The sequence below is a fragment of the Hyla sarda genome, chromosome 4 (assembly GCF_029499605.1).
Source record: "Hyla sarda isolate aHylSar1 chromosome 4, aHylSar1.hap1, whole genome shotgun sequence".
NCBI lineage: Eukaryota > Metazoa > Chordata > Amphibia > Anura > Hylidae > Hyla > Hyla sarda.
This window is the reverse complement of record NC_079192.1, coordinates 405,843,452-405,915,540: the sequence shown is the minus strand read 5'-3', so window position 1 is coordinate 405,915,540 and position 72,089 is coordinate 405,843,452.

The window sequence follows — 72,089 nt, the reverse complement described above, 5'->3', positions numbered from 1 at the left end:
GACACAGCTTTTAGCCGACAGCTATCTGTCCCCCTTGCTTGGCCAAGCATACATGTATTCTAAATAAGAGGAAGGTGGACAATAGCTAACAGTTCAAAAAAAGTAATGTAAATTATAAATAAACAAAAAAACCTTGCCAGTCCCTATAAAAAATAAGAAAACCCAGATTTTACTGATATCTTTAGTTACTTGGACATCATTTGCATGGTATGCATGTCATGTGCCCACATAATCATGCAGCCCTATAACGTAGAACAAATATATTTAATCTACATCTGCAATACCTATGTTAAAAATATCCTGTACACAGCTGTTTCTGGCCCACATACAAATCTCATGTACCAGCTAAGGAAGACAGAAAATGTTGTTTGCTTTCGTATTTCACAGGTGAATAAGACCTTTCTTTTCTGGAATAAATATAATTATCTAAAATGGACCCTGTGACATGGAACATGCATTATGACCTGACAGCATCATGTTATAGAGCAGGAGGAGCGGAGCAGACTGATATAGAGTTTTGTGAGAAAACATTCCTAATGACTTGTAAAGTACCAATTAAAATACATGTATTAAAATCATTCTGGGTTAGGAGTCCAGTGGGTGGTCCTAATCAATGATTGACAGGTACCTTTATATAACAACAAAGAAAAAAGGGGGGCTCAGCCTAATATGTAAAGCGGGGTGCTACAATGGTATACAAAACATACTACCTAAAATCCCAGAACAAAGAAGATACCATACAAATGTGCACACCCAAAATGAGATAAGATAAATCAAATCATTTTATTCCAGAACAATTATAAAAAGACACAGACATTTAAAAAACACTTAAAAGGAAGTTGGCAACGGAACGCGTGGGGACTTAGTGGACACCGTACCTCTGACCGCCATCTTATTATTTGACCTAACCCTCTCTTCATGCACTTACTGTTTTCCTTATTATGTCACTTTGATATGGTTTTGTATTGTTTATCATATATGGCACTTTATTCATCTTAGTGGCTCCCTGTTTTGAGAGTGGGCCATCTTTTTTTATTGTATACAGTACGGTAGTCCAGGAGGGCGCCATATTGGCTCCCCCCTTCTTGTAGGTACCTTTCTATGTCGGTCATTGACTCCGACCACCCACTGGACTCCTAAGCCCAGGTTATACTGAATTTTTTACCACAAAACTATATAACAGACTACTAAGCTCTTTTTGTTCTACGACTTGATGCCAGTGGAACAGATATATTCATGCCCACAGATTCAATATAAACTATCCCCAATGACTTAAAAACAAAACAAAGGGAGATAATATAATAAGATAATAATTTCTCAATTTCAATATAAAATTGTTCATCTTAAATAAAATAGAAGTTATCTTTCCAAGAATGAATCTTCATTCTGGACAGTTTAGCATCAAGGACCTTGGTCTTTAAAGGGGTACTCTGCCCCAGGACATCTTATCCCCTATCCAAAAGATAGGGGATAAGATGTCAGATCGCAGGGGTCCCGCCGCTGTGGACCCCCGGGATCTCGGCTGCAGCACCCCGCTGTCATTACTGCACAGAGCAAACTCGCTCTGTGCGTAATGACGAGTGATACCGGGGCTGGAGCATTGTGACGTCACGGCTCCGCCCCCTTGTGATGTCACAACCTGCCCCCTCAATACAAGTCTAAGGGAGGGGGCGTGATGGCCACCACGCCCCCTCCCATAGACTTGTATTGAGGTGTGGGCTGTGATGTCACGAGGGGTGGAGCCATGACATCACGATGCTATGGCCCCTATATCGCCTGTCATTAGGCACAGATTGAGTTTGCTCTGTGCAGTAATGACAGCGGGGTGCTGCAGCCGAGATCCCGGGGGTCCCCAGCGGTGGGACCCCCGCGATCTGACATCTTATCCCCTATCCTTTGGATAGGGGATACGATGTGCTGGGGTGGAGGACCCCTTTAAGATGATAAAAATTGATATCATGTCTGTGTTTCTCATGTTTGATTCCAAAATTACTAAAGAGTCATATATTTTTTTTCCTTCCATGGATTTATAACCTATCCCATCAGTTTTTCTTCTGGCAACTCACTTAAAAAAAATATAAAGGGATGGGGTGAGGGGAAAGCCTGGCTCCTGTTGACTTAGTTTACATCTACTATCATACTTTTCCTGCTGATACCTCATCTCTGTACCCCCAATGTTACAGGCCCTCACCATCTGCAGCAGAATGTGTCGTGACTCTTTCCAGTAACTATTGGGCTTCTCCAGGATCACTAAGGGAACGTGTCTGCAGCACCGTCCTGTTGGTGGCTTAGAGTGGGCATCTAGTTGTAGGTCTCTATTTACATCGAGAAAGTTAAGAACCTGCAGTATCTTAGATTTGTCTATAATTGTATTATTTTCCTGACTTGACAGATCAGGGTCGAATTTAGCAATAATAGGTTTTTAAAATGTTTTTATTTTTTGCAATTATAGCATGTGGATATATGATAGAGAGGAGCGTTTGTGACAATGTATACATTGGTATAAGCATAGCATACATTGTTGGCCCACCCAGCCTTAGCTGTAGTCTAAAAAGTTCATGTATATTTTTAGGTCAACCTCTTAAAGGGAACCTGTCACATTGAAAATGCAGTTCAATCTTCAGGCTCCATGTTATAGAGTGGGAGGAGCTAAATAGAATAATATATATAGTTTTGTGGAAAAAGTTTTAGGATCACTTATACATAAGTGACAATGATTAGGACCGCCCACTTGACTACTTAGCCAAGAATGAGCAGGGATTTACAAGGATAAAGAACAAGTTATCCTGAAACTTTTCCTAAAATATTATATATCAATCTGCTCAGCTCCTCCTGCTCTATAACCTAATGCCTGCAGATTGGACTATATTATTATTTTCTACCATATGATAAAAGCAATAGATCTGTATAAATTTTATAATAGGATATAGTGTATAGCAGTTATATGGCCACAATTTTGAATCTGTATGACAGCAAAAATATATGACCTCCCCTTCTCCCTTTCTCCCCTCTATTCTACTGAATTAAAGGGGGACTCCGCCCCTAGACATCTTATCCCCTATCCAAAGGATAGGGATAAGATGTCAGATCGCCGGGGTCCCGCTGCTGGGGACCCCTGGGCTCTACCATGCAACACCCACCTGTAGCGGCTTCCGGAACCGCCGGAGGTCCTCAGGCTGAGTCCATCTCGACCACGGGGACGCAAGACCATGATGTCACGGCTCCGCCCCTGTGTGACATCACACCCCGCCCCTCAATGCAAGTCTATGGGAGGGGGGCGTGACAGCTATCACGCCCCCCTCCCATAGACTTGCATTAAGGGGCGGGGTGTGACGTCACACAGGGGAGGAGTCGTGACATCACGATCTTCAGTCCCCGTGGTCGAGATGGACTCAGCCTGAGGACCTCCAGCGGTTCCGGAAGCCGCTACAGGTGGGTGCTGCATGGTAAATCCAAGGGGGTCCCCAGCAGCGGGACCCCGGCGATCTGACATCTTATCCCCTATCCTTTGTCTAGGGGTGGAGTACCCCTTTAACTGAATGAACATTACCACAGGGTCTTAAGGGGATCTAGATTAGGTCCATTAGAACCAGAGTGGGACCATGTGTTTGGACTATTATACAGACCTTAAAGTGTACCTGTCATTTTAAAAAGCTTTTGACATGACACAGAGACCCCCCCACCGATCAGGAGGACGAGCGGGAAGAAGCAGCCTTTGTCCTTTGGCCCCATTATAAGTCTATTCTCTGGACGGAGATCACTATGAGTTGCTGAGTTCTTCCCCCCATTCCAATAATCCGTGGGGGTGTCAGCACTGAGACCTGGTCATATATATATTTTTTTTAAATGACAGGTACAGTTTAAAATGTAGTCCTTTTACAGTCACGTAAAAACCGGCCTTTCAGTATAAGAAGCATTTTGTACTCTCCAAAGGATAAAAGCTAAAAATATCTTCTGTGTCCCATTCTAAATGTGATTCAGAGCTTGAATTTTGTATCAGAAAACTTTGGGAAACAGGAAAAAGTACTTGACGATTTCGGCCTTCACGGCCCTTTCCTCCTTTAAAATACAGGAATTTTATTATCAGCAGCCCAGAAAAGGAAGACAAAAAAAGTTTCGTTTTTTTTAAGATATAAAGTTTTATTTCAGATTATGACCTTGACAAAAGAAAATGCTGTATAATAATGAACAAACAATATTAGTATTAACCCCTTAAGGATGACCGGCCTATTTCGGGCTTTATGGGCCAAGATGTTTATTTATTCTTCTTTCTTTTATTAATGCGTGTTTCTTATCCTTTCATCCTTGTAGCTGTAATTACACATGTTTTTGTGGGCCGAGCATTGGATGTGGAGTACATATAACTTATTGAGTAACTTTTACTAACTATTTCTCGAGGGGGGGATAAAAATTCTGCCGTGCCATTGTTGTTTTTGTTATTTTCTTATATTTTACTACGTTTATTTTTTTTCATAATTTTTTTTATAGAACCAAATAATAATAATTATTATTATTTTTAGGAAAACAAGAGATTCAGCTGTTGTTTTTTGCAATTACTTTTTGTCTCCTTTACCATTTGGTTTACATAGCTTTTGATTGTGGCGGTATACGTTTTATTTTTTTTATTTTTTTTAACACTTTTCCAAAATAAAAAATAAAAACATTTAGAGAGAAAAATAGTTTTTAGATACTGTTATAATATACTTTGTTTCAAGATTTTAACCATGCAATGGCTAATATACTATACTCAGTATACCAAAGCATTATCCCCATAAGTACAGCTCCTGCACTTGCTACATATACAGGGTGTAAATGTACGTCCTGTGCCCTGGTCCTTAACCCACCAAGACATACATTTATGTCCTGTACATGTAGCAAGTGCAGGAGCTGCCGTCACTTCATGCAGGGCGGGTCCCAGTTTCTAACAGCTGGTAATGACGGAGATCAGCAATCCTGCTAATGTCCGTCATTAACCCTTTATGGCACCTTAACCAGTTGTGGTACATGTTGAGTCTCATCAGACCACCTGCGGTGAGATTGCGCAGGTCCGATGGGTCATGGGGCTCCAATGGGGTCACGGAGGGAGCACCCTCAGTCTTACTGCTTATATGCTGCATCTGGTAACAAATGCACCAAAAAGAAGATAAATGGTTGGGATCTGAGTTATCTCTGATCCCAGATTTTGCAGCAAGAACCTGGCTGTATGTCCCAGCCGGGTTCCCATAATGATCACAAGAGCTAGTGGGATCCCATTGGTGCCCCTTATGGCTTTCTGTGGAACTACACCCCGATGATGATTTACATGTAAATCATTCTGTATTAAGAGGTTGTAATATATTGTAATAATATGATTGATATATTGGCCCAGATTTATCAAACTTTGTGAAAGAAAAAATGGAGTGATTTCCCCACAGCAGCCAATCACAGCTCAGCTTTCACTATAGCAGAGCTCATTTGCTGAGCTGTGATTGGATTTTCTTTCACACCGTTTGATAAATCTGGGCCATTGATTATAACTCTGGGAATTTTCGAGCTGAGACAAGCTTCACACTATTTGTGAGCTTTTGAGTGTTGGCTATTTATTTATTATTTATACTTTTTTAAACTTTTTTTTTTTAAATACTAAAAGCTAAAAAGTTGTATACAAATTCTAGCTTGGTTAACGCATTTTACCCTCTGAATCTATTTGTTATGAAAGTTTTGTAACGGTCTCTTATTTTCAAAAAGCATTTTTCACATTTGCCTTCATGTTTTTTTTTCAATATTTTTCCTATTTCTGGGATTTTTTTTTTTTTAACTAGATCTTTCTTATTCGCAACTGATTCGCCAAAATTTGCATCTACTGATGAACTAGCGTAGAAATGAATAGAGTGCGGTAACGGAACCTTTATTTGTTTTACAAAAGATGTGTAACAAAGTAAGAAAAAGGCTCTAGTGTGAATGAGGCCTAGTCTATATCATGCAGGGGCATGTGTATATAGCAACTGTTGCTTTCTGTAGATTTAGCTTTACCCATCCGTATCATTCGCTATACTCCCATATATAACAAACAATATATTTTTTCTTACATAGAAAAAAAAAGGAGTTCAGCTTCATTACACCCGATACCCAGCGATTCTCTGAACCCACGTGCCTAAATTAGTTCTCTATTTTGTGATGCCCCTTTGAGAGCAGCTCCCATTGAGAAGTGAACAAAGGCCATGACCCAGAGGTCAGAGAGTAACTGAGGAAGTCTGACCTTCCTTTGTTGGGAGCTGCTCTGTTTATTTTGCCTAAGTAAAGATCACCAATACATTAACTAAAGAGGATTAAAAAGGTTATACCCCTAGGGATCTGTGTGAGCAAGTGGTGAAATCCAGTGCGAAAGGCGCGTTACACTGTGATACTGCAGGAGGGATTCACAGCAATGCTGTCACATGAAAGTAATAGGAGGTGGAAGAATCACTTTCTAATACTAAACCCCGCTCTGAGCTCACAAGTCTGATGACTGACAGATAAACCCATAGACAATAAGAGAAAGAAAGAAAGTTTGCAAGATAACGTAGATAATTTATAAATAAGAATGAAAGAAAGAATCTGTTGTAAAGTATGAGAGATAGAAAGAAAAAAAAGAAAAATTTGATATAAGGTATGAGAGATCAGATAGATATGAGATAGATAGATAGATATGAGATAGATAGATAGATAGATATGAGATAGATAAATAGATATGAGATAGATAGATAGATAGATAGATAGATAGATAGACATGAGATAGATAGATATGAGAGAGATAGATAAATAGATGGATAGATAGATATGAGATAGATAGATAGATAGATAGATATGAGATAGATAAATAGATATGAGATAGATAGATATGAGATAGATAAATAGATATGAGATAGATAGATATGAGATAGATATGAGATAGATAAATAGATATGAGATAGATAGATAGATAGACATGAGATAGATAGATATGAGAGAGACAGATAAATAGATGGATATGAGATAGATAGATATGAAATAGATAGATAGATAGATATGAGATAGATAGATATGAGAGAGATAGATAAATAGATGGATATGAGATAGATAGATATGAGATAGATAGATAAATAGATGGATATGAGATAGATAGATTTGAGACAGGTAGAACATTTATAGATAAAGTCAAAGAAAAATAAAGAAAGACAATTGATGTATAATAGATAGACTGTAGATAATTTATGAATACATTGAATAGAGAGATAGATAGGAGATAGATATAAGATAGGTAGATAGATAGATATGAGATAGATAGAAAGAAGATAGATAGATATGAGATAGATAGACGTGAGCTAAACATTTGCCAGCATCTACATAAGTGAATAAACCACAACTGTTTTCTGTATCTTCAGGAATGCTGTGGTTATTCTTAGAAAGAGAAATATATAAAAAGATAGGCAGACAAACAGATAGATATATCGATATGAAATAGATAGATATTAGATAGAAAGGAAATAGATAAATAAATAGAAATGAGAGCTATACATGATAGATAGATAGATATGAGATAGATGTGAGATAGATAGATAGATATGAGATAGATAGATATGAGATAGATAGATAGATAGATATGAGATAGATATGAGATAGATAGATAGATAGATAGATAAATAGATAGATAGATATGAGATAGATAGGAGATAGATAGATATGAGATATATAGATAGATATGAGATAGATAGATATGAGATATATAGATAGATAGATAGATATGAGATAGATAGGAGATAGATAGATAGGAGATAGATAGATATGAAATAGATATATAGATATGAGATAGATAGATATGAGATAGATACATATGATATGAGATAGGAGATAGATAGATGTGAGATAGATATATTGATATGAGATAGATAGATACTTAAGAGATAGATAGATAAAAAGAACAATCTCTCCACAGCACACGGTACAGTAAACATGAAGTTTTATTCCATAAAAAGTGTCTATACAGTGGCTGCCACTTCATGTTTACTGTACCGTGTGCTGTGGAGAGATCATTCTTTTTATCTGAAGTAAAGAGTCTCTGATCCGGAGAAATAGTGCTTGCACTTTTTCTTCCGTTCTGTCTCCCATCACAAAATAACGTCCATTATTAATAACGGGCTATGACAGATTAAAACAGATAATGTAAAAATCCCATAGACTATAACGGGATTTTGTAACGGCCGTTTAGCGGACGATTTTCAGGGTTTTCATAACGGAACATTATAACGGATCTTTGAAACGGATGAATGTATAGTGTGAAAGGGGCCTTATCAGATTTTTTTTGTTCTATTGTTGAGAATATATATATATATATATATATATATATATATATATATATGTTTTTAAACTATTTAATATGTAACCTTAGCAGCGAGGACCTGGCAGGACACTTTTTTTTGCCAGTATAGCCCCTCTGAACTTTTATCATGAATATCTTATGTAAACCTTATTACTGACAGTATAGGCTGATATAGTATTGGTCACTTTCTTTAGTCCCCCCCCCCCCCCCCCCCATATGAACATAAAAAAAAGAGTTTGAAAGCCTAAGTAACTAAAATAGCTAGGTATTAAAATACATGAAATATTACATTTATATTATTATGTTTATTATGTTTTCATATAGATTCCACTTATAATCGTGACTCCACCCACAAAGCTGACACTTCGGTAACCCCTGAAAAACAAATAAATAAACACCCGTTGACGCACTGAAACTGTTCTGAAATGCCGAAAGTGGATGACCACTGAAATACTTTTTCAAACTTCTTTACCATATTTTCGGGCTTGAAAGTTTCCGTTGTGTAATTCTTAACTGTTTATTGTTTCTTCCATCCAAACAGTCACAGAAATGTGACTTTTCACCGCTATTGAGTTGAGTGCGCAGTTATTGAAAGGTTTGATATGGACTGAAATATTAACGATAAAAGGTTTCAGCCTGTTCTTTTAAGGGTTGTGTATTTGCCAAAATAAATATCACCGTATACCCGAGAGCTCATATAATACTTATATGGCCTGCACATTGGCATGATCATGTGCCCTAAGTTGCAATAATAAAATGACTTGGCAATACGCCCTGTGTTTGCTTGTTAAATTCTCCGAAATAAAGCAGCCACTACAACAGCAATATCACAAAAAAATCATTAAAAAAATAAAAATCTAATACCACTACCATTATAAACAAAAATTAAAAAGAAAACTGATATATATATATATATAAGTTTAAAATAAATTCACAATTAAGTTAAAATTATAATAAATTCATTAGGGAATATTTATGTAACTGTCAAAAAGAAAAACTCTCTTTGTTGCCCATGGCGACCACAGTGCAGCTCTTATTTTATATTTAAAAAATGCTAACTGTGCAGTGATTGGTTCTTAATGGCAACAGCCAATTTTGGTTCCAAAGAGTTTTGACAAATCTGTCATATTGTGTAAAACTTATACAATTTTTAATAATAATAATGGTGATAATAATAAATGCTAAAATAAAATTGATTATTACTTTTTTTCTGTGGAAAGTGGTACCTTAAAAAAAGTAAAATGACTTTTCTGAAAAGCTGAATATAAATATTTATTGATCAGAAAATTATCATTTTTTTCAGGATCATCCTATTATGTGTAGGTTAATTGCTAATGTGGTCAAGGACCTCCCAAAAAGAATATAGGGAAGACTACGACGGAAAGAAGAGAGCGGGGAACAATTTTCATGTTTTATGGCAACAAAATTAATTAATTAATTAATAAACATTTTTGGAATACCAATATATTCTTTCCCTAAGACGTCCCTAAGAAGTTGCAAACCTGCAACAATATAACAAGGATTGTAAAATAAATATTTGCTACAATAACTAATAAAATAAAAGGAAAGAGCAAAAATACAGTCTTTTAATGTAGTAAAAAGGGAAAAAAAATTATTGGTTTTACAAACTATGAAATGTTCAGTATTCACTCTCAAAAGGACTTAATAAAATGTATAAAAAACATCTATAACTGTATGGCAAAACCATGCCTTTCCTTTTTAATGGCGTTGACTTTGTTATATTTTTTCACATAAATCGGGTAAAAACGGACCATGTACTACCACTTGCTACAGAAACTTGTGACCCAAAATTCATTCATCTATTCATCACTGGTAGAAATATATTCTCACTCATGTCATATTGAATTATTTCTATTTTAATCTTATTTCTACTCCATAAAGTTCTAAAACTAAGTGTTATCCATATATAACATTTACTTCTTATTTATTGAATAAATTCTAAATTTCCACCGAAATGTGGAAATTACATTCTTAGCTATTCAAAATTTCCGAAAAACTTAACATTTTTTGAATTTGAGAAATATTGCAATTAAATATAAAAAAATTAAAATATCTATATCTATCTATCTATCTATCTATCTATATATATATGTGTGTAAATGAATGCAGCTATGGCATTGTGGGTATTATCTCTTTTCATAATTTTTTTCCCCTCAAAACTCATAAATTCATATTACAACCGAACACATTTATGTTATTTTTATTCATTTTTTTAAATAATTTGAAATATAACAAAAACTAAGAGCGCTAAATAACTTATGATGCTTGCATATGTGTGTGTGTATATGAGATGGAATATAAAATGTGGCTATAATTGACTTTGTGCATATCATTCATAGATATTCCATTATTTTCTTGTGGAAAAAAAAAGTATCTCACTATATAAGAATATAACAATTTTACATTTATATTTCCTATTAAGCATATATATTTTTTTAATGTTCTGAATGTTCTACCAAAATCCTTTTGAGATTTTTATTCTAATATCAAGTACTCCTTCGGTCAATGCAACAGGTACCTGCAAAGTCAATATTGCCAACACTTTATTTATTATAATTTATTATAATACAATACATATTATACTGTACTATACTATATATAATAAAATAAGAAAATTATTTTATATATATATATATAAATATAAAGAAAAATCATTGCAAAACCATATACAATACCAAAGTTCAAAAAGTATGTAAATATTTAATTTTATTGCCAAATCATAAAAGAAAATCAGATTTTAAATCTATTATAAATCAAGGATCATAGCGACGATATGAAAGGTAGAAATATATAATATTTTGGATATCAGTAAAATTAAGAAATATATTCTGTATAGCTTTATAGCTTTATATGCGTGTTATTGTGTCCGGATGTCTATGTTTTGGTATGAGTTCACATTGATAAAAAGAATAAAAAGCTCATAGTGAAGAATTCAGCAGGTGCTTTATAATGGTCAGAATCAATGTCCCAGTAAGACAAACAGGAGCTGAATCTGCATTTAGATAGAACGGTGTTCTGGAATGTTCCTTTAGCATCAGATATCATTATGACCATTTTCCTCATAGTGAAGGTTTCCTCACGGATTGTTCAGACGGAATTTCTGTACACAATTTGCTGATATTTAACTAACATAAAATAATCTTATTCCCTTTTGTTAAGCTAAACTTTTATTGATATGGGGTCATAACTGTTTATAACTTTGTCCCAGAAATGTGGACGCTAATGTATTACATTACTTGAGAAAGAACAGGTGAGCTGGGTTTTGCGTTTTTTTTTTTTCCAAGTTCTAAAATCCATCATTTTGACATTTTGGTGTTGCTAGACCATTTTTTAACGTGACGGATGCAGTGGTCACAAATTTATTATCTGCGTGTTTTTTGCACAACATTTGCCGCAACTGGAGCAAAAAAAAAAAACAACAACAAAAATAAAAACACAAATTTAGACCACCTCCCGAGCAGGTCTAAAAAAGATTACTACTCCTGTCTGTTTGCAAAAAATAAAAAATCATCAGCCAGAGAGGAAGAGAGGGAGAGTTAGAGAATAAGGTAGAGAATAAGAACATTTAAAGAAATGAAAAGTTAAAAATAAAAAAAACGTGCAAATGAAAAGTAAAGCAGTTGTCCATATGAAACAATCAGATGTATTTTTTTAGGTACAAAAAAGGAATGGTAAAGACGTAAGAAACAATAAGATCGTTAGCAATGGACAAAATCTAACAATTTCATGTGCCCAAGTTTAAAAAAATATCCGAGAAAGTGAAGATAACAAAATAAAATAAAAGTGAAAGGTAAAAAAAAAAAAAAAAATGTAATTAAAATTTTATATATATATATATATATCTGTTTAACTAAAACCTCTGTCTTGAACAATAATTTTTTTTCCTGGCCTGCGGTGAGGTAAACCACTATTCAAATGTGAGGCTCTCTTTGCAGACCTCCTTTTAGACATTAATTTGCCTTAAAATTAAAACAAATAAAACCAAACACACAGAAAACAAGCTCCTCAGAAGCAGGTAGACATGATCCGAAAGCAGCGGCAGAAAATGATCTGGGTGCAGATCTGCGCGAAATTCATCATGGTCACTGCGACAATATCATAAATTTGGAGCAGCACCGCCAAAAACCCACATCTAGACAAACAACAAAAAGGATCTAGCAGAGACCATTATTGATAAATAACCCCCCCAAGTTTTTTTCACTATCGTGTGCTGTGGGGAGATCAATTTTTTTCTGGATACTAATGAAGATAGACATATCGATATGCATAAAGATATAGATGTATGAAGGTTGATATGGTATATATATATATATATATATATATAGATAGATAGACATTAGATAGATAGATAGATATGAGATAGATAGATAGATAGATAGATAAATAGATGGTAACATGATACATATGGATATAAGATAGATAGATAGATATGAGATATATAGATAGATAGATATGAAATAGATAGATATGAGATAGATAGATAGAGAGATATTAGATAGATAGATATGAGATAGATAAGATAGATAGATAGGTATGAGATAGATAGGAGATAGATAGATGGATAGGATAAAGATAGATAAATAGATGGTAATAGATACATATGATATAAGATAGATAGATAGATAGATAGATAGATAAATAGCTGATAATAGATAGATAGATATGAGATAGATAGATATAAGATAGATAGATAGATATGAGAGAGATAGACAGATAGATAGATATGAGAGTAGATAGATAGATAGATTGGAGATAGATAGATATGAGATAGATAGATATTAGATAGATAGATATGAGATAGATAGATAAATAGATGGTAATAGATAGATACATATGATATAGATAGATATAAGATAGATAGATAGATAGATAGATATGAGATAGATAGATAGATAAATAGCTGATAATAGATAGATACATATGATATAGATAGATATGAGATAGATACAGTAGATAGATATGAGATAGATAGATATGAGATAGATAGGAGATAGATAGATAGATATGAGATAGATAGATATATAAGATAGATAGATAGATATGAGATAGATATAAGATAGATAGATATGAGATAGATAGATATGAGATAGATAGATATATATGAGATAGATAGATATGAGATAGATAGATATGAGATAGATAGATATGAGATAGGTAGATAGATATAAGATAGATAGATATGAGATAGATAGATATGAGATAGATAGATACTAAAATATCTACTATAATTTGGGGGTTACAACAAATTTCCCATTCTTAATTTCTTCCCAATCTTGGTTCTGCATTAACAAAAGTTCAAGTTTTCACCCTAAATAATAATATGTCCTGTGTGGCTCAGAATGGGTTAATGTGTGAGAACAATCTGCGGAGGGGACCACACTGCAGGGCCAGTAGTGAAGTTTGGGCCAGTTTTGGCATTTTCACCTACTTTGACCCAGTGTTTTCCTAGTGCCGGCCTTATTCTATATCTCCTGACACTCATTATAGAGCGTACAAAGCAGCATAACCCCGCAGTCACCACTGGAGGATCGTCACAGTGTCTCAGGGGTCTCCAGATACCAACAAACTGCAATATATACAGTAATAGAGAATTACAGCTCCAGGTGGACATTGTGCTACTTATGGTTCTATCCTTTTTCTTTTCTCTATATTTCATGTTTTTTTTGTTCGATTTGTTATTACGATGTTTTTTTTTTTTTTGCTTTAATTTACTTATAAATATTAAAATATGTCCTTTCCTAATAAGAGAACATGGACAACATAAGTATATTTTTTTTATTTCATATAGAGAAAATAACAAAAAAATTAATGGAGTAAAATGTTTATAGAAAAAAAAAAAGAATCTAAAAAAGATTAATAAAATTTGACATTTGATCGTATAGACCAATGTATAATCTATGTTTTTATTTGCATTATTTTAATATACAAGTGTTATCAAGATAATGAATAAATAATTAAATAAATCAATAGATAAATAAATAAATAAATAAATAATTTAATTCATTATTATTCCTGTCCTTTAAATTTTGGAAAACACTGTTTTAGGTGAATAACTAAATTATTAGTAGTTCATGCAATATATTGAAATTTCCCTCCAAAAACTTAGAGGCAAAAATAAAATAAAAAAAAAATAAAAAAATTATATATATATATATATATATATATATATATATTACACAGAAAATTTTTTATTAAAACTTTAATTCTGCTAAATTAACCTCTTAATTACTGTCCAGTGCCACCGGTGGAGTAGGTGTTCCGCTGGTTGTCAGCTTTAACAAGTAACAACCATTATCGGTTCCTCCAATCTCGGCCATTAACCCTAAGATTGTTGTGGTCAAGTTAGACCATGGCATGACCAAATGGTTCACCAGGTTTCTTGATAACACGATCAGGGATTGAGGGACCATCGGGCAATCAGGGCCGTTTTGTACATAAAATGAAAAGTGTAGTAAAAAAAATACAAAAATCTGATTCTCTAGTATAAAATACTTTAGTATTTAACACTTTATGCATATTTATTACAAAAAAATTGTTTATTAGATGTCCGCACAACAGTAATAACTTGAAGAATTATTTTTAACAGATTATTTATTGTGACACACAAATAGTCTAAAAGCCTCCCAAAAAACTGCCAAAATTGTATACTAGAAGAATATATATGTAACCCATGTACTGTCTATAATGCTGATCCGCCCTAACATCAAAACCAATGGCAGGTGAAGTAAAGAATATGGATTGTCTGGTGGCAATGGCACCTGGCGGTAGTGGGATATGTTGGGAGCAGGTGACTGGTTGGTTTTTGTAGGAAAAATGACCAAACGTAAGGATCCGAGCGACTGTGACAAGGGCCACATTGTGATGTGTAGATGATCGGGTCAGAACATTTCCAGAACGGTTCATCTTGTGGGGTTTTCCTGGTGTGTAAAAGTTGATAGCTACCAAAAGTGCTCAAGGAATGGACAACCAGAGGACCCAAGTCTCGTTGATGTGTGAAGCCTAGTCCCATCCCACAGAAAAACTGTTGTCGAGCAAATTGCTGAAAAAGTTTCTGCTAACTATAATAGAAAGGCGTCAGATAACACAAGACATCACAGCTTGTTTTGTATCCATAAACCAGTCAGAGTGTCCATACTGACCCCTGTCCACCACCAAAAGTGTCTACAATGAGCATCAGAACAGAACCATGGAGCAATGGAATGAATGGTCTAAAGAATCACATCATCTTGTATATCATGTGGACAGCCGGGTGCGTGTGCGTCACTTACCTGGGGAAGAGATGGCACCAGGAAGCCCTATGGGAATAAGACAAGCCAGTGGAGAAAGTGTGATGCTTTGGACAATATTCTGCTGGAAATCTTGGGTCTGGTGGATGTTAAACATTGTTAAAGGGGTGGAAAACTATTATTTTTTTTCATATCAACTCTCTCCAGTAAGTTAAACAGATCTGTAAATTACTGCTATTTAAAAATCTCAATCCTTCCAGTACTTATCAGCTGCTGTATGCTCCAAAGGAAGTTGTGTAGTTTTTTCCAGTCTGACCACAGTGCTCTATGCTGCCACCTAGCCCATGTCAGGAACTCCATATAGCAAACCTATCCTGCTCCGGACAGTTCCCGACATGGACAGATGTGTCAGCAGAGAGCACTGTGGTCAGACTGGAAACAACTACACAACTTCCTCTGAAACAAACAGCAGCTGATAAGTACTGGAAGAATTAAGATTTTTTTAATAGAAGTAATTTACAGATCTGTATAACTTTCTGGCACCAGTTGATTTGAAAAAAATCGGCCTTCAAATTCCCTAGACCTAAATCTGATCGATCTTCTGTGGGACGTGCTGGAAAAACATGTCGATCCATGTCGCACTTCACACCTTATAGGACTCCAGACACCTCAGGATACATCACAGGTCTATGAAGTCCAGGCCTTGTTGGGTCAAAGCTGGCCTAGACAACCAGGACAATATATATTAGGTTTTAATATTATGGCCGATCAGTGTATATCAGTATTCTTCAAACCGTGGACGTCCAGATGCTGCAGAACCCCAACTCCCAGCATGGACACAGTTTGGAGACCACTGGTGTATCAAAGCTGACCTAGACGACCAGGACAATATTAGGTTTTAATATTATGGCCGATTAGTGTATATCAGTAGTCTTCAAAACGTGGACGTCCAGATGCTGCAGAACCCCAACTCCCAGCATGGACACAGTTTGGAGACCACTGGTGTATCAAAGCTGACCTAGATGACCAGGACAATATTAGGTTTTAATATTATGGCCGATCAGTGTATATCAGTAGTCTTCAAACCGTGGACGCCCAGATGCTGCAGAACCCCAACTCCCAGCATGGACACAGTTTGGAGACCACTGGTGTATCAAAGCTGACCTAGACGACCAGGACAATATTAGGTTTTAATATTATGGCCGATCAGTGTATATCAGAAGTCTTCAAACTGTGGACCTCCAGATGCTGCAGAACCCCAACTCCCAGCATGGAGGTCCACAGTTTGGAGACCACTGGTGTATAAATATTATAACTATTATGATTAGTATTTTATTTTAGAAGAATAAGCAGTAATAAGTTCTCCTATGTTCTACTAGTAAAGTGAAGGGTGTATATGGATTTTTTTTTTACTGACAGAAATTAGTTCTGGACTCGGCGGCCATGGTACGAGCTTTCAAACTAGTAGAAAGAAGGAGAACAAAAAATCTGAACGTGTAAAAAAATGCGCTGAGGGAAGCAGTTTTGTACAAAATCTTTTTTTTACTTGATGGCACTAGACCCCACCCCATCTGCGCCCCTCCCTAATCTGCCATAATCTACATAGCAGCGTTGATCTGTCTCACCGTGAAGTTGGTTCTCCGGGATCTCCGGCACGGCTCTCAGGGTTACATCAGGATCACTGCTGGAAGGAACTGGATGTCGGTGCGGGGGTTTTCTTCAGATTATCTAAAAGTCCATAGTCCATAAAGACTCTGCGGAAAATATTAACCGCGTCGCTTTCAGTTTTGACATTTCATGGGAACGACAGAACTCTTTGTAGCCCTTGAGCGCACACAGATGTAGCAGAGCTGACTTTGTCATTTAACACTTTGAGGGTTAAATGCACCTCGATAACGCAGAGTAGGACTCCATACATGTTAAGGCAGTGTTTCCCAACCAGGGTGCCTCCAGTTGTTGCAAAACTAAAACTCCCAGCATGGCCGGACAGCCTCTGGCTGTCCGGACATGCTGGGAGTTGTAGTTTTGCAACAGCTGGTGTCACAATGGATGGAAAACACTGAGTTAGTGTGTACCCTGGTATATGGTCATTTCTATTGGATTCCATATGTTTAATCAGAGCCCTATTACAGAAAAAACACAGCGCCGCACTGAGCTGCAATTCCAGACCCAAACTGAGGACAAGAGTGGCGCTGTTTTTGGAAGAATGCAGCCATGTTTTTCTAGTCCTTTAAGATAGTGAGAACACTACATACATAACATGAAATGACAAGCTCAGATCTGCTACATATCTGGGCGCTCGAGGATGGAAAGACAGGTAAATAAATACCCAAGCCAAGGAAAATACAACTAGTCGTGAGTGGGGATTAAGATGCATTTATTAACGTTTAAAAACATGCAACGCATTTCGGTCCATAAGCCTTGTACCTTCCTCTCTACACACTCATGGATGGCAAGATAGGTAAATCAATTCCCAAACAAAGGAAAATAAAATGTAACTAGTCGTGACTGACCAGTAAGATGCATTTATTAACATAAAAGAAAAAAAAAACATGCAACGCGTTTCAGTCCATAAGTCTTGGACCTTGCTTTCTGGGCGCTCATGGATAGCAAAACACAGGTGAATCAATTTTCAAGTATAGGAAAGCGCAACTAGTCGTGAGTGACTAATAAGATGCGTTTATTAACGTTTAAAAAAAACAAAAAAAAAAACATGCAACACATTTCAATCCATAAGCCTTGGACCTTCCTTTCTGGGCACTCTTGAATGGCAAGACAGGTAAACCAATTCTTAAGCATAGGAAAACTGAATTAGTCCTGAGTGACCAATAAGATACGTTTATTAAAAAAAAAAAAAAAAACATGCAATGCGTTTTGGTTCCCGAGCCCTGGACCTTACTTTTTGGGCGCTCGAGGATGCGTTTATTAACATAAAAAAATGAAAAAACATGCAATTCGTTTTGGTCCATAAGTCTTGTCATTCTCTGGGGATTCATCGATGGCAAGATTGACGAATCAATTCCCAAATATAAGAAAATGCAACTTGTCGTGAGTGACCAGTAATGTGTGTAAAAAAAAATATATGAAAAAACATGTAACGCATTTCGATCCATAAGTCTTGGACCTTCCTCTCTGACCATTCATGGATGGCAAGACAGGTGAATTAATTCCCAAACATAGGAAAACACAACTTGTCATGAATGACCAGTTAAATGCATTAAATAACATAAAAAAAACATGCAACACGTTTTGGACCATAAGTCTTGGCATTCTCTGGAAATTCATTGATGGCAAGATGGGTGAATCAACTCCCAAACATAAGAAAATGCAACTAGTCATGAGTGACCAGTAATATGTGTGAAAAAAATAAAATAATTTATAAACATATAACGCATTTCAAGCCATAAGTCTTAGACCTTCCTCTCTGGGCGCTCATTGATGGCAAGACAGGTGAACCAATTCCTAAGAATAGGAGATCTAAACTAGTTGTGAGTGACCAGTAACGTGTGTTTATTAACATAAAAAAATAAACATGCAACGCATTTTGGTCCATAAGCCTTAGACCTTCCTCTCTGGGCGCTCATGGATGGCAAGACAGGTGAATCGATTCTGAAGCATAGGAAAACTGAACTAGTCTATAGTCATAACTGTACATATAAGTAATGCATTTATATACTGCATATATAAATAACGTTAGCAATTACTGTGCATCTAACTAATGCAGCTATATACTGCACATATAAATAATTGTGGCATATACTTTACCTGTCACGCCCCCTCCCATAGGCTTGCATTGAGGGGGCGGAGCATTACATCACACTGGGGCGGAGCCGTGACGTCACAAAACTCCAGCCCGTGATTGGCAGTCATCAGATCCGGAGCGAACATGCTCCGGGGGCTGATGGTAACGGGGTGCTGTCCTTTGGATAGGGGATAAGATGTCTTAGCACCGGAGTACCCCTTTAACAAAATTCAGCTTTCACTCCTGTTTGTATGAATAGTATATAGTGGTATTATTGATTTGTGCTGTATACAAATGACATCATACTTACAGTATACAACTGGATTAGTTATATAGGTGGTATATGGTAATGCACGTGAAAGCCTTTATAACAAAACACGGAAATAATACCTTAGACATATTATGCAAATAAACAGAGATGTTTTTTATCTATCCTAATATACCATCATACTAAGTAGACACATGATTCCAAAGGAAGTGGATCAGTCTATGTTCACATCTGCGTCAACTGTCTGGAACGGATCCGGCACTGTGTCATGGTTTCAGTTTATGACGGAAACTACCATGCAAATGTGAACAAAGCCTTAAAGGGGTAATCCACAGAATTTTTTTTTTTTTAAATCAACTGATGACAGAAAGTTAAACTGATTTGTAAATTACTTCTATTAAAAACTCTTAATCCTTCCAGTACTTATCAGCTGCTGTATGCTCCACAGGAAGTTCTTTTCTTTTATAATTTCCTTTTTGTCTGACCACAGTGCTCTCTGCTAAAACCTCTGTCCATGTCAGGAACTGTCCAGAGCAGGATAGGTTTGCTATGGGGATTTGCTCCTACTCTGGACAGTTCCTAAAATAGACAGAGGTGTCAGCAGAGAGCACGGTGGTTAGACAGAAAGGAAATGTAAAAAGAAAAGAACTTCCTGTGGAGCGTAATTTACATATCTGTTTAACTTTCTGGCACCAGTTGATTTTTTTTTCAGTGGAGTACCCCTTTTAAACTGTGTACATCCATGTGTATAACTACACAGCTATAAAGTAGGGACCACACCTTTTCTTAAAGAAGCACAACTAATTTAGAGCACTTCAACAATAGGTAATATAGTACTAGGGGATGGTATGGTGCCTTATGGAGACATTACACATGGCACAGACATGAAGTGCCTATAGGGCCATCATACAGAACCGTAGGGACTCTAAGTGACATCAAACAGAAGTGTAGGGACTCTATGTGACACCATACAGAACTGTAGGCACTGTGGTTTTGCTATTTCCTATTTTACTCCGGATGCCCTTGCTCTGATGTTTTGGTGGCTTCTGTGTTACTAAACAGAGGTTTATTTCTGACCATTCTGCCATAAAGCCCAGATTGATGGAGGATGCACTGATGGTTCTGGGCCTTCTGAATGCCAGAGTGACCATTGAGGTTACAGATTACTTCGTTTTAGAGGGGGGGGGGGGTCACGATGAGCGGCAGCTCTAGAAAGAGTCCTGATTGTTCCAAACATCTTCCATGTAGGAATTATGGAGGCCACGGTGCTCATGGGAACTCTTAGTGCAGCAAAAAAAATTGTACCCTTCCCCTCATCTGTGCCTCCACACAATCCTGTCTCTGAGCTCTACAGGCAGTTATTTCTGCCTCATAGCTTGTTTTTTTTCTCTGATATACATTGTAAGCTTTGAGACCTTATATACAGTAGAAAGGGCTGTGTCTATTCAAATCCTGTCCATTCAGCCGAATTTACCCCAGGTGACTCCAAATCAAGGTGGAGAAACATCTCAGAAATGATGAAGGGAGATGGGAGGAGCCAGAGCTAGACATAGTAAAGGGTTCTAAATACTTATGTCCATGCCAAATTTTTGGTTTTCCTTTTTAATAAATTTGCAAACATTTCTAAAATTCTATTGATTTATTTTGTCATTATGGGGAATTGTGTGCAGAAACATGGGAGAAACTTTATTTACATTTTATTTTAGCACAAGGCTGCAACAGTACAAAAAGGTAAAAAACGAAAGGATCTGGAAACTCTATAAATGCATTGCACCTCTCACAATACCACTTAACTGGAATTTCTCACAATACCACTTAACTGGAATTTTAGCGCAAGATATTTAAGAACATTTTCCTTTGTCTTTAGAGGAAAACATGAGATGTGGTCGGATGGATGAAGGTCGAGTGACAAAGGCTATTTTATCGGAATAAAAGAACATAGAAAATGTAGCCTTGGTCGGACTGGATGGTGTATAAAGGTGAGGGAATTTTTGAAAAATTCAATTTAGCTGATTCGATCCAAATTTATTTGCGGTGAATCACTATTAAAAACGGTGATTTTAGTAAGTACCTGACAGACAGTAATGGACATGCTTAGGAAGGATCTGCGCTCGTCTTGGGGCTAAATGGCTATGTTGTGAGATTACCATAACACTGTGGCTAGCTTTTTGTGAACTGGTATTTCCTTTTTGAGTTTTCTTCTTTGCCTACAAATCCTATAATTCAATTTTCCTCCCTCCCACACATCAGCCACCCCACCCATTGAAACATAAATGAGCTGCATCCATTCAAAAGACCTGTGGTTTTAAATCAGGGTGCCTACAGCTGTTGCATTAGTTGCAGATTGATCTCTCTCCCACCAAGCAATCGCTCCACCTATTGAAGCAGACAGGCTATCATCTCAGGCTATCATCAGCTGACTAGTGAGTCAGGTCTCAGCCGCATTGCAACCAGGGAAAAATCTAAGACAACAGTAATTGCTGTTAAAAATACATATTGGGGTGAAAATCACATAAGAATTGTGAGAAAACAGTCACACACAGGTACAGACACTATATTATGATCTACACTAACTTTACAGCCCCCTGTAGCATAGTCAAATAAAAACAAGTCCTGGAATACCCCTTTAATTTGAATTTATTAAACATTTTTGAATACCCATTCTGGTGAGCATCGAGCTGGCGGTCTGCCGCGAGGCCAGGTACTGCCTGCCCCAGCCCCTGCCTCTCAGCGCACCCCCATACTCTGAGTGTCCACTTGAAAAGGTAGGGACAGCAGTACCAGCATCTTGGACAGGAGCACATTCAGCTTCTGTGCCCTTGGATAAGTGGGCGCATAAAGCTAGAAGTGGCTGCAATGAAAAACCTCGTATTTGTATCTTAAAATCGAGCTGGCGCTCCTCCACCAGACGAGATACCCCCTGTTCCAGCCCTTGCCTCTCAGCGCCCCCTGACTGTGAAAGTTTAATCAGTTATGGTTCATTGTTATCGCTCCAACCTCTTTCATTGGATTCTTGTGGTAATTCCACAGGTAATATATGACGTCGACGACCATAGGGCCTTAGTCTTAAAAAGATTACATTGATTGTTTTAAATTTAAGATTTAGATTAGATTCCCAAGTTTAATGTCCCAACGTTTACTTTAAACTAATACTGTATGACCACAAACTCAATCTAACAAGGAGTCACATGGCGGCACAATGACAGAGCCCTTGAGGTGGCAGCAGCCCGACAAGACCATAAGGCCTCACAATAGGAAATATTAAAGATATTTAGTAAAATTTACATTGAAGATTTTAAATACATGAAAATTTTTAAAGTTTAATCTAAGCATAATGAGACCATATGGTTGCACATTGAAACAGCCTAAAGGTGGCAGCAGCATGAGGAGACCATAATCTGGCAGAATGACACAGCCTGGAATTGGCGGCAGCAAGAAGAGACCATATAGTGGCAGAATGACCCAGCCTGGAGGTGGCAACAGCATAACAAGACCATAGGGCCTCACGATTGAAAGATATTTTGGACAATTTTTATTGAAGATTTAAAATAGAATATAATTGTTTCATTTAATTTGCCAGCAGCATGAGGAGACCACATGGCCACGGTGTGTCTGAGACCTCTGTCTCCTCTTCCTCATCACCCTGTAGCTCCACAGCCTGTTCCTGCTCCTTCTCTCCTTTCAGATGACTATAAAACCACCCATTTCGCAAAACCTTACCTGTGCTCCACTGTCCCCCTCCTCTTCCAGTTCAGCCCCCACAGGGCTCATGTGGCCTCGAGAGGTAGGCGCCACGTCTCCAGGGCCCTGACCAGCCATCGTTTCCAACACGTGTTGTAGGATATGAAGCAGTGGAATGACGTAGTTCATCCCGTAATCCTGGTGACTGACTAATAATGTTGCTTCCTCAAAGGGCCTGAGCAAACACCAGGTGTCACGTACTGAAGTTACACAGGGGAGTCCCCCTATCCGTTTGGATCATCAAGAAGTCGGTGATGGCTTTTCTTTGTTTGTACAGTCGGTCCAACATATGGAGGGTGGAATTCCAACGTGTGGAAACGTTGCAAATCAGACTATGTTGGGGGATGCTGGTCTGACGCTGCAGCTCAAGGAGGGTGTGCTTTGCGGTGTACGTGTGGCTGAAGTGCATGCAAAGTTTTCTTCCCATTGTTAGGATGTCTTGCAGATGGGGGAACACTTCAGGAATCGCTTGACAACCAGATTGAACACGTGTACCATGCAGGGAGCATGGCTCAGGCTTCCTTGATGCAGCGCAGACAAGATGTTCTTCCCCTTATCGGTCACCATGGTTCCCATTTCCGGTTTTCGTGGAGTAAGCCATGATTCGATTTCTTGATGAATGACTTTAGCAGTTCCTCCCCTGTGTGACTCCGTTCGCCAAGGCGAACCATGTGAAGAACACTGTGACACCGCCGTGCCTTGCACACATGGTATGCTGGAGGGGAATTTTTATTAAAATTATTATTAAAATTAATATATTAAATTAATAAATTAAAATTTTTTTTTTTTTAAATGTTTACGTAATGTGCCAGCAGCATGAGCAGACTACATGGAGGCACAATAACACAGCCAGGCGGTGGCAGGAGCATAAGGAGACCATATAGTGGCAGTAATGTTCCAGCAGCATGATGAGACCATAGGGCCTCACAATTCCTAAGATTAAAAGATACATTTTCAAATTTAAATTGAAGATTTTAAATAGCTAGTGTTACCATAAAATTTTTTTAGGTAATGTCCCAGCAGAATGAGAAGACCACATGGCGGCAAAATGACACAGCCTGGAGGTGGCAACAGCATGTGGAGACCAAAATGTGTCAGAATGACAAAGCCTGGAGGTGGCAGCAGCAAGAGTAGACCATATGGTGACAGAATGACACAGCCTGGAGGTAGCGACAACCTGACCAGACCAAAGGGCCTCACATTTTAAAAGATTAAAGATATTATTAAAAATTGCATGTGGCCATGTTAACATCCTCCGGATACTTGATGAAAAACTGCCACACTGCAGAGTAGCTGATTTTCCCCCCAACAGCTCTCACTAAAGGACTGCTACTGCCGCCCATTCCAGGGACCCCTGTTCCACTACCTCCCAGGCAGGTAGGCTGCCGCGAAGCTGGTGGTCTACCCCGGACACATTTTGCTCCAGACTTCCCACTGCTGCCACCATGCTGACTCCCAACCATGCTACCACCTTGCTGGCTCAACCTGCCAACCTCTTTTCCTGATGATGAAGCCCCTTCTGCACCTGGCTCCTAATTGCGATCAGCTTCATTATCATCGTGTTGTGTCAGCAAGTCACTAATGTCCCCCTCAGGTTTCTCAACAGTTTGTGCTTCAGGAGCCTGAATGCTCCCAACACCACCTACCACGCCACTCAACTCATCACTACTTGCCCCCCTAGTGAAGGAAGCGGGGACGTCTCCTCCACTTCTTGGCTGGGCTGCTGACTGTCCTCTAGTAGATCGTCTTTACTAAAATGTGGAGCTGAACCCACAGCATAGGATACTTCTATGGGGGGTGGGAACAGTATAGGACAGAGGCAATTGGAGGACAGGGACTGCTTCCAAGCCATGCCAACTGATGGTTGTGTCTGAGGAACCCACTGACTGTTGACTGGGGGTGTCAGATGTTACTTGTGATGAAGTGGATGACCGAGTTAACCAGTCAATGACAGCAGATGGGTTGCTGGTCGAGACACAACCGCTAGCTGATACCAGGAGCTCAGGCCTCTTGCTGCGACTCCTGCTGCCACTCGCCCCTAGTCTGCTGCGACGTCTGCCTGCGCCTGATGAATTTAGCCCTCTGCCACTCCTCTGTGCACGTCCTGGCACTTCTCTGCCTGACATACTTAGTGCGTATATGAGGGGAGTACAATACGCTTCACTGCGCTTAAAACAGTATTTGTCTAGAATAGCAGCAGGTGTGTACTTTTGGGCAGTTGTGCACTTTTGGCTGGCCTTTTACAGTAACTGGGCCCTTAAGACTTTAACAGGAACAAAATGGTACAACACTTAGATGTACGTATGTGGTATGCACTTATGAGGAGAGGACAATGCACTCCAGTGTGCTTAAAAAAGTATTTGTGTACAACACCAGCCGGTGTGAACTTTTCCCTGGCCTTTCACAGTATCTAGGCCCTTGAGACTTTAACAGGAACTAAATAGTACACCACTTAGATGTGCATATGTGGTATACAATTATGAGGGGAGGACAATGCTCTCCAGTATGCTTAAAAAAGTATTTGTGTACAACACCAGCAGTACACACCAGTACTGCAGCACACTGCACTACACCCAAAATTGCACTCTCTCTCAATCTCACTGCCTTCCCTATCAATGCTTCCAGGCAGGATTTGGGCTTGAGCTGAATTGCTGCTGTTCTGTGCAATACACTGCTCTCAGTCCCTCTCTGTAATAGAACGCTGTAGTGACTGGGAGGTGAATCGCTGTAAGAATGCTTTTCTGTGCAACTCACACTGCTCTCTGTCCCTCTCTCTGTGCAACAGAACGCTGATATGACTAGGAGTTGAATTGCTGCTGGAATAATGCTTTTTCTGGCCAACACACAGCGCTGTCTGTCCCTATCTATCTCTCTGCAATGAAAGGCTGATGTGACTGGCCGCAATATGGCTGCAGATTATATAGGACTGTGACATCACAGGGGTGACTGGCTGATGATAGGCTGCATGCTGCATGTGATTCAGGTTCATTCCGCCGACCCTTGTTCCCACCTTCCCAGGACTCCTTGCCCCATGTCCTCACATGTGAACCCGCCATTTTAGATGCCCTGGAGCTTGGACCGCACTAAATGGAGGTTAATGAAGTGATTCACGTGATCGAATCATGGCAATATTTGCATTCGTTAAGAATTCGGATTCGTCAGATTCTATTCGCTCATCCCTATATATTGAGATAAAAACAAGCGGCATCTGACGATTATCTCTTAAAATTGTAGGCAATGGTAAGCGACTTGATACAAATGTTGACAGCGCTATTTTAACCCCTTAAGGACTCAGGGCGTACCTGTACCTCCTGAGTCCGCTCCTGTTCTATAACGCGGGGCTAACAACAGCCGGGACATAGTTACATAGTTACATAGTTACATAGTTAGTACGGTCGAAAAAAGACATATGTCCATCAAGTTCAACCAGGGAATTAAGGGGTAGGGGTGGGACCCGTGGCTAATAGCGTGCAGCACTGATCGTGGTGCCACGCGCTATTAACCCTTTAGACGCGGCATTCAAAGTTGAACGCCGCGCCTAAAGTAAAACGTTGCCGGTTAGCTCAGGGGGCTGTTCGGGATCGCCGCGGTAAATAAAAATAAACATGTGATATTGGTGCATGCGGAAATGTCCGAATTATAAAAATAGTCCAAAATAGCGTATTTTTGGTCACTTTTTATATCGTGAAAAAATGAATAAAAAGCAATCAAAAAGTCTGATCAATACAGAAATGGTACAGTTATAGGGGTCAGAAGATGACAATTTTAAACGTATACATTTTCCTGCATGTAGTTTGGATTTTTTCCAGAAGTACGACATAATCAAACCTATATAAGTAGGGTATGATTTTAATCGTATGGACCTACAGAATAAAGATAAGGTATCATTTTTACTGAAAAATGGACTGCGTAGAAACGGAAGCCCCCAAAATTTACAAAATTGCATTTTTTCTTCAATTTTGGTGCACAATGATTTTTTTTTCCTGTTTCACCGTAGATTTTTGGGCACAATAACTGATGTCATTACAAAGTAGAATTGGTGGCGCAAAAAATAAGCCATCATATGGACTTTTAGGTGCAAAATTGAAAGGGTTATGATTTTTAAAAGGTAAGGAGGAAAAAACGAAAGTGCAAAAAGGGAAAAACGCTCAGTCCTTAAAGGAGTACTCCGGCGCGCACTTTTTTCCTTTTATCCCATCCGGGCTGCAAAATAAAAGAAAACACACTTTCTCTTACCTGCCAACGAGCCCCCGGAGCTCCGGTACACTCCAGTACAGGTGTTCGGTCCCCGGGCTGTATTCTTCTTACTTCCTGTTAGCCCGGCACGTCACACGGAGCTTCAGCCTATCACCGGCCGAGGCGGGACATCGCTGCGGCCGGTGATAGGCTGAAGCTCCGTGTGACGTGTCGGGCTAACAGGAAGTAAGAAGAATACAGCCCGGGGACCGAACACCTGTACCGGAGTGTACCGGAGCTCCGGGGGCTCGTTGGCAGGAATGAGAAAGTGTGTTTTCTTTTATTTTGCTGCCCGGACGGGATAAAAGGAAAAAAGTGCACGCCGGAGTACTCCTTTAAGGGGTTAATACCTCACCGCTTTTTTGTATGAATCATTTTTAATGGTAAGAACCGTATACATATATTTAGTCCTACGTATTCATTGAACTTAAAGCATATTATGATCCATCTGAATGACAAATGGCCTCAACAAACATTGTCCTTTATATTGTCTTAAAATATCATGGACAAACCTTGATAGACTCTTATTATCCCCTTCTTACCTCTCAAAACCTCCAAATATTTGTTTAAAGAGAAATAATATAATATGCTTGACATATTGTCCGGTTTCTACCAAGCTTGATCTGTTTTAATGTTAATATGGTGGCACCTTAAATATTATTCAACTTAAGCTATGTTCACGCCACATTGTCCCCATGCACATGGTATATATATATTGGCAACTTTGAGTTTAATGGACCACATAGTTACCTAGCAACTATGTTAGGTCCATTTTGCGAGTGCATATGGACCAAAAGTAGCCAGTAGTTGACTATATCAGTCCATTAAACTCAACAGGTTCAATGGGAATAAGCTGTGGTAAATGTTTCAAACTTTTTTTTACCAGATTGCCGACATACATCGAGTGTATGGGGGAAACCTGTGCACATAGCTTTAGATAAATTGGAGAGGATGCCTGGTTTATGGCTGAGGATGTTGTTATGTTACTAAGATAACACACTGGAGGATGCCTGGTTCATCCTGAGTGCTACAGGATTACAACATCATCATCACATCCCTTCTAGTGGCTTTTTGAGTCCTCTCTTACTTTACTAAGCTCTGTACTCCCACCCCTGTGTGTCCCCAATGCATAGAATACTGTGGAAGAGATCATCTCTGCCTACTAAGAAATAAAAATGCAGTGATATAGTAAGTGAGTCTCTTCAATGATAAGCTGCAGAGTTATAAATCATCCCTGACTCAAACTGTCTCTATTTGGAAGTGCTGGAAAAAAACACAAGCAGATTACACTGTGCACTGTAGACCCCATTCATGTTAGAAAAAAACAGGACTGAAGACTGTCTCATGTGTATAAAGACACCTGATTTCTCTCATTTGCATATTGTTTACAGATAATGGAAAAGAATGATCGGGCATGTTTCTTCACAGAAGAGTCTACCAGTGGCTTACCCCTTTGTTCTCCTTTCAGACAACATTAATGCTGGGTCGGGCCGAACATTCTCATTTACAGAGGGGTCAAAAAAGATATCAGTCAGCAAAAGAACATTTGACTGACAGCTATGCCATGTATGCCTTAAAACCTCAATTACTAATAGACCAGTTTGGGTCACTGATGCTCTGCTAGCCATAGACAAGACTTGAGTGGGGAGTAGGTCTCCGGAGGAATTCATACAGAAAAAAGATGGACAAAATCATGGGTAGCAACATGAAGTAGCATAGTCAGGGATAGCCAATGTCAACAACAATGGGCAGTGAGACACCAGCTCATGAAACCAAGGCAAGGATAGAATCATTCTCCTGGAGTAGAAGAAAAGAGGAATGAGAATGAACGACAGATGGTTTTGAAATACACAGATTGTATGATCAGGTTCAGGAACCAACAGATAGGGGCTAGATATAGTGCCCAAATGCTATGACTGGAAGGTACCATTAAAGGGGTACTCCGGCCACGGGGCCAGAGTATCGTGACGTCACAACTCCGCCCCATGTGATTTCACGCCCCACCCCGGCTATGCAAGTCTATGGGAGAGGGCGTGATGGCCGTCACGCCCTCTCCCATAGACTTGCATAGCGGGGGCGGGGTGTGACGTCACACAGGGAGCAGAGTCGTGATGTCACAAAACCCTGCAGTTTGTGAGCTGGCAGCGCGGCATGCAGCTAAAAGAGGTGGGTGCCGAATGGATAGGGGATAAGATGTCTTAGGGCCGGAGTACCACTTTAAGTAAGATAGTGAAGACTGCTGAGTCCTCTGTCCCTTTAGTCCACAGCAGTGGCCATGGCTGAGACTGTAGAGTAATACTGAATTATAGAAGGTAATTTTTTTATGACTGACATATTAGTATATAGCATTCACAGGCTAAACATGATGTGACTTGGTGTCTTCAAACACAACCAAAACCCAAATAAATCCATGAAATAATGGCCTCCGACAATAGAATTGTTGGTCACCCACACACAAAGCCATGCCAAACAATAATAAAGAAGGTGAAATGACACACGATGGAGCATACATGACACTACGCAGGGACATTGTGAAAAGACTGACTCATTTTTTTTATCCTTCTCAATTATTATTAGTATAAAACCCTCAAAAAAACATAAACAAAATGAAGGGTGTTAGTCAAAACAGTCACGAGCGAGTCGTCAAGGAAACAAAAGGCTTTCTGTGTTTATTTAGTTCTTGCACCGATAAGGAGGAGTCTTTGTACTCATAATTTCACACACATCAGGAAGAAGAAGCCATGCTGAGAGCGGGCTGACACAGCTTGTCTGAAATGCCACGGGCCTTGCCGTCAGCCCTGTTAACCCATCTCATGCCAAGCAGGGGGTTCCCATTGCCACCTGCCTTGGAACATGCCATTAGCTTTATAACTTTATTTGGGAGAATCGTATAGGCTGTGTATAACCCAAAAAGTGCTGTGTCCTTCAAATTATATATACACAAGTATATCTATCTCTATTATACAATATACAACCATCAACCACTACGTCATATATATGATGACATGTATAAGCAGCAAGTGAACGCTCAGTTCAAGTTATTGTGTTGGTAGCTGGAAAATGGGCAAACGTAAGGATCAGAGAGACTTTTACAAGACCCCAATTGTGATAGATGACTTTTTTTTTTGCAATTTGTACTTCTGTGGGATCAGACCAGACGGGCCAGCCTTCACTTATCAATGAGCCATGATCCTGTCCCTGATGGCCAGTTGTCCTCACTTGATGGTACTAACCACTTCATATACAATAAAAGTAGAGGGGACACTTTCCTCAAATCTGGTCTTTCGTAAGATCACTAATAGGAGCATAAGAAGTATTATGATATTGAATGTTCACAGACGGATATACAAAAATTAAAAGATGCAATTTAGATAAGAAAAAGGTATTAATATAAAAATATAATTATATAGGGCATTATCTGCAGGACCCTTGCAGAAATGCCGATAGATATATAACTTATGTAAAAGTACGTATTATGCAATCTATATTGTTCAGCCTCTATAGAGAAATAGGGCCTCATTTACTAAGCTGAAACCGACTGGTTTTTGTCTGGTTATTTTGGCGCAGAGTGTCTGAGACATGTCTGCGCCAGTTTGCGACAGTGTGCGGCTGAAAAAAACAACAAACCCGACATTGCACTGTCAAAAGCCAAAAAAGGGGCGCAGTAAATAGACCGATTTACTAAATCCTGTGGGTAAATGGCTGGAAATATCGACCTAGAAAAGGCTGATCAGAAAATGTTCCTGACTTTTCCCAATAGTAAATAGAGAGGAATCCTGCAAGTCTGAAACAACTTTTCCCACTAGTAAAAACCCGAAACTCTTAGTAAATGAGGCCCATAGTGTGCACACATTGCATGCGATGAGCAATATAAAGTGTCCGTAGCATAAAAGCCAATATTGGTATATAACAGTGGAGAGCCTATTATCCGTGTAGTAGTTACTATGTAACTATAGAAATACTTGTAGTCCATGCAGTCGCTAGACAACTGTCACGATGCCGGCTGGCAGGTAGTGGATCCTCTGTGCCAGAGAGGGATTGGCGTGGACCGTGCTAGTGGATCGGTTCTAAGTCACTACTGGTTTTCACCAGAGCCCGCCGCAAAGCGGGATGGTCTTGCTGCGGCGGTAGTGACCAGGTCGTATCCACTAGCAACGGCTCAACCTCTCAGACTGCTGAAGATAGGCGCGGTACAAGGGAGTAGACAGAAGCAAGGTCGGACGTAGCAGAAGGTCGGGGCAGGCAGCAAGGATCGTAGTCGGGGGCAACGGCAGGAGGTCTGGAACACAGGCTAGGAACACACAAGGAAACGCTTTCACTGGCACAATGGCAACAAGATCCGGCGAGGGAGTGAAGGGGAAGTGAGGTATAAATAGGGAGTGCACAGGTGAACACACTAATTGGAACCACTGCGCCAATCAGCGGCGCAGTGGCCCTTTAAATCGCAGAGACCCGGCGCGCGCGCGCCCTAGGGAGCGGGGCCGCGCGCGCCGGGACAGGACAGACGGAGAGCGAGTCAGGTACGGGAGCCGGGATGCGCATCGCGAGCGGGCGCTACCTGCATCGCGAATCGCATCCCGGCTGGAGACGGTATCGCAGCGCACCGGGTCAGTGGAGCTGCCCGGAGCGCTGCGGTAGCGAGAGAGAAGCGAGCGCTCCGGGGAGGAGCGGGGACCCGGAGCGCTCGGCGTAACAGTACCCCCCCCCCTTGGGTCTCCCCCTCTTCTTAGAGCCTGAGAACCTGAGGAGCAGACTTTTGTCTAGGATGTTGTCCTCAGGTTCCCAGGATCTCTCTTCAGGTCCACAGCCCTCCCAATCCACCAAAAAGAACCTTTTTCCTCTGACCATCTTGGAGACCAGTATCTCTTTCACTGAGAAGACGTCAGAAGAACCGGAGACAGGAGTGGGAGAAACTAATTTGGGAGAGAAACGGTTGATGATGAGTGGTTTAAGAAGAGAGACATGAAAGGCATTAGGAATACGGAGAGAAGGAGGAAGAAGAAGTTTGTAAGAGACAGGATTAATTTGGCACAAGACTTTGAAAGGACCAAGATAGCGTGGACCCAGTTTGTAACTGGGGACACGAAAGCGGACATATTTAGTGGAGAGCCATACCTTGTCTCCGGGAGCAAAAATGGGGGGAGCTCTTCTTTTCTTATCGGCAAACTTTTTCATGCGAGATGAAGCCTGTAAAAGAGAATCTTGGGTCTCTTTCCATATGGTGGAAAGATCACGAGTCACTTCATCTACAGCGGGCAAACCAGAGGGCAAGGGAGTAGGGAGGGGGGGAAGAGGGTGACGGCCGTACACCACGAAAAATGGGGATTTGGAGGAAGATTCAGAGACTCTAAAGTTATACGAGAATTCGGCCCATGGTAGAAGATCTGCCCAATCATCCTGGCGGGAGGAAACAAAATGTCGTAAATAATCACCCAAGACCTGGTTAATTCTTTCTACTTGTCCATTGGATTGAGGATGATATGCAGAAGAAAAGTTTAATTTAATCTTGAGTTGTTTACAGAGAGCCCTCCAGAATTTTGACACGAATTGGACGCCTCTATCCGAGACTATCTGTGTGGGCAACCCGTGAAGACGAAAAATGTGTACAAAAAATTGTTTAGCCAACTGAGGCGCTGAAGGAAGACCAGGAAGAGGGATGAAATGTGCCATCTTGGAGAATCGATCAACGACCACCCAAACAACAGTGTTGCCACGGGATGGGGGTAGGTCTGTAATAAAATCCATACCAATCAGAGACCAAGGCTGTTCGGGGACAGGCAGAGGATGAAGAAAACCAGCGGGCTTCTGGCGAGGAGTCTTATCCCGGGCACAGACAGTGCAGGCTCGCACAAAGTCCACGACATCCGTCTCCAGAGTCGGCCACCAATAGAAGCGAGAGATGAGTTGCACAGATTTCTTGATGCCTGCATGACCTGCGAGATGGGAGGAGTGACCCCATTTGAGGATTCCGAGGCGTTGGCGTGGAGAGACGAAGGTCTTTCCTGGAGGAGTTTGCCTGATGGAGGCTGGAGAAGTGGAAATCAGGCAGTCAGGAGGAATGATGTGTTGCGGAGAGAGTTCAACTTCCGAGGCATCCGAGGAACGAGAGAGAGCATCGGCCCTAATGTTCTTATCGGCAGGCCGAAAGTGAATTTCAAAATTAAATCGGGCAAAGAACAGAGACCACCTGGCCTGGCGAGGATTCAGCCGTTGGGCAGACTGGAGATAGGAGAGGTTCTTGTGATCGGTGTAAATAATAACTGGAAATCTTGATCCCTCCAGCAGATGCCTCCATTCCTCAAGTGCTAATTTAATGGCTAGAAGCTCTCGATCCCCGATGGAGTAGTTCCTCTCCGCCGGAGAGAAGGTCCTAGAAAAAAAACCACAAGTAACAGCATGCCCGGAAGAATTTTTTTGTAGAAGGACCGCTCCAGCTCCTACAGAGGAGGCATCAACCTCCAATAGGAAGGGTTTAGATGGGTCAGGTCTGGAGAGCACGGGAGCCGAAGAAAAGGCAGACTTGAGCCGTTTAAAGGCGTCTTCCGCTTGAGGAGGCCAAGACTTGGGATTGGCATTTTTTTTGGTTAAAGCCACGATAGGGGCCACAACGGTAGAAAAATGTGGAATAAATTGCCTGTAATAATTGGCGAACCCCAAAAAACGTTGGATAGCACGGAGTCCGGAGGGGCGTGGCCAATCTAAGACGGCAGAGAGTTTGTCTGGATCCATTTGTAGTCCCTGGCCAGAGACCAAGTATCCTAGGAAAGGAAGAGATTGGCATTCAAACAGACATTTCTCTATCTTGGCATAAAGTTGATTGTCACGAAGTCTCTGAAGAACCATACGGACATGCTGGCGGTGTTCTTCTAGATTGGCAGAAAAAATCAGGATATCGTCCAGATATACAACAACACAGGAGTATAAGAGATCACGAAAAATTTCATTAACAAAGTCTTGGAAGACGGCAGGGGCGTTGCACAGGCCAAAGGGCATGACCAGATACTCAAAGTGTCCATCTCTAGTGTTAAATGCCGTTTTCCATTCATCCCCCTCTCTGATGCGGATGAGATTATAAGCACCTCTTAAGTCCAGTTTGGTAAAGATGTGGGCACCTTGGAGGCGATCAAAGAGTTCAGAGATGAGGGGTAGGGGGTAGCGGTTCTTTACCGTGATTTTATTAAGACCGCGGTAGTCAATGCAAGGACGTAGAGAGCCATCTTTTTTGGACACAAAGAAAAATCCGGCTCCGGCAGGAGAGGAGGATTTACGGATAAAGCCTTTTTTTAAATTTTCCTGGATGTACTCCGACATAGCAAGAGTCTCTGGGGCGGACAGAGGATAGATTCTGCCCCGGGGTGGAGTAGTGCCCGGGAGGAGGTCAATAGGACAATCATAAGGCCTGTGAGGAGGTAGAGTCTCAGCTTGTTTTTTGCAAAAAACATCCGCAAAGTCCATATAGGCCTTAGGGAGACCGGTTACAGGGGGAACCACAGAGTCACGGCAAGGGGTACTGGGAACCGGTTTTAGGCAGTCCTTGAAACAAGAGGGCCCCCAACTCTTGATCTCCCCAGTGGACCAATCCAGGGTTGGGGAATGGAGTTGAAGCCAGGGTAGTCCAAGGAGGATTTCGGAAGTGCAATTGGGGAGGACCAAAAATTCAATCTTCTCGTGATGAGGTCCGATGCACATTAGAAGGGGCTCCGTGCGGAAACGTATGGTACAGTCCAATCTTTCATTGTTTACACAATTGATGTAGAGGGGTCTGGCGAGACTGGTCACTGGGATGTTGAACCTGTTGATGAGAGAGGCCAAAATAAAATTTCCTGCAGATCCGGAATCCAAGAAGGCCATAGTAGAGAAGGAGAAGGCAGAGGCAGATATCCGCACAGGCACAGTAAGACGTGGAGAAGCAGAGTAGACATCAAGGACTGTCTCACCTTTGTGCGGAGTCAGCGTACGTCTTTCCAGGCGGGGAGGACGGATAGGACAATCCTTCAGGAAGTGTTCGGTACTGGCACAGTACAGGCAGAGATTCTCCATGCGGCGTCGTGTCCTCTCTTGAGGTGTCAGGCGAGACCGGTCGACCTGCATAGCCTCCACGGCGGGAGGCACAGGAACGGATTGCAGGGGACCAGAGGAGAGAGGAGCCGGGGAGAAAAAACGCCTTGTGCGAACAAAGTCCATATCCTGGCGGAGCTCCTGACGCCTTTCGGAAAAACGCATGTCAATGCGAGTGGCAAGATGGATGAGTTCATGTAGGTTAGCAGGGATTTCTCGTGCGGCCAGAACATCTTTAATGTTGCTGGATAGGCCTTTTTTAAAGGTCGCGCAGAGGGCCTCATTATTCCAGGATAATTCTGAAGCAAGAGTACGGAATTGTACGGCGTACTCGCCAACGGAAGAATTACCCTGGACCAGGTTCAACAGGGCAGTCTCAGCAGAAGAGGCTCGGGCAGGTTCCTCAAAGACACTTCGAATTTCCGAGAAGAAGGAGTGTATAGAGGCAGTGACGGGGTCATTGCGGTCCCAGAGCGGTGTGGCCCATGACAGAGCTTTTCCAGACAGAAGGCTGACTACGAAAGCCACCTTAGACCTTTCAGTAGGAAACTGGTCCGACATCATCTCCAAGTGCAGGGAACATTGGGAAAGAAAGCCACGGCAGAATTTAGAGTCCCCATCAAATTTATCCGGCAAGGATAGTCGTAGACCAGAAGCGGCCACTCGCTGCGGAGGAGGTGCAGGAGCTGGCGGAGGAGATGATTGCTGAAGCTGTGGTAGTAGCTGCTGTAGCATCACGGTCAGTTGAGACAGCTGTTGGCCTTGTTGCGCTATCTGTTGTGACTGCTGGGCGACCACCGTGGTGAGGTCGGCGACAACTGGCAGAGGAACTTCAGCGGGATCCATGGCCGGATCTACTGTCACGATGCCGGCTGGCAGGTAGTGGATCCTCTGTGCCAGAGAGGGATTGGCGTGGACCGTGCTAGTGGATCGGTTCTAAGTCACTACTGGTTTTCACCAGAGCCCGCCGCAAAGCGGGATGGTCTTGCTGCGGCGGTAGTGACCAGGTCGTATCCACTAGCAACGGCTCAACCTCTCAGACTGCTGAAGATAGGCGCGGTACAAGGGAGTAGACAGAAGCAAGGTCGGACGTAGCAGAAGGTCGGGGCAGGCAGCAAGGATCGTAGTCGGGGGCAACGGCAGGAGGTCTGGAACACAGGCTAGGAACACACAAGGAAACGCTTTCACTGGCACAATGGCAACAAGATCCGGCGAGGGAGTGAAGGGGAAGTGAGGTATAAATAGGGAGTGCACAGGTGAACACACTAATTGGAACCACTGCGCCAATCAGCGGCGCAGTGGCCCTTTAAATCGCAGAGACCCGGCGCGCGCGCGCCCTAGGGAGCGGGGCCGCGCGCGCCGGGACAGGACAGACGGAGAGCGAGTCAGGTACGGGAGCCGGGATGCGCATCGCGAGCGGGCGCTACCCGCATCGCGAATCGCATCCCGGCTGGAGACGGTATCGCAGCGCACCGGGTCAGTGGAGCTGCCCGGAGCGCTGCGGTAGCGAGAGAGAAGCGAGCGCTCCGGGGAGGAGCGGGGACCCGGAGCGCTCGGCGTAACAACAACTAGTTGTAATAGTTCAGGACAGTTTGTCTCACCCTTCCTGGTGTGGTCCCGCGGAGCTCTCTCTACTTACCCGCTGTGGCTTCCAGCCTGGACGCCAGTAACTTCTTGGGTTTAGCGAGTCAACGTCGGCGAGCCAGGGGAGGGAGAGGTCTGCTGGGCGGCGTGTCAGTAAATTGCTTTGTGCGCATCCGGAGTGGATAAAGTTGATTGTAGCTGTATCTTTGGCTTTTATAGATTGCTGTATAAGATGAGAGGGGGCTAGACGTGTTTCGAGATCTGCTGGATCTCTTTTTCAATAGCGATATGCTGACTGTGTGGTTGTGCAAAACCTATATATGTGTTGCTTATCTCTGATTGGGCCATTTTGTTTTTAGTAAGGCCTGTTCTGGATCAGAACCAGGGTTGCTCAGGGGTGATGTTAATCTCTGTACCGGATAATGGCCAGGAATGGATTTATAAAGGCATTATATGCATATATATATATATATATATATATATATATATATATATGCTGCATATGTATATGGATTGGATGCGCAGTGCGCAGTGAAACTGCGAATGGCTCATTAAATCAGTTATGGTTCCTATATATATAGAACACAGGTAAAAAATAGAATGAAGTGCATATATATATATATATATATATATATATATATATAATGAAAATGAAAATATTTGCATGGATGTAGATCTAAAATTATAGTATTAAACATAAAAGTATTTTAAATATACACATAACAATAACATGTGAATAAATAAAGATGTATATAAAATATAAATAAATAAATATAAATAATGAGGATAGATAGTGACCAAGGTGCCAATATTTGTGAAATGGAATTATGGTCTATATGTTTGTGCAGGGACCTGCAGGGTATAGTGCTGGTTTATTAGATATTACATACATATACCGGTATGTAGGACGGATATCCTACAGTGTCTAGACATATAGATAGATGTATATATAGAAGGATGGTGTAATTAGAACATTTCATACCAGAAGTGTATATAAAGGTCATATGGAAAATCTACATACAGTCATTGTTTAATTATATATATAAATAGCTACCCTGAGGAATAGTCATATGCTCTACAGGTTGCATAGGGTACGCAACTTTATACACTAGTACTCATCTGGCATATTTATTTATATCATCTTTTTCATGTGGTTTGAGCTACCTTCCTTCCATATTCAGGGATGTGGAATTCCTATCGCCCGACGCCCGGGACAAGCAGTTTTGGGCGCCGGGCAGGTGAATTTTTCCGTCCCTTAGCCCGGCTTCAGGCAAGCAGGGCCGGACCTGACAAGCGCTGCAACGCTCTGCAGTCTGTATGGAGCACGCTCCCGACTCGTGCCCGCTCCGCACTCTGCAGCCCCCGGCTGTGGAAACTTGCATCCTCTGAAGGCAGAGCAGGGGGAGATGAGAAGCTGTGTACGTCTGTGTATCTCCCCCTGCTCTGCCTTCTTTCTGCAATGCAGACCTGTGGGGGGAGATGAGGGGGGCGCGGCTTCTTGCTCCCCGTGCAGACCTGTGTCCTCCGCCTTTGCTCCCCCCAGCTCTAGCTTCGGAGAGCTGAGGGGAGGAGCGGACGCACGTCTGCACGGGGAGCAAGTTTAACACTGCCGATAATAGCTCGGCATGCGGTGCTCTGAGGGGTGTATGGAGCGGGCTCCAGACTCCTGCCCGCTCTATACCCTGCAGACCCCGGCTGTTCTCAGTAGCCGGGGGCCCAGCTAATAGCCGCGGCTGCCTATTAACCCTTTAGATCGCCGCTGTCAAAGCTGACAGTGGCGTCTAAAGGGACATGTGGATGCTCCCTGGTGGGCTAGTGGGGTGGATCGCCCCCCCCCTGCAGAGTGATTGCAGAGGGGTGATCCACTATAGAGGTAGCCGGAGGGCTTACCTCTGCTTCCTGCTGTCCCGTGGCTCTGTCATTGATAGATCCTGGCTGGACCAGGCTCTATCAATGGATTGCAGAGCAATGGAGTTCAATAGAATTCTATTCATCTGTATGAGGAATCTAATGATTCCTCCTATAAGTCTAATAAAGTGTCTAAAAAAATAAGTTTTAATAAAAGTAAAAAAAAACACACATTAACCCCTTTCATGTTAAAAGTTCAAATGACCCCTTTTTACTATATAAAAACATGCAAACATTATAAAAATAAACATATTTGGTATCGCTTCGTGCGTAATTGTACGACCTATTAAAATATAACATTATGTATCCTGTACGGTAAATGTAAAAAAAAACAAAAAAACACAGAATTGCAATTTTTATAATATCCCCAGAAAAAAAGTTAAAAAGCGATTAAAAAGTCAGATCAATACCAAAATGGTACCGATACAAAAAGCTGGTTATGACGCAAAAAATGAACGCTCATACAGCCTGGTATGCGAAAAAAAAAAATAGCTACAGGGGTCAAAAAATGGCATTTAGAAAAATTCAAAAAAGTTCAGAATTTTTTTAAAATTTGTAAAACATGACATAAATTATATAAAATCTGGTATTGCTGTAATCAGGCGGCCTAAAGTATGAAACTAACATGTTATCTCAACCACAAGGTAAATGGCGAAGAAAATAAAACCACCAAATCTGCTAAATTATCTTTTACTATTTCAATTTCACTAATATATATTTTTGGTCCAGAGAATATGTTATGGAACAATTAAAAGGTATCATTATAGTAGGTAGTTATGGCTATTATAGGGCGAGGAGGAAAAAATGAGAGCGTAAAAGAGAAAATTGGCCTGGACAAGTGGATCGTCATGAGGGACAAGTAGATTTTGCTCCATTTTAGTCCCGTGGACAAGTAGTTTTTTATAAAATTTCCACACCCCTGATATTTCTCACTAACCACTTCATACCAGGAAAATACTACAAGATCGATGTTCTGGAGATGCTCTGCCTCTGACCAATTGTCCAACCATCACAGTTTGGCCTTGGTCACAGTCTCTTAGTTTTTTACGCTTGCCCATTTTCCTACTTACAACAAATCAAGGGTTGACTCTTCACTTGCTGCCTGATATAGCTCAACCCTTGACAGATGCCATTGCCACCAGATGTTCAATGATATTTGCTTTACCTGTCGGCACTTTTAAAGGGGTTGTCTAGCAATACAAATATTTTTTAAGGTTAGGTTCAGACGCCCCAGATTTGTAACAGAATCTTCTACGATTCAAAAATCATTTCCATTCATTCGAATGGGTATATTTCAAATAAATAGGACAGTTGAGGAAATTTTTGCAAGAATTCTGCTACGTAAGATTTCACCTTAAAAGGGATAGACATTTTGCTGGGCTATAGAGAGAAAACTGGACAGGCACTACTGTGAAAAACAAATAGCACAACCCTATCACAGAAAGCAAGGAGTGAACAGTATGTTCCTGGGGTGTACATTTGGACAAGAATACTTCTAACAAAAAACCGAACAAAATAGGAAAAAGCGTTTTCAGCGCATGTGCAACAGCTGTCACCCTTCTGCTGGAACAGCGTCCACGTCCGTGTACATGCACCTTATTTTCCGTTTTTAATAAACTTCGACTTTTTCCACGTGAGTGCAAACCTCTTTTTTCTACTGCTTGGATTTCTGATGAACTGATATCTCTCTATGGTGCGACACACCCGAAAGGTGTATCCATGTTAAAGGTAACTGCTTGGTATGGACACTGCTTAGAGCTGAAGCCGTCTGGATCATGCGCCTTGATGCGCAGGGTCCACTCGGTTTTAATGATAAAATTGATCTAGCTGTATTTTTATAATAATCTTATTAGAACAAACTTTCCCTGTTCTGCTAATATTTTCTTCAATTTGATTGAAATATAAAATGTTGTCTTCTTTGTCTTCTACACACCTGAATCGTCACGTGACTCGATGCACCTCCTCACCTGAAGCCATAAAAACCCACTGCGCGATGACGTACACTGAGGCCGCTGACTGACTGGCTTTCTGCTGAACATGGACTCTCTGCCTATGGATATGTTTTAATCTAAGCAAGAATTAAGATTGGACGTTTTATTGGGTGAGTGCCATTTGCTTTTTTCCCATATTGTTTAGACTAAAAGGGATGGAGCTGGCCTTTCAAAAAAAAAAAATATATATATATGTAAAAGAGTCACTCACTTCACTGATAATCCGTTGCTGATGTCACGATGCTCACTGGTCCTCGCTGATCCCCATTTGCTAATCCTGTTTCAACACAAAAAAAAACACCCATTTAGCTAATCAGTGGCTAAGTTCACTGCTCAACCTAGTCATTTTCTTAGGATGCCGTCACATGTTTGCAGCCTTCTGGCTGTGCCATAACATTTTGTATGCCACAACTGATTGTAAAGTGTGTCAATTGTGGCACGGTCCAGCGCCCAGATATTTCCACAAGTTGGATGAGGGAACTATGCAAGATGCATTCCCCCATTTGGTGTGTCTGACAGTTTTGGAATCCCAATTGATCAGTTCCTCTTTTGCTCTTTTCTTCAGCACCAGAGCAAAACTGAGCCGGGTCGTTGGACATATAAGACCACCCTCCTAGCATGCATTTTTTTAAGATGGAACCAGGAAGTGGAGATCAGCAAGGACCAGTAAGTATCAGAACAGCAGAAGCGAGCGATCACTGAGGTGAGTGACCCTTATTCTAGTTTATGAAGCCAGACTTACAGATGGATTAACCCTACTAAACTGAATATACAGGTGTAAAATTATGTATTCCTTACCCCAATCCATTCAGGTATTCCCGAGATATAGCACAATCTCACAATATGCAAATAAGCTGCACTGCAAATAAGCAAATAACTACACTGGAGGCGGGTTTGGAGACTATCTGCACCTTTGATGCCATCCCCTGGATCCCGTTCATGCCACCTACTTATCAAGGAAATGAAGGAGATGAATATGGGACCCAACTGATGGCATCACCAGTGCAGATAGTCTTAAAACCCACCCCTGGTGCAGTTAAGAGTTCATTTGCATATTTTAAGATTGTGCTATATCTCGGGATCGGCTGAATGGATTGGTAAGGAATAATTGTTTTACTCAGAACCATCCACACTAACTGCCTGTATAGGTGTATAGTCAGGTTAGTTGCGTTGATCCATCTTATGGTTTCCTTTAAAAATGTTTGTACTGCCGATCAAATGCCATGGTTAATATCTTAAATGTTTTGATGTATTTATTTATTTACTTATTTCTTGTTAAGCATTGTTTTTTACATTTCTACTTTGCCTTCGTTAAAGAACAAAAATAAATCCTTTCAAAAAGAACTGTAAAACCCCCCCAAAAAACTACTATTCGCATAAAAAACAACAATCAACACGTACCCAAGGTTTCGTAAATTCTGAGATTTTTAACCCAAATCCTTTCACCACAAGGCCCGCCGCGGAGCCTGCCAGCTAACCCCACATCTCATGTGCTAATTACACAGGAAGCAAAACATTTGGCCTCAAACCTTCATTTATTTTGTTGATCTGCTACATATGACTCCTTGGAGGCATCTCTACAGTATAGAGGTAACACGTCATACCCACGTCAAAAGCCAGCAGTGTGAAATACGCCAACCCCGCTACTGAGTACAGGATCTCCTTCTTATAACCATTCCCCCCCCCCCCCCCCCCCCCTAAAGGTCATCAGACGTCTTTTTTTTTGGAACGGCTTTAAACACTTGGTGTGTCTAAGCAACGCGCAGCTGCGGAGATTCTGCTGGGTGGTATCTGACTGTATCACTGTATCACTACAATGGGCCAGCTCAGTGAACTTAGGGTTAGTCGCCTGGTTGTGTTAACTCTTTGATGATATGCAAATCGGGGAATAAAAAAATAATAATAATGATCTCATACAACTTGGACATTAACCCCTTAAGGACAAAGCCAGTTTTGCACTTTTGCATTTTTCTTCGCCTCCCTGTATTCTCTTGTCCATAACTTTTTTTTTTGTAAAGTTGTACTATGCCTTTTTGTTTTGTCGGATGAATGGAGGATTATTTATTTATTTTTATTAGGTAACATTTGTAGAATGGATATTAAATGGGTGTTAAAAAAATAATTTTTGACAGTATTGTTTTTATATGTTTTTTATGATAATTTATTAAAGGGTTAGTTAGAAATTTTGGGGTAACGAATATGTTTTTATAATTTTTTAATAAAGGAGTACTGTAGTAAAAAAAAAAACGTATGCCCTATCCAAAGCATAGGGCATAAGTTACAGATCGTGGGGACCCCCCGCGATCTCCTGCACGAGGCCCCGACAGTTCACAGGAACGGGGCATGCCGCCCGCTGCACGAGGCAGCAGCCAACACGCCCCTCCATGTATCTCATAGAGAAATGTGTAGGGGGCTTGCCGGCCGTGGCTTCCTGCAGGGGTCAGCACGCCCACTTCCTGCGGACTGCAGGGGCTCTGTAAAATAATAAATTAAACAAAATTGTTTACTAAAATATTTTCCATTTGTTTTGGTATTATTGTACACACACACACTCACATATATACATATTTTATACATATATTATTATTATTATATATTATTATTTTATTTTTTTAAATAATATATTAAATTTGTGTAAAATATGTATTCATTTATAATTTTTTATTTTTTATTTTTATACCGTGTTTCATGATAATGAAGGATTTGTTAGGAATTTTTGGATATTAATTCAATAAAATCGTTCATTGACATTTTTCCTTTTGCTTTGTTATTGTACATTCTTTTTTTAATTATTTTTCTTATATAATATATATATATTTAAATTCTTATAGGAAACTATTACTTTTTCAATGTATTTTTAAATACAAAATGTCATGTGAAGAAGTTATGTTGCTGTTTGTGGTATATCCTATTGTAGTGCTCTTGCTACAGCTACCAGAATGCCGGTCATGCTGAGAACTGTAGCTTTGCAACATCTTGAGGTCCACAGTTTGGAGACCACTGCCCTATTGTATATTATTTTTAGAAAGCCTTTTTAAGGACCCCCGGGCTGTTCATATAAAACCATCAGACCTAGCACCTCCCATGCTGTGGGTTGGCACGAAAGTGACAAAAGGAGCCCCTCCATTAGTCAGCTCCATAAGAAGTATTTAAGGGGGGACTCCTGGTGATCACAGTGTGTAGGTTTGGAAATTACTACGTGCCGGAGGTGATGTTGGCTGCAAAAACATTGTATTGAAGTGGTGATTCCTGGTGACACACCTGGTTTGGATATTACCGGGTAAGCACTGAGCCTGATGTAGTAAAAAGTCAGGAAGAGGAAGAAGTACTGGGACACTGTGGGACGAGAAACAGGAAGATGGTTCTTCAAGTCCTTGTGGAAGGTGGCATAGTCAATGTTGTGACAGAAAGTGGTTGAGCAAGTAAGGAGGGAAGCTCTTCGGCATTTGATTCAATGTACTGTATGTTCTGACACCAACTAATGAAACATATTTTGTAAGGGATTATCTAAAGTAGAGCCCAGAAATCACCTGATCTCCATGGGCCCAGCTTCTCCAATGGTATGTTCACATGTATGTTTGAGCTTTGTTCGAGGAGCTAAACGAACACCAATTGAAAACCAGATGGACCCCATAAAAGTCAATTGAATTAGTCCGTCTCTGGCGTAGATGTGGACAAGGCCTAAGCTGCTTCTGGCCATTTATTTCTCATACAGCAGCATTTCATGCATAGATATGATGGCTTCTCCAGAGAGCTCTGTTCTGGCACGTAACATGTTTGTGCCCTGAGCAGAATATACTCCTCTATGATGTATATACGTCCAAATCAGATATGATACAATCATCTTTTAAAAAGTAATCAATGATGTAGCCATGATCTTAAGAACCTGTTACTAGTCATATGATATCCATTGTCCTATACTACCTCCGTATGTGGAAAAATCGGCATCTTCCATTGGATGCCTTTCTTCTAGGGGAGAACCGGTCTATAATACGCCCCATCAAGAGCACCCTGCAGTGCCAGTGTCTATGTCTTTTTAGTACTGAGCCATAGGGTCTCCTTGTACAAAGCTTTGTCATGTGAACGTGATCTAATGGAAATCCCCACCCAAATCATTCAAGCTTTCCACTTCATATGATTAACATTCGGGCATTACCTACACAATTTTTTGCGTAATTTTTTGGATTTACAAAAATCTTAAAGCATAAATGTAAAAAAAAAAAATCTCAAAAAATTATGACATGTCCTGACATTATGACATGTCCCAACCAATAGCGAAAACGAGCCTGGAGAAAACCACGCAGCTACATACCCCGCTCCCCACTCATAGACTTACAATGTAAGACTATCCAGCTCATGTGAGGGTGCATTCACACCACGTTTTTTCAATACAGTTCCCGTATACGTTTTCAATGTAAAAACCGTACGGAACCGTATTGAAAACCGTATACATTGACTCTCCATTGAAAACCGTATGCCAAAAGATGCATCAGGTTGTGTCCGTTTTGCATCATGTACGGTTATATCAGGATTTTTTCCTGTACCCAAAACCATACGTAGTCTATCATGTTTTTTAGTCTGGGTGAAAAACTGTATTAAACCGTATACGTTTTTTGTTTTTTTTTAACATGGGAACCGTACAGAACTGTATGTGTGTACAGTTTCATCCGGTTTTCACCATACGGTTTTTGACTTTGCACATTTTTTTTTCTTGGAATTTCAATCAAACAAGTGAAACTTTATTCAAAATGGAGTGAAAAGTAAAAAAACGTATATGTTTTTTCTTACAAAACGGATGCAACCGGACATAATTTTGCAAACCGTATACGGTTTATTTCTGTATACAGGTTGAAATTTGTGCACACGTTTTGATACAGTTTAGTTTAGAATGCACCCTGACACAGAGTCAGGAGAGAAAGAGCTTATTGTGCACTTCTCTCAGCTAGTTTTTGTTTTTGGTGGGGGTCTCAGCACTTAAAAGTGTGCGTCCTGACCGCAGGGTATTTGCTTTAATTTTGCGACCACTTCTGATCCCATGACCTGCTTTAAAACTATCGCGATCTGGAGAAAGATTTTGACTGGAGTCCCATAGACTTGTATAGAACTTCCTGCAAATCCGTCTCCAGATAACAATCATTTCAGAGCAGGTCACAGGATCATAAGTAGCTGCGAAATTTATGTCCATGTCCTGCCTCTGGGACCATGATTAGAGCCATGCTTTAAAGGAGTTATATGAAAATAATGCAACCAGGATGGCAAATACATAAGTCACTGACACTATTACAGATACATGATAGAATGACTAGTTGATATGTTGAGTAGATGGTGAGTATCGCTAAGGCCCTGTTCACATGCCAGATGTCGGATCTGTTATATGACTGAAACAGATTTCCTCCAAGAGGTGACGGGGTTGAAAAGGCGCCTAGAGAACTTCCTCACCAGGATCAAAGGAAAAACAATTGTATTACCCAGAAAGCAATGCATTTCACGGCTAATGACCACTTCCTCTTGCCAGAGGAAGCAATTGTTAGCCACGAAACGCGTTGCATTTTAGGTAATAAAATAGTTTGTCCTCTCATCCTGGTGAGGAAGTTCTCTTGGCACCTTTTCAACCCCGTCACCTCTTGGAGGAAATCTGTTTTGGTCATTTGGTCCACATACGGGAGGGCAGCAGCGAGACTTCGGATACTTACATGTGATTTCCAATGTTGTGCTTGGTCTGCGCAACCACCGACAATTAGCGCTTATTTACACTTAATTGTACAATAACATACTCAAAACTCATGAAGAAGCAGACCAAATAATTGTAATGTGAAGTTCTAAACCTCTATGGATAAGTGATGGGAGAGGTAACTCCGTCCTGTATATCAGGCACAGATGCAGGCTGGAGACGAGAGTTCATCTGTGCATCTAGACACATTATTCAGAGAGTGATACATTGCCCCAAAAGTGTTAACTAAATATTGATGAAATCTGCTGTAATTTATTGGCTTAGGTAAGTGTCGCAGGACATGAGTAGCCCTGTCAGCACAGAAATGCTCCTATACCATTCCGAATAACCAGAACAGGAAGCCATTAACAATGTTTTCACAATTCACCTTTATTTTTCAAGAATGATGTCATGTAAAAATGCAAGCCTGATGCGTTACGCCGAATTCATCTCTCACCAGGGATTTACCATCCCCAGGAGAAGTCAGTCTAGAAAACAACATTTCTTGTTGTTCTACAGCCAATGCTATATAGACGACAGAGGTCATTTTGTTCCACTATAACTCTACATCCAAGAATGGTAAAGCCACGCAGACATCTGATAGAATCTACTTACCTTCTGCTAGCTATGTTGGTGGATTGAGTATTTTATATCTCATTCGCATGCTCAAAAAAAAAAATAATAAAAAAATAAAATAAAAATAAAAATAAATATATATATATATATATATATATATATAAATGTGCAAAGTCCTAGCTCACCCCCTTGTCCCGTTTCGCACGGACTGGTGCAGACTCCACCAATGTAATATCAGTAAGCAAAGGAAAATGTCCAGCGCCAACTCCTTGCCAAACATTGCACTTTATTGACTGAAACCTCGGTACACTGTCAGTATGGGCACAGGTGACGTGCTTTGGCCCTCTCCAATGGGCCTTAGTCATACAAGTTGTACATGTACAAATGAATCTTTTATATGAAGAGCAAAGTGATTGCACTGCTCCAAGGGTGGTTTAAGCCTGGCTTTCCTTCTCAAAGCCTAGTCAGGCAGGTGGATCATGTATCCAGTTAGGCAAGACCCACCCACACTGCCATGGCTAAGAGATTCCATTTTTTCTGCATCATAAGAAACACACAAAAATCAAAGTATTTCTCGGAAAACGCATGTTAATAGACCTGTAGCTCTTCATTTTACAGTTCTGTTTGTTCTGTATTTTACCATGCTGTAATGTGGGAATCGGCTGCGGTGCCCATAGGCGTTTAAAGTTATGATATAATTATTAATTCATATAAGCAACTGCTAGTGCAGCTATCCATGCCGGTGCTGCAATTGATTCATACAATTGGTTTTTAGAACCTATTTCACACTACATGTCTATAAAGCGTTTTCTGGGAATGTTGGAGAAATACTCTGTGGAATGTGCTCCGGCTTGCTACATGTGTGGGGCATCCACCGTTCGTTGTTCTGTCGCATTCTGTGTTTTAATTTTGAGTATGATTTTTGTGTGTTTCTTATGATGCAGAAAAAATTGAATCTCTTAGCCATGCCAGTGTAGGTGTGTCTTGCCTAATTGGATACATGACCCACCTGCATTACTAGGCTCTGAGAAGGAAAGTAAGGCTTACACCGCCCTTGGGGCAGAGCAATCACTTTGTTCTCCATATAAAAGATTCCTTTGTACATGTACAACTTGTATAACTAAGGCCCATTGGTGAGGGCCGAAACGCGTCACCTGTGTCCATACTGACTGTGTACCAAGGTTTCAATCAATAAAGTTCAAAGTTTGGCAAGGAGTTGGCACTGGACATTTTCCTTTGCTTGCTGATATATATATATATATATATATATATATATATATTTACTGAAAAAAATTTAAAATCCACAGGATGTTTGTTGTAGCGGATTACCTCAATTGAAGGTACTATGGCACTAATCCATGCATGGGTCTATGGCAGAAAAAGAAGTTTGAGTTGCAGACTTCTGCTGCGAAGTATCTACAAACGCCATGGCGGATACACCTATGAAAAATCCGTTCCATGTAAGCATGGCCTAAGCGTGTGGAGGATTCAATCTTTTGACCTGTCTGCCTTAATTCTGAAATTACCAAAAATCTATTTGTTATGGTCTCAGTCCTGTATTTCTTGGCTGTACCTCCTAGTTGAGCAGTTGCTTAGTACTACAATTCTTAGAATACATTGCTTTCTCTCCGCTCTTAATCACAGCTCTCCCATCCTGCCCACTCCCCTTCCACAGATTTTTCCGTTCATAGCTTCTGAAGAACATCTCATTGAAACTACAGCACCTGCTGCATACCTTGCCTGTCTGCTCCTCTGCCTGCAGCATTGTCCAGCACAAGGCAGTAAACACCACCTTTTCATCCCTTAATGTCCCAAAAAAGATATTTACATATATATGGCAGGAAGATGGGGATGTAGGCTGTAGAGGCTGGTCAGACGTGATGACATCACTCGGTGGAGAGACTAAAGTTCAGCAACAAGATCCAGCCACACTTCCTGAGACAGCAGAGGATGATGCATTGTCTCAGGAGAGAGGGAGGAACTTGGGAGCTGCTAAGACAGCACCACACAATGATAGGACTACACAAATGTTTTGGGGGAGAGAGGGAGGAGCCTGGGGGCTGCTGAGGAAACACCACACTGACAATGTAAGTGTCATGATTGACTGGGGACAGGGAGAGTGAGCCCTAACTGACCCTAAAAAGACTCTCCCTGCCTACTTGCCCATCCATCCTAAACGATGGATCAACAACTGGGCGCTGGTCCCTTCCTGCGCTAAAGTGCAGTGGCATTAAAAAACCCTTAATATACATAGTCGGTCACAGGCCAGAAACTGAAAACTACTAGACAACCAGATATACCAAACAGGATACAAATACTAACAGGGCAGAATATACCGGCAGAACAGGCAAACTGATAAGGAAACATAAGACACTGTTCACACTGGGACACAGAACAAACAAACTGGACACCCCACTCTAATAAAGGAGTAGCCATAATAATAAATCCAAATAGACTACTGGCCAGTGGCACACTCATTAGTGTGGACAGGATGCTGGCCCACTAGGAAAACAGAAATATAAAACACAGGAATTATCGCAATCCCACGTAAAACTTCCAGTAGACACGGAGTCCCCATGAATAGGTAACAGGGATGCCTTACTACATAGAATATAATTATAGAACACTATTCACACAGAACACAAGACAGGAATAGCAATCCCTCTGAACACCTCCAGAGGACAAGGCGTCCCCATGGAGCGGTAACAGGGATCTAACATAGGACACTGTTCACACAAAACAAACAAACTGGACGCCCCACTCCAATAAAGGAGTAGCCATAATAATAAATCCAAATAGATTACTGGCCAGTGGCACATTCACCAGTGTGGACAGGATGCTAGCCCAGTAGGAAAACAGAAATATAAAACACAGAACTTTATAAGAACGGATACAAGAGAACAAACAGTGTGAACAGACACATAGCAAAATGAACATACAAATCCTAAAACCGACTAAACAAACACAGATTAAAATCCGCTATAAGCATGCCACCTTACCATGGCTAAAACCAGAAAATACAAAGAGCATGCTAAGACAGAGCTAGTAGATTAAAAGCTCAAATAAAGAGTGTTTCACCAAGAGCTCCCAGCAGCATGTCCAGCATGTTAGTAAGTCAGGATGTAATGAAGTCAATCACCAGCACAGAGGCTAGACTGGGCTGACTTTAAATAGACACACCCTAGGAGCTATAGGCTAGCAAGCAAAAGGCTATTAACTATTTTCTGACCAGAGAACATAAAATTGTTCACACACAACCAAACCAATAGCTGTGTGTGAACACAGGCCAATACAGACTTGACAGTAGGGACTACACAACTTCCTATCATGAGAAAATATGCTAAAGCCTGTACAATTTGTGATAACACTATATTAAGGCTAAGTTCACACACAGTATTTTGATCATTATTTTGGCTATTTTTGCAAGTTCCAATACTGTAAATGGAGCGATGGTTAAGCAGGTGCCTGCCGCTTCATTCACACAACTGACCTCCAACCTTGTGATCATTGGGTTAGATCCCCACAGTCAGCTAGTTATCTCCCATTCTGAATAAGGGATAATGTATAATTTTAGGAAAACCCCTTTAGAGATGGTCGAACCTGCTGATTTTTTGGTGGGTTCAGTCAACCATCTAATGTCTATAGTGGCCTCCAAACCCAACGAGTGAGTTTGCTGATGCAAAGCATGTGAATGTGGAAAGCGGAGAGATAGCTTCCAGCCGACATCTGAAATGTTTGGCAAGCTTAAAGGGGTGCTCTGGGGGATAGAAACATGTTTTCAGATCAGCTAGTACCAGAAAGTTATGCTGATTTGTGAATAACTTATATTTAAAAGTCTTAAGCCTTCCAGTACTTTTCAGCTGCTGTATACTACAGAGGAAGTTGTATAGTTCTTTCCAGTCTGACCACAGTGCTCTCTGCTGCCACCTCAGTTGTCCATGTCAGGAAATGTCCAGAGCAGAAGTTCCTGACACGGAAATAGGTGGCAGAAGAGAGCACTGTGATCAGACTGAAAATAACTATACACCTTCCTCTGCAGCATACAGCAGCTGATAAGTACTGAAAGGATTAATATTTTTAAATAGAAGTAATTTACAAATTTGTATAACGTTTTGGCACCAGTTGATTTAAAATATTTTTCCCTTTCCGGAGTACCCCTTTAACAGCCCTGTTAATTCTTTACACAAAGGAGGAAGAATTTACTAAATCTGTATGGTCTACCTACACCCAGAATTTTACATACCTACTCAACAGAGCTCCTGGGCCCCAAAATGAAATCTGTAATAACATCTGTGCGGCACTTCAGGCACTATAGTTACAACCCATGAAGTTCAGCTATAATCCTGATTTTGTGCACCATCTTCTAGAAGGCCTCTACAATGGTCCCAAATAGTAGTTGTCACAGGCTGCCCCGAAACGTTTTCCTGCATGGTTTCCTTCAATGGCAAATGCTGTTCCGTAAGACATACATTACTTATCATGTACTGATCCTGAGTTATATCCTGTATTATACTCCAGAGCTGTACTCACTATTCTGCTGGTGGGGCCACTGTGTACATACATTACATTACTTATCCTGTACTGATCCTGAGTTATATCCTGTATTATACTCCAGAGCTGTACTCACTATTCTGCTGGTGAGGTCACTGTGTACATACATTACATTACTTATCCTGTACTGATCCGGAGTTATATCCTGTATTATACTGCAGAGCTGTACTCACTATTCTGCTGGTGGGGTCACTATGTACATACATTACATTATTTATCCTGTACTGATCCTGAGTTATACCTGTATTATACTCCAGAGCTGCACTCACTATTCTGCTGGTGGGGTCACTGTGTTATATCCTATATTATAGTTATATTTTGTATTATACTCCATAGCTGTACTCACTATTCGGCTTGTGGGGTCACTGTGTACATACATTACATTACTTATCCTGTACTGACCCTGAGTTATATCCTGTATTATACCCCAGAGCTGTACTCACTATTCTTCTGGTGAGGTCACTGTGTACATACATTACATTACTTATCTTGTACTGATCCTAAGTTATATCCTGTATTATACCCCAGAGCAGTACTCACTATTCTGCTGGTGGAGTCACTGCGTTATATCCTATATTATATTTATATCCTGTATTATACTCCAGAGCTGTAATCACTATTCTGCTGGTGAGGTCACTGTATACATACATTACATTACTTATCCTGTACTGATCCTGAGTTATATCCTGTATTATACTCCAGAGCTGTACTCACTATTCTGCTGGTGAGGTCACTGTGTACATACATTACATTACTTATCCTGTACTGATCCTGAGTTATATCCTGTATTATACTCCAGAGCTGTAATCACTATTCTGCTTGTGGGGTCACTGTGTACATACATTTCATTATTTATCCTGTAGATGATCCCTGGGGTTTCAGAAGATGGACACTTTATGATCAGCTTATCGTCATGAGATCCTGGGTTCATTCCCTCTCTTTTTTACCTTTCTCTAGATCAACACACTTGATGGACTTTCTCCTTTTTCAACAATATCAACCACTGCATGTAACTATGTATATAACATCCTGTAGGTATGTTGCATAATATTGTATGACTAACCCATCCATCTGAATAGATTACAGGAATCGATGTTCTTGCTGCCTAAACAACTCCATTCAACTCCAAATTTCTGCGACCAATAGCTGTGTATGAATAAACCTTAAAATGGTACTCAGCTGCTCCGAGTTTGGAACAAACTGTTCCGAATGCTGAAGTGAATGCCGGGAGCTTGTGACGTCACGCCCCCTCCCATAGACTTGCATGGAGGGGGTGGGGCATGACGTCATGAGGAGACGGGGCTATGACGCGACAAGCTCGCGGCGCCGGCTCCAGCATTCGGAACAGTTTGTTTCAAACGCTGAGTAGCCGAGTACCCCTTTAAAAGTAGATATGTAAAAGTTAAAGTTCTCCATTTTCCAGAAACCCCCCCTTAAAAGACACAGTGATGCAAGTAAAAGGTTTAGTTACTCATATGAATGAGGTATAGGATGAACGCACTTTTTGAAGGTCATGTTGTTTTCCTCCAAAAACCCATAAAAATTGACCATCACCGATTTAAGCTCATCTTTATCCGATGCAGCGAACCAATAGATGAACTTCATAAAAACAAGCACAGATCCAGAGGAAGTCGAATATTGGATGGGATTCTAACACAACATAGAGATGACCTTCCCAACGACCTTGTATAAACAAACCCTAAATTGTGTCGTAGCTTATGTTCCATAGATGTTAATTTGGAGGCCTGGTGTGAAAGGGGATGCTGAACAAAAAATGCTCAACCGGCCTTCAGAGGATGATACAGCTAAAACAACATCTAAAAACTCAGGAGGATACTCGAGGCTTCTAGTAATGAAGCACATGGGGATCCATTGTTTGTTATAGATACCAAAACGTTTGGTGGGACCAATACCAAAAAAAAAACCCATAAAGGTACACAACACCATGACAATATAAAACAACATATAGTACACAACACCATGACAATATAACACAGCTTGATAAATAGTAGCCATAATCTAGAGAAGGAGCCCTCTCCCTCTTTCCAAACACTTTGATGTTATTGTCATGAGACTATGCATACAAAGATAGGAGTCTAGTGGGCGGTCTTACTTAGTGATAGCTTTCTCCATATGCACAGTCTCAATCACTGAGTGGGTGTTGTCGTAGTATAAAGCAGGAGGAGATGAGCAGATTGATATATAGTTTTGTGGAAAAAGATTTAGTATAACTTTTTTTAATAAAATTTTGTTTCATGTTTTTTTGCTTATGAGTCCAGTGGGTGGCCTTACTTAGTGATTGACAGCTTTATCTATATGCACAGTCTCAATCGCTGAGTGGGTGTCCACATGGTATAAAGCAGGAGGAGATGAGCAGATTATATATAGTTTTGTAGACAAAGATTAAATATAACTTGTATTTTACAAATTGTCTGCTTTTTCTATGCTTAGCTGTCAATCAAGTAAGACCGCCCACTGGACTCCTAAGCATTGAAAAAGCAGGAAATAAAAATTCATAAAGTTATACTTAATCTTTGTCCACAAAACTATCTATCAATCTGCTCAGCTTCAGCTCTGTACCATGTTGGCACCCATTCAGTGTTCGAGAATGTGTATACAGAGATTGCTGACTAAGTAAGACCGCCCACTGGGCACCTAAGCATAGAAAAATCATGAAATGAAATTCCTAAAATGTAAGTTATAATGAATCTTAGTCCACAAAACTAAATATCAATCTTCTCAGCTGTTCCTGCTCTATACCAATTTAACACCCATTCAGTGATTGAGTCTGTGCATAGAGAGATAACTGTCAACACTAAGTAAGACCGCCCACTAGACTCCTAATCATAGAAAAAGCAGGAAATAAAAATGTATAAAATACAAGTTATGCTGAATGTTTGGCCACAAAACTATATATCAATCTGCTCAGCTCTTCCTGCTCTGTACAATGCTGACACCAGATGTACAACATTTTAGGCTCCCTTTAAAAGGGTATTATCATCGTATAGACCATAAATGTCTCGCTAGTACTGGTCCTACAGGTTCCCCTGACTCCTGTCCCTCCTGATGAGGTGGCCATACACATTCAAGTTATATTCTATGTGGAAACTGTATAGCAAAGACAAATTCAGAGGGCACAATCAGACTGCTCCATGTATATAGCCAGGGAAAATGTAAATCCCAACGAACAGGACAGCAGCCGGTTAAAGCGTACCTCTCATCAAAAAAACTTTTGATATATTATAGATTAATGTATGCAGAATAACTTCACAATTGCATGTTATAAAAAAAATATGCTTCTTTCTATTTCATTTTCCACTTTGAAGAAATTACCACTAGGGGTCTCCCTACCAGTCCTGGCAGCAAGCATTTCAGACTCATGCTGGAGTCCTAAACATTACGAGCTACCTGTCTGCTTTGTTCACAAAGGAGAACACTCAGAGCTGCCAGCCTGCTTTGTTCACAGCCTGTTTGGCTGTGAACAAAGCAGGCTGGCAGCTCTGAGTGTTTAGGACTCCAGCATGAGTCAGAAATGCTTGCTGACAGGACTGATCGGGAAAAATACAATAGAAAGTAGCATATTTTTCATTAACATGCTATTGGAAAGTTATTCAACATTCATTAATCTAAAATATATCAAAAGTTTATTTGATGAGAGGTACCCTTTAACTGAAAAAGAGTGCTACTACGGGGCGCTAAGCTTAAAATAGCTGAAGCAAAAATGCAAAATACAGTATAAGAAAAGAAGCTTGCACTCACCGCTTCTCTGTAGACTTTTTCATACGGTCAGTCCGTTCCAGCAGGGAGACTTCATGGATGCAGGGTGCTCAGAGGCAAACAGCCGTTTTCGCACAGTAGGTGTGTGCTTCTTCCGGCCTATGAGGCCGGAAGAAGCACACACCTACTGTGCGAAAACGGCTGTTTGCCTCTGAGCACCCCGCATCCATGAAGTCTCCCTGCTGGAACGGACTGACCGTATGAAAAAGTCTACAGAGTAGCGGTGAGTGCAAGCTTCTTTTTTTATACTGTATATTTTATGGGGATATGCTATAAATATCTAAGATGGTAATACCCCTTTAAATGCTATATGTCACATGGATGGATTATCCACCCGGCATATCTGTCCTACAGCAACCTGGCGTTTCCACACCCGGTATGCATGCACACTGCAGGCTTTGAACAATCGTGGCATCTGTCCCGATTCAGGAGGATCATAAACATGATGCAAATGAATACAATGGACCCCATACTATTGGATTGATAATTCATAGCCGCCATAGCGCAGTGTTGTTTTCTTCATGTCATGACACAAAGATGGATTTCGGCCTCCGTCTAGGTGACACAAGCCTCATCTACATCTTTTTTCAGCCCTTTCTATTCAGAATGGTCCTAGAGTATTAAGCAAACCTGGAAAGATGCCCGTCTCATAAAAGGCATTATGCCCCTCGACGCCAGCTGAGGTTGCACAGAGACGCCGCTAACATGTTGGCTCAAATCTGAAATAAATCAGCTTTTTAATATATTTCAAGACACCCCGGGTATAATGAGCTCCAACATCGCTGTTATATGAATATTCCCTGCGCTTTAAGTAGAGATATCCATGCAGTCGTAGGCCCCATGTATACAGCTGTGTTATGGGTCCATATAAGAGAGTCCATTATATGAAATCTATGAGGTCTACTGTATCGGTGCAAGACTGAATATACGTCTGAATATATATATACTGTATACAAATGATGTCCCTTAAATAATTCTGAAACCAGGGCTATGCGTTATTGAATGCAATACGGCTTAGGCTACATTCACATCTCGTTTTTGCAATACGGTTCCCGTATCAGGTTTTATGTAAAAAAACGTATGTCTCAAAACTGGACCGAACTTTTTAAAAAAAAACTTATTAAACCATATGCAACCGGACATCCGTTTTCAAACCGTATACAGTTTAAAACAGTACAGTGGTCCCTCAACATATGATGGTAATCCGTTCAAAACGGACCATCGTTTGTTGAAACCATCGTATGTTGAGGGATCCGTGCAAGGGAAAGTATAGGACAGTGGTCTACAACCTGCGCACCTCCAGATGTTGCAAAACTACAACACCCAGCATGCCCGGACAGCCAACGGCTGTCCGGGCATGCTGGGAGTTGTAGTTTTGCAACATCTGGAGGTCCGGAGGTTGAAGACCACTGGTAGAGGAGGTTATACTCGCGTGTCCCCGCTGCTCCGGACCGTCAACGCTGCCCAGGATGTCGCCTTCCATCGCTGTCGCCGCGTCCCCGGGGTGTCCCCGATGCTCCAGCAAGGCCTCTGCTTCCCTGGCATCCTCGCTCTCCGTCGCCGCCATCAGGTCACTAAGCACGCCGCTCCTATTGGATGACGGGACGGCGTGTGCAGCGACGTGATGACGACGATGGAGAGCGCCGACGATGCAGGGGATCCCGAAGAGGAAGCGCCGGAGCCCCGAGGACAGGTGAGTGATTGTCAGCGGACACACGGGGCACCGTAAACGGCTATCCGGTGGAAGCTGAAGCAGTCAGCGCTGCTGGATAGCCGTTTATGCGATGGCCCCGACATACAAAAGCATCATATGTTGATGCTGCCTTCAACATGCGATGCCATCGTATGTTGAAATTATCGTATGTCGGGGCCATCGTAGGTGGGGGGGGGGGTCACTGTATACCTCTGTACTGTTTTAAACTGTATACAGTTTGAAAACGGATGTCCGGTTTCATACGGTTTAATACGTTTTTTTAAGAAAAAAACGGATACAGTTTTATGTTTGTCCTTAATTAAATAAAGCTCTTCTTGTTCTATTTGTGGGAAGAACTTTCGGCATGCACTGCGCATGTGCAAACTGCAAAACTGTATGGTGCAAACCGGATGGAACCGTACACACATACAGTTCTGTACGGTTCCCATTCATCACCATTTAAAAAAAAAAAAAAAAACGTATACGGGTTGTATCTGGTTTGTCACCCGAACATAAAACTGTAGTATACGACGGTTTTTTGTACGGGGGGGAAAAAACTGATAAAAGCGTAAATGGTGCAAAACGTACAAAAACGGATGGTACGGTTTGCATACGGTTTTCAATGACATGTCTATACATACGGTTTGCAATACAGTTCCATACGGTTTTGCAATACAGTTCCAAGCGAGAAAAGTCACCATTAAAGGGGTACTCCACTGGAAACATTGTTTTTTAATTTTTTTAAATCAACTGGTGCAAGAAAGTTCAACAGATTTTGAATTCACTTCTATTTAGTTGAGTTGTTCTTTTCTGTCTAAATGCTTTCTGAGGACACTTGTCTCGGGAACTGTCCAGAGTAGAAGCAAATTCCCATAGAAAACTTCTTCTACTCTGTGCAGTTCCCGAAACAAGCAGAGATGTCAGCAGAGAGAACTGTTGCCAGACAGAAAACAACAACTCAACTTCAGCAGCTGATAATTATTGGAAGGATTAAGATTTTTTAATAGAAGTAATTTACAAATCTGTATAACTTTCTGGAGCCAGAAACTTTTTCCTGGAATACCCCTTTAACTCTCCCAGTACTTATGATCCACAGGAAGTTCTTTCCTTTTTTTTTAATTTCATTTCTGTCTGACCACAGTGCTCTCTGCTGACACCTGACAGAAAGAAATTAAAAAAGAAAAGAACTTCCTCTGTAGAATACAGCAGCTGATAAGTAGTGGAAGGACTAAGACTGTTTAATGGAAGTAATTTACAAATCCGTTTAACTTTCTGGCACCAGTTGATTAAATGTTTTTTTTCCAGGTGAGTACCCCTTTAACAACAGTCTATAGCTGAGAGATGAATTTCCAAAAGAGTCTTAGGCAGTCACTAGATTCGATATGATTCTGGGGTTCTCTCTATCAGCTTAGGGGACCTGGATCTAGCTGACGAAGAGGACAAAGCTCGCACACTTATTTAGTCCCACTGTGCATGTCTCAGTATGACTGGATTTACTCTGTCCAGATAGTGGGGTACACTTGGGCTTTGTTCCATCACTTTTGGCTCTATTCAGTACCGGCTCAGGACTTGCAGCCTTTCTCAGCACTGCTCTACAGTCTACAAGTCACTCAGACACTGGCTAGGGTAGTGTTTCCCAACCAGGGTGCCTCCGGCTGTTGCAAAACTACCACTCCCAGCATGTCCGGACAGCCAAAGGCTGTCCTGGCATGCTGGAATTGGTAGTTTTGCAACAGCCGGAGGCACCCTGGTTGGAAAACACTGGGCTAGGGATTTGTAGGCTGTACTGCTCTGCTTTGTGGTCTGGTACTGAAGACATCCTGACTGACTTGAACTCTGCCTCTCTCTTGCAGAATTGTACCTCTGGAGCTTCTTTCTTGTCACCTACCAATTCTGCATTTCACTCGAACACTGGTTCAGAACTTTCAGCCTGTACTGGAGCTGCTGCAGGGTCTGTCACACTCTTTGGTGCTGAGGACTTCCCGCCTGACTTGGCAACACTGGAACTCTGGCTTTCACTCAGCCTGGTTCCTCTGGAGTTGCCCTCTCTTGTTGCCCTCCGATTCTCGTCTTCCTCTTCCATGGTACAAACTCAGAACTCCTGCTTGGGGCACTCGGTCTTTAGCCCCTTAAAGGTAGTTGTAAGGGTCACGGCAGGTGGTGGATCCTCTGGGCCTGTGTGGATGATGACGTGAGCCGTGCCAGGGAGCAAAATCTAAGGTGCCTAAGGCTGTTTTCACCACAGCCCGCCGCAAAGCGGGATGGTCTTGCTGCGGCAGGTGGCATCCAGGTCGCTAACCTTGGCACAACTTGTCCACACAGGTTGCTGGGATGAAGCGTGGCACAGACAGATACAGACAAGACATGGTCAGGATAACTGGTGGTCAGGACAGGTGGCACAAGGCACAGTAGCAGGGCAAGGACACGGAACTAGGGTAAGGTACACGGTAACAGGAACAAAGGAACACAGAAGCTTTCTCTAAGGTACTAGGGCAACAAAGATCCGGCAGGGAGTGATGGGAGGTGCAAATACTTATAGAACACAGTGCAGGTGCAAGAACTAATTAAGGGCATACTGGCCTTTTAAATGTAAGAGTTCCGGCACGCGCCCTAGGAGGCGGGGGCACGTGCGCCGTAGCTGAGAGCATGAGAGACCAGGGAGGTGAGTGACAGGCAGGGACTCGCATGCAGGTGCATCCGGCAATGCGAATCCCAGCCCCCGGCAGTGGGGACATAAAAGGAGAGCGCTCACGGCCAGTGTGTCTGGCCGGAGCGCGGACATTACAGTAGTGATACCCAATCTTGCCATCTTCGTGGGGAGTGCCAAGTAGATGCTACAATGGGACGTCTTATGAAAGTCTTGCCTTGGGCTCTCCGAGATCATGTCCCGCGGTGCCTCATAGGATTCCCAATAGGTGTATTTTATGGGGATGATTAAAAACAAAACAAAACAAAAAATGTTTCCCCTCCAAAATTATTTATGTATAAATAAGCTTCATTATTCTGTACAATCACGTAGTTAACCGTGCCATATGTATGGCATTTGTCAGTGGAGCTGCTCAGGTCCAGCCAGGGTTGCCTTGGCAACGCTGGCATGTCAGTCCCTAGGTAACTGAAGATCTCCACTAGCGAGCAGCACTCAGTGAGATAGATGGCATCGCAGAGCAAGGGCACCGTGCCATGCTTTCCAGCTCTCTGCAAATATTTGGTGGTTCTTATATTTACAGATCGTGGCAAATTATTCATGTATTTGCTTTAATTTATTTGGTAATTTTGTTGCCCATCTTAGGGATTTAAGAGTTAAGCCGTGTGCGGTGTCTGTGCAGCTTTAAGAGGCTGCGGCGGTGGGGGATGCTGCTGTTGTGAGCCAGTCAGACGTTGACTAGATTTCGTATTGATGCCTCCATCTGAAGCCGCCCGGGAGACTCATGTTTACTCTTGAATACGTGGACTGGTGCCAGGTTGGCACCGCTCTCCATGTTTATACATTGAAATTCAGGGCATGACTCTGACTTCCAAATGATCCTCTCAAATTAGAGCTCATTTCACAGAATGCACAGGCTGCGAGTGACAACTCTGTACAAGGCCCGAGAATAACAGTAGGCCCGACATTAACCCCTAACATGCTGGGAAGATGAGGGCGGTGGGGATTGTGAAGGGAAACATACCAGTTATTGCCATAGAAAGATGAGCCATGAGGTAACGATAGATAGATAGATAGATATGAAATAGATGGATAGATGGATAAATAGATAGATAGATAGATATGGGATAAATAGATAGATATGAGATAGATAGATATGAGATAGATAGATCTGATATAGATAGATATTAGATAGATATGAGATAGATAGATAGATATGAGATAGATAGATAGATATGAGATAAATAGATAGATATGAGATAGAGAGATAGATATTAGATAGATAGATAGAGATAGAGAGATAGATATGAGATAAATAGATCTGATATAGATAGCTAGATATGAGATAGATAGATATTAGATATATTTATATTTATCTCATATGAGATTGATAGATAGATATTAAAGAACAAATCTTTGTATCTCATCCTTCCATACAGGTTTATTCCATGGCGTCTACTTTTTCCGGCCCTGCACTATTGCTCATTTTTTACTTTCACACCTTTAGGAAGGTAAAATAAGTGACATATATATATATATATATATATATTGTCACGATGCCGGCTGGCAGGTAGTGGATCCTCTGTGCCAGAGAGGGATTGGCGTGGACCGTGCTAGAGGATCGGTTCTAAGTCACTACTGGTTTTCACCAGAGCCCGCCGCAAAGCGGGATGGTCTTGCTGCGGCGGTAGTGACCAGGTCGTATCCCCTAGCAACGGCTCAACCTCTCTGGCTGCTGAAGATAGGCGCGGTACAAGGGAGTAGACAGAAGCAAGGTCGGACGTAGCAGAAGGTCGGGGCAGGCAGCAAGGATCGTAGTCAGGGGCAACGGCAGAAGGTCTGGAATCACAGGCAAGGAACACACAAGGAACGCTTTCACTGGCACTAGGGCAACAAGATCCGGCGAGGGAGTGAAGGGGAAGTGAGGTGATATAGGGAAGTGCACAGGTGTAAACACTAATTGGAACCACTGCACCAATCAGCGGTGCAGTGGCCCTTTAAATCGCAAAGACCCGGCGCGCGCGCGCCCTAGGGAGCGGGGCCGCGCGCGCCGGGACAGAACTGACGGGGAGCGAGTAAGGTACGGGAGCCGGGGTGCGCATCGCGAGCGGGCGCTACCCGCATCGCGAATCGCATCCCGGCCGGAGGTGGTAACGCAGCGCCCCGGGTCCGTGGAACCGACCGGGGCGCTGCAGTGAGGGAAGTGTAGCGAGCGCTCCGGGGAGGAGCGGGGACCCGGAGCGCTCGGCGTAACAGTACCCCCCCCCTTGGGTCTCCCCCTCTTCTTGGGGCCTGAGAACCTGAGGATCAGACTTTTGTCCAGGATATTGTCCTCAGGTTCCCAGGACCTCTCTTCTGGACCACAACCCTCCCAATCCACTAAAAAAAAAGTTCTTCCCCTGACCTTTTTAGAGGCCAAAATCTCTTTGACAGAGAAGATGTCCGAGGAGCCGGAAACAGGAGTGGGAGGAACAGATTTAGGAGAAAAACGGTTGAGGATGAGAGGTTTAAGAAGAGAGACGTGAAAGGCATTAGGGATACGAAGAGAAGGAGGAAGAAGAAGTTTGTAAGAGACAGGATTAATTTGACACAAAACTTTAAAAGGACCAAGATAGCGTGGTCCCAACTTATAGCTCGGGACACGGAAACGGACATATTTAGCGGAGAGCCATACCTTGTCTCCAGGGGAAAAAATGGGAGGAGCTCTTCTTTTCTTATCTGCGAATCTCTTCATGCGAGAAGAAGCCTGTAAGAGAGAATTTTGGGTCTCTTTCCATATGGTGGAAAGATCACGAGAAATTTCATCCACAGCGGGCAGACCAGAGGGCAAGGGGGTAGGGAGGGGGGGAAGAGGGTGACGGCCGTACACCACGAAAAACGGAGATTTGGAGGAAGATTCAGAGATTCTGAAATTATACGAGAATTCGGCCCAAGGTAGAAGATCTGCCCAGTCATCCTGGCGGGAGGAAACAAAATGTCGTAAATAGTCACCCAAGATCTGGTTAATTCTCTCTACTTGTCCATTGGATTGAGGATGGTATGCAGAAGAAAAATTTAATTTAATCTTGAGTTGTTTACAGAGAGCCCTCCAGAATTTAGACACAAATTGGACGCCTCTATCCGAGACGATCTGTGTAGGCAACCCGTGAAGACGAAAAATGTGTACAAAAAATTGTTTAGCCAACTGAGGCGCTGAAGGAAGACCAGGAAGAGGGATGAAATGTGCCATTTTGGAGAATCGATCAACGACCACCCAAATAACAGTGTTGCCATGGGATGGGGGTAAGTCAGTAATAAAATCCATACCAATCAGAGACCAAGGTTGTTCGGGGACAGGTAGAGGATGAAGAAAACCAGCGGGCTTCTGGCGAGGAGTCTTATCCCGGGCACAGATAGTGCAGGCTCGCACAAAGTCCACCACATCAGTCTCTAGAGTCGGCCACCAATAGAAGCGAGAGATGAGTTGCACAGATTTCTTGATGCCCGCATGACCTGCGAGATGGGAGGAGTGACCCCATTTGAGGATCCCAAGGCGTTGGCGTGGAGAAACAAAGGTCTTTCCTGGAGGAGTTTGCCTGATGGAGGCTGGAGAAGTGGAAATCAGGCAGTCAGGAGGAATGATGTGTTGAGGAGAGAGTTCAATTTCAGAGGCATCTGAGGAACGAGAGAGAGCATCGGCCCTAATGTTTTTATCAGCAGGCCGAAAGTGAATTTCAAAATTAAATCGGGCAAAGAACAGAGACCACCTGGCCTGACGAGGATTCAGCCGTTGGGCAGACTGGAGGTAGGAGAGGTTCTTGTGATCGGTGTAAATAATAACTGGAAATCTTGATCCCTCCAGCAGATGCCTCCATTCCTCAAGTGCTAATTTAATGGCTAGAAGCTCTCGATCCCCGATGGAGTAGTTCCTCTCCGCCGGAGAGAAGGTCCTGGAAAAAAAACCACAAGTAACAGCATGCCCGGAAGAGTTTTTTTGTAGAAGGACAGCTCCAGCTCCCACTGAGGAGGCATCAACCTCCAATAGGAAGGGTTTAGATGGGTCAGGTCTGGAGAGCACGGGAGCCGAAGAAAAGGCAGACTTGAGTCGTTTAAAGGCGTCTTCCGCTTGAGGAGGCCAAGACTTGGGATCGGCATTTTTTTTTGTTAAAGCCACAATAGGAGCCACAATGGTAGAAAAATGTGGAATAAATTGCCTGTAATAATTGGCGAACCCCAAAAAACGTTGGATGGCACGGAGTCCGGAGGGGCGTGGCCAATCTAAGACGGCAGAGAGTTTATCTGGGTCCATTTGTAGTCCCTGGCCAGAGACCAAGTATCCTAGAAAAGGAAGAGATTGGCATTCAAACAGACATTTCTCTATTTTGGCATAGAGTTGATTATCACGAAGTCTCTGAAGAACCATACGGACATGCTGGCGGTGTTCTTCAAGATTGGCAGAAAAAATCAGGATATCGTCCAGATATACAACAACACAGGAGTATAGTAGATCACGAAAAATTTCATTAACAAAGTCTTGGAAGACGGCAGGGGCGTTGCATAGACCAAAGGGCATGACCAGATACTCAAAGTGTCCATCTCTGGTGTTAAATGCCGTTTTCCATTCATCCCCCTCTCTGATGCGGATGAGATTATAAGCACCTCTTAAGTCCAGTTTGGTAAAAATATGGGCACCTTGGAGACGATCAAAGAGTTCAGAGATGAGGGGTAGGGGGTAGCGGTTCTTAACCGTGATTTTATTAAGACCGCGGTAGTCAATGCAAGGACGTAGAGAGCCATCTTTTTTGGACACAAAGAAAAATCCGGCTCCGGCAGGAGAGGAGGATTTACGGATAAAGCCCTTTTTTAAATTTTCTTGGACGTATTCAGACATGGCAAGAGTCTCTGGGACGGACAGAGGATAGATTCTGCCCCGGGGTGGAGTAGTGCCCGGGAGGAGGTCAATGGGACAATCATAAGGCCTGTGAGGAGGTAGAGTCTCAGCTTGTTTTTTGCAAAAAACGTCCGCAAAGTCCATATAGGCCTTAGGGAGACCGGTTACATGAGGAAGCACAGGGACACGGCAAGGTTTACTGGGAACCGGTTTTAAGCAGTCCTTGGAACAAGAGGGCCCCCAACTCTTGATCTCCCCAGTGGACCAATCCAGGATTGGGGAATGGAGTTGAAGCCAGGGAAGTCCAAGAAGGATTTCAGAAGTGCAATTGGGGAGGACCAACAGTTCAATCCTCTCGTGATGAGATCCGATGCACATTAGAAGGGGCTCCGTGCGGAAACGTATAGTACAGTCCAATCTTTCATTGTTTACACAATTGATGTAGAGGGGTCTGGCGAGACTGGTCACCGGGATGTTGAACCTGTTGACGAGAGAGGCTAAGATGAAATTTCCTGCAGATCCAGAGTCCAAGAAGGCCACAGCAGAGAAGGAGAAGGCAGAGGCAGACATCCGCACAGGCACAGTAAGACGTGGAGAAGCAGAGTAGACATCAAGGACTGTCTCACTTTTGTGCGGAGTCAGCGGACGTCTTTCCAGGCGGGGAGGACGGATAGGACAATCCTTCAGGAAGTGTTCGGTACTAGCACAGTACAGGCAGAGATTCTCCATGCGGCGTCGTGTCCTCTCTTGGGGTGTCAGGCGAGACCGGTCGACCTGCATAGCCTCCACGGCGGGAGGCACAGGAACAGATTGCAGGGGACCAGAGGAGAGAGGAGCCGGGGAGAAGAAACGCCTCGTGCGAACAGAGTCCATATCCTGGCGGAGCTCCTGACGCCGTTCGGAAAAACGCATGTCGATGCGAGTGGCAAGATGGATGAGTTCATGTAGGTTAGCAGGGATTTCTCGTGCGGCCAGAACATCTTTAATGTTGCTGGATAGGCCTTTTTTAAAGGTCGCGCAGAGTGCCTCATTATTCCAGGATAATTCTGAAGCAAGGGTACGGAACTGTACGGCATACTCGCCAACGGAAGAATTACCCTGGACCAGGTTCAACAGGGCAGTCTCAGCAGAAGAGGCTCGGGCAGGTTCCTCAAAGACACTTCGAATTTCCGAGAAGAAGGAGTGTACAGAGGCAGTGACGGGGTCATTGCGGTCCCAGAGCGGTGTGGCCCAAGCCAGGGCTTTTCCAGACAGCAGGCTGACTACGAAAGCCACCTTAGACCTTTCAGTGGGGAACTGGTCCGACATCATCTCCAAGTGTAATGAACATTGGGAAAGAAAGCCACGGCAAAACTTAGAGTCCCCATCAAATTTATCCGGCAAGGATAGTCGTATTCCAGAAGCGGCCACTCGCTGCGGAGGAGGTACAGGAGCTGGCGGAGGAGATGATTGCTGGAGCTGTGGTAGTAACTGTTGTAGCATAACAGTCAGTTGAGACAGCTGTTGGCCTTGTTGCGCAATCTGTTGTGACTGCTGGGCGACCACCGTGGTGAGGTCAGCGACAACTGGCAGAGGAACTTCAGCGGGATCCATGGCCGGATCTACTGTCACGATGCCGGCTGGCAGGTAGTGGATCCTCTGTGCCAGAGAGGGATTGGCGTGGACCGTGCTAGAGGATCGGTTCTAAGTCACTACTGGTTTTCACCAGAGCCCGCCGCAAAGCGGGATGGTCTTGCTGCGGCGGTAGTGACCAGGTCGTATCCCCTAGCAACGGCTCAACCTCTCTGGCTGCTGAAGATAGGCGCGGTACAAGGGAGTAGACAGAAGCAAGGTCGGACGTAGCAGAAGGTCGGGGCAGGCAGCAAGGATCGTAGTCAGGGGCAACGGCAGAAGGTCTGGAATCACAGGCAAGGAACACACAAGGAACGCTTTCACTGGCACTAGGGCAACAAGATCCGGCGAGGGAGTGAAGGGGAAGTGAGGTGATATAGGGAAGTGCACAGGTGTAAACACTAATTGGAACCACTGCACCAATCAGCGGTGCAGTGGCCCTTTAAATCGCAAAGACCCGGCGCGCGCGCGCCCTAGGGAGCGGGGCCGCGCGCGCCGGGACAGAACTGACGGGGAGCGAGTAAGGTACGGGAGCCGGGGTGCGCATCGCGAGCGGGCGCTACCCGCATCGCGAATCGCATCCCGGCCGGAGGTGGTAACGCAGCGCCCCGGGTCCGTGGAACCGACCGGGGCGCTGCAGTGAGGGAAGTGTAGCGAGCGCTCCGGGGAGGAGCGGGGACCCGGAGCGCTCGGCGTAACATATATATATATATAATATCGGGTTATATTCTGCCTCAGTAATACTAATGTGTGTAAGGCTCCTGGCGTATGGTATATGGCACATTGTGTACGTGTAGGCGCATCCCAACGTGGTCTGCATGCAAGATTGCTCACATACTATGAGAAACACTTTGGCAATATGCATGAGCATTCAGAGGGAAAATTCAGCAGACATATATGCAAAGCAGCAGGGCATTCCGTGTCCATTATCTGAGAAAACGTTCACATTGAACACTTGGATGCACTTCCTGTGCCATCTGCATAAGGTTCAATGAACCCTATAGGCTGTGATGAGCGAGCTTCACAAAGGGGCCAAAGAAGCCAAACAATCTAAGGGCACGAGGTGAGATTGAATATAAGAATATAAGAACCAAAGCAGATATCATACATGATATATTTCATTTCAACACATGCCTTCCCACAATGCTGTCACAACCTATTTGCCATTCGATCTCCTTCATTGAATAGCAAATCCCCTATGTGCCACCATATACAATGATAGTGCATGATATGACTGTGTGATATGAATCTGAAGACATCTGCAGCTCCGGAGCCCTTCCCGGTGAATGCCTGGTAGACTAAAAATGTGACAACCGTGCAAAATGGGGGTCAGACCACTTGTCACTTCCATTCATCCAAACAGCAATGAAAGGAAAGGACTGAGTTGGTGCTAGAAGACCTATCCAAATAGGCATACAGTCCCGACAGTACCGGAGGGACAGGTGGCTGAAAGGCTGCGCTGTAATACCCAGCAGAAATTAATGTTAAGGATATTTGATTTTAGCCCATTGTGAACATCCACCCTTTATCTAAACAGCTCCAAAATTTGAGTAAATGAATTTTATAATATATCTTCACATAGGCTGCAGTTGAATGCTAAAGTTCTGGCTGCCTACTGTCACCACTAGAGGGAGCTTAGGAGCCTATTGCATACTGTGAGTCATGGAAAGTTTATGTGTAAGCACAATTCGGTGTGTGGAGATGGTAGACCAGAAAACTCTTATCAATGTGGAGATGGGCACCGTCAAAATGGCTGTAACAGGGAGACAGGCAGGTTGGTATCCTTATTGGTATTATTGGTTTGTAAGAGCACACAACAGAGGTCTCCAGACCGAGCTGAGGGTCCAACTACTGGAAAACCCCATGATCACAGGTATCGTCCAATAGAAAGGCAAAATACGGCACTCTCACTCTGTATGGTGTTCAGGTAGGATCCCACTCCTTAAAGGGGTACCCCGGCGCTAAGACATCTTATCCCCTATCCAAAGGATAGGGAATAAGATGCCTGATTGCAGGGGTCCCATTACCATCAGTCCCTTGAGCATGTTCGCTCCGGGTCTGATGACTGCCGATCACGGAGCCGGAGTATTGTGATGTCACGGCTCCGCCCCTGTGTGATGTCACGCCCCGCCCCTCAATGCAAGCCTATGGGAGGGGATGCTATTCTCACAGCTCATTCTTCCCCAGCTATGAGTGGGTTCCTCCCCCATTCTCCGCAGCAATCCGTACTCTGAGGAAGGTCCCTGTGGGACCAAAACGTCAGTATTTTACATTGTGGATTGCAAAATACATTTCAAAATTATCACCTATCAGTTGAGTGCCGAGTTTTCTATTCTTAAGGTATTGTCCAATAACGCATTGTCCAATAAGTCCTCAAAGTAATGTTGAGCTGTTGGTGCTAGAAGACCTATCCAAATAGGCACACAGTCCCAACAGTACCGGAGGGGTCCGGCAACCGTATGTGTGTGACGTTCCCTCCTCAACACTGAAATTGTAATACAAAGAAGAAATAGTTGTAAGGTTATGGTGCAGAGAAAGACGAAAATGGAGGCTGGAATGGAGGTCAGTCCTCTTCAGCGATGAGTCCCGATTTTTCCATGGATGTAATATTAGCTGGTGATTGGTCTGGAGACCACGTGGGCAACACCATGCAGAGGCCTTTACGAGGGAACATCCCAACGGTCCTACTCCTGGGATTATGGGGTGGCATAATATACAGTAGACAGAACCCTTCTAGTCTTCATTCCAGGTACACCATCAGCTCGGTGTTACATTGATTTGGTTGTGGTACGGCCATTTGGCCCTCAAGTGTCACCAGGCCACATGTTGCTCGTGCTTCCAGCAGTGGATCTTGATGATTTTCATTCCCGAGTGCATTCAGCGTGGCAGAACATCCTTCAGACAACCATTAAAGGGGTTATTCAGGGATAGAAAAACATAGCTGCTTTCATACAGAAACAGCGCCCCTCTTGTCCTTAGTTTGTGTGTGGTATTGCAGTTCTGTTTCATGGAAGTGAATGGAACAATACCGCACACAACCTGAGGACAGGAGTGGCGATATTTTTGGAAGAAAGCAGCTTTGTATTTCTAATACTGGATAACCCCTTTAATAACTAGACAGATAGCACTCCAAATGAATGTATTTCTGTGCATGGTGTTCATACTCGATACTGAATAAATTTAGATGTTTTGAATATTTTGATTCCATTTTTTTTTATCATTTGCATATCGTTAACACGTCTATTGATCCTGTGATTTCCATAATTCCACCCCTTTTCCTTCTTGGTGTTTTAATTTCAATGTTGAGGAGTGTATTATCACCTAAAACCTATAAGCATCTGTTTTTTCAGGATTAGATTGCTGGGACCCCCACCAATTACAGATATGGGGGTCTATTGTCCCAGGATTGAATAAAGCCATAACGCACATGCTAGATCGCTGCTCCATTTACACTATATGGCACAGTCGAAAAACACCAAGTGCTGTACCCCAAAGCAGCAAAAGCCCCAAGTGAATGGAGATGCAGCTAAGAATTCTGCTCCATTTACTTGGAGGACATGGGACCCCGATTCTCATGAATGGTGGTGGTCCTAGCAGTTGGATGCCCATTGATCAGCTAGTTATTCCCTATGTTATGGACAGGTAATCAGCTTTCATCTTGGGATAACCCTCCTTAAGATTTGGCACGCCACACCAGTAGGGCAAGGGCTTCTTTTCTCATGCACCAGGTACATTATTCATCACAGGTGTTATTGTGATAAATGATTCGCAATCACGCGTGTCAGAACAATAGGACTGTAGCTTCATACATATGGTCCAAAGTGGCCTGAATCTTTATTTTTCAATATATCTACACCAGGAAACTGATGTAAATGGGCACCACTCTGTATCTTATTACAGGGAATTTAGTGAAAACAACACAAAGCAGGCAATGCTCTCTAGGGGGACACTCCGCACTGAATCCAGCTGTAATGAGGTAGAGGTAGCAGGGGACCGGCGGGGGGGACATGACTTGGCATGCTATCACATCCTCCATTTTACTCCCAGCTGGTACCGAATTCCTTGTGCAACAGAGGGTAATCCAGCTCAGCTCCCGGATAGAAACCCATTAACATCTACCATCCGTCATTCACGTCTTAAACCATTCAAAGCATTGACTATTGTTTCCTTGAAAACTAAAAAGAACAAAAAAAAAAAAAAAAAACATACAATACTATATATAATATATATATGAAAAATCTTGTTTGTAACAAAACCTTGACCTTCAATTCACCTTCATGTTCACAGACGGATTGGAATATTTGTGCAACGGGCAAAAAAACAAGTTTGCACGAATCGATGGTGAAGTAGGGGGGAAGTGTGCAAGAAAAGGCTATAAGCCTCAGTGCACCGCTCGCCTGTATTCATAATGAAGGAGACCGGGGACCAGGATTGTTGACAGCCTCAAGAATGGGGGCAGCGGCACAGCGAGCTCCTGCAGACTGCTTCCCTTGACCTATAAACCCAATGCGACTGAAATAAATGCAAATGATCCTGACTTGCTTCACATACCACTAAATGGTATTCAGACCAAGTTGTGTCTAGCAGACAGACAATAAGCCACTGTCCCACCCGTGCAATGCGCGCAGCCTGGGAAAAGAAAAGGGAGACGGCAACAGAGGATCACTTGACACACAAAAACTACTCCGCTCCGTCTTCTTTCACCTCGAAGACGGGGCAGGCTACATAGTAACACCGAGTCGCAGGCCATGTTTGAGAGGTGTTGTTGAAAAATTACATATTAAGAAAAAAATAAGTCATAGAACTGTCGCTCATTTGCATATGCAAATGACCCTGGCATTTGCTTAATTAATGAAACTGGCGAATACAATGCTGCCGGTGCACGCTGGATCACGCTAGAATGGTCGCATTAATGAGGCTGATTTGATATTTCCTTTCTAAGAGACGCCACGGAGAGCGGTATTAAAAATTAGGCTTTGGAAGAGAAAACTGGCACGAATCTCAGCTTTTGGAATGGTGGGGACCGGCAGAAGTGCACGGTGATACCATATGCCGCTCTGCAGTCCTGTTCTGTAGAGCTGGGGACCTGATCCAGGGACCGCAGAGTCTTCTGGACCAGCTGAGAGCTCTGAATAACTATTTATGAACAGGTTACAAGGTTTGCTTATACTTAGTTTTTTTTATGAGGCATGGACACCATATTTAGAAATGACTCAGATGCACTATGACCACCATGAGACTAGGAGACATTTTGGCACTATATCTATACAGTTAAGCTGGACATACACTGGATTAAAGGGGTTAAAAAATGATATGGTGTTGGGATGGGGGAAAATAGAAATAAAACCTATACTCGCCTAGCCCTGATCTTCTCTCTCTTCCTGCTACTGAAATGAATGCTTGTTGCAGGACCTACTCAGTTAATCACTGGCTGCAGTGGTCTGGTCTCGAAGGCAAAAGGAAGAGAGGGACCAGATATAGCCGAATGGGAGCTTCTGAGGACCACGGGGGACTGAGGCTCAGTAAGTATAGGTTTTTTCTATGTACCCCACTCCCCAGCACCAT